A 63766-nucleotide genomic window follows, 5' to 3' on the forward strand; every position below is an offset into this window, starting at 1 on the left:
GAGCAATGGAACGAAAAATCTTAGGAGTAACGTTAAGAGACAGGAAGAGAGCGGTGTGGATCAGCGAACAAACGGGGGTAGACGATATTCTAGTTGACATTAAGCGGAAGAAATGGAGCTGGGCAGGCCATGTAATACGTAGGATGGATAACCGGTGGACCATTAGGGTTACAGAATGGATACCAAGAGAAGGGAAGCACAGTCGAGGACGGCAGAAAGTCAGGTGGGATGATGAGGTTAGGAAATTCGCAGGCGCAAGTTGGAATACGCTAGCGCAAGACAGGGGTAATTGGAGATCGCAGGGAGAGGCCTTCGTCCTGCAGTGGACATAAATATAGGCTGATGATGATGATGATGATGATGATGATGATGATGATGATGATGATGATGTTAGCCTCTAGTTGGTCTAGATTTTTCGTGTCTGCGTGCGCGGTTGTTCACACAAAAATGTGGGCCGATCCCGGACAGGGCAAAGCGGGAAGCGCACAGTGTGGTGCTTCTCCAAGAGGCTTCACATGACGTCATCAGGTGGCATCATAACTTGACAAAGACGTCACCTCGTCACGGCACGTTTGACGCGATGACGTCACCAAATTACGTCATCAGGCGATATCGTCACGTGACGATGCCGTTTTTCTCGTATATTCGAATTACAATCCGAAGCTATCATGTCTGCAGCTTGTAAGTCGTACTTTACGAATTTTGTGACGCAGTTTACTTTGAGAAAATCAATCAGTTCAATAACGCCCTTGCGCTTGGCGGAAGGCCTTGGAGAATCCTCGAGGCTGCATTTACGCACATGTACATGCTGCATTTCCGCACAGGTGCGCGTGCGCGTAACGTACGGGTGCACACAATGTATCTATCCTTGATGTGCGGGCGCTCTGCCCGTTGTATCTATCGCACAGCGTGTGCTGAGACCGTAGTCGACATTACGGCAACCACTGTCGAAAAACCGTGCCTCCAGCTAGCGGCCGCAGCCACTGAGACAGACCTCAAACTGCAGCGGTAGTAGGGCTTTGTCATTGAGTTTCCGCGTAACAGAAATATGTTTTCTCGTATATTCCAATTACACTCTATCTGTAAGTCGTCCTTTAAGAATTCTCTGACGCAATTCACTTTCAAAAATTGAATCAGTCAATAAGACACTTGCGCTTGGCGGAGGGCCTAGGAGAATGAGCATGTATGCTGCACTTCCGCGCACGTGCGTGCGCATGTGACGTACGTCGCTTGTAGTGGTGGTGCTTGTCTAACGTCGTCTAACGTACATCGGTCGTGCTCGTGTAACGTCGGCAACAGCTTCGCTTTAGACACACTTTCACAGGGTGGAATGGAGGCAGATTTTATACAATTGCCGAGGTGCCGCGCACCACCCTTGCACACTCCGGCCGCTGTAACTCAAGCGGCGGTATCCGGTAACCTGAACCATGCCTGTAAACCAAGCAGAGCGGCAGACGACAACTCAAGCCTCACGCAAGACAGAACACTTGCAATCGCAGAGCAGTGAGCATAGTAACCTAAATACGGAGTTCTAAAACACATAGCATAAAGCTCAGAAGTTTCTCGCTGCATTTGCCTTTCTAGCACAGCCGTGCACCTCGCTGTCGTCTGCACAATCGGGCTTTGATGTCGTTTGCACACACGCATTTCACTGTCGTCTGCGCTTCGACATCGTCTGAACTGGCACACAGGCACACTGCAGAAGGAATACACCCCCGTTAGCCCACTGTACATTTTCATAGCTTTCATTTTGTCACATTGCTGAAAAATGAAGAATGGAGGGCTGCAGAAGCCTGGAGGAATATCGGCCTCCGTACTGAAATCACGAACTACGCCAGTGCATTTCGTTCAAACAGTTATTTGTCTTTCCGAAAACATTTTTCATCGACCGCAAATACCTCATCCTTGCCGTTCAGCAAGGCTCAAAAGAGAAGGGAGTGTGTGGTTGTCATTTTTCGCAAGAAATGCTCATTTCCACACTACGGACCACTCTCTTGAAACACAATATTCGAATATTTGTAAGTTTGTTCCAATAAAAAGGATGCAACATGTTTTTCATAATATTATTCCGCAATCCTCAGATAACAATTAGCGTGACTTTGAACGAGATTGAGAAGAGGTTTCTTTATATACATTTCTCAATAAAGTTACATTTTTCAAACTTTGTTTTTCTGAGTGAAAAAAATTATTACTTTAAAAATTGGAACAAAAATGAAAATGCACAGGTTCGTCATCCACATAAAGGCCTATCTCTGCTGTACATCGAAACCAGCTGGGATGTACAGTGAAGAAGGAACAAAGTCCCAAAAATGAGCAAGATTGAAAAATGTAGCATTCTTGAGAATTGTTTTCACAAAGGTGCTTTGTTCACGAATTCACAAAATTCCGTGAGCTACATTCCCTTTACTTCTATTTGTACTGGAAATAAATATATTTGGTATATTACACACGCGTCACATTAAGCATTGTCACGAACATAAGAAAAAGCACATTTCGTAAAATTGTCGTTGTCGCCCGACCACTTTTGATGATATTTTTCTCGTTTACAAATATTTTTTTCCTTTATAAACAAGCAGCAGCTTAGCACTATTCAATCACGTGCGCGTAATGTGTAAAATTATCAGAAAATTAAAAAAAATTTCAAATATACCACCCGTTTTGATCTCTCGTGCAATTGACCTGCATATGACCTCCAACATTCCCTATCATTTATCAAAATGAAAACTTCGTGAATAATATACTTCCTTCAGATAAAAACGCGAAAACTGGCATATAACGTTTTCGAGCGCTTTTAGTCGCACTGACAGCTTCGCTGTAATTTTTTTTTTTGTAATGCGATAGTGTAACTCGTACACGCGACAAGTACAATGTACAAACAGCCTACAAATGAAATTTGCAAGCAGCGTGAGAAGTAGCATATTCCGATATCAAAAATTGGATTCAGTTTTCAAATGGTACTGTAATAGTTCTTCCCATTTGACAAAGCCGCTTTCACCAACATATCTAAGGTAAGTCATGCTTACACAATCAAGTATTCGACAGTCCGACCTCCAGATGTTTTATTCGTTTTTTGTTTTTGTTTTTTTTTTTTAGGGTGGGAAGATACTGAGACTGCAAGCCTATGTAATGTGTAAATTCTATGCAAATACTGGAACTATCGAATCTCTGGAGAGAGATTCGATAGTTCCAGTATTTGCATCATCAAAGGACTGCATGACGTTAGGCACGAAATCGTTGGGCACGACTGACTACAATACTTTTTTTGAACGCATGAACGCAACCCGAATTTTCATGACGCATAAAAGGAACACGGATGGCTCTACAATTCAAAACTGCTCCTCATACGGACTTTTTGTGCCCTGTACAGGACAGCGAGTCTCGATCCGTCTTGGGCGTGCGACATCATCTATATCAGCCGAGCTATATGGTTCATCTTCAAATAAAACAGCGCGCAAAAACGAGGACGGATAGAATAAGAGACACACACCCCACAAAAGTCGACACAAGTCGAGAGACACACCACAAGTCACACACCGCAAGCTATATGGCATTAAAGACGCCGTTATGTAGGTGTGTGTGTGTGTGGTGTGTGTGTGTGTGTGTGTGTGTGTATGTATGTATGTATGTATGTATGTATGTATGTATGTATGTATGTATGTATGTATGTATGTATCGATATTGGTACAGTATCTGTTGAACAGCGAATTTCTGACCGTAACATTATCTATGTGGCACGTGATATCGAAGCTCGCAATGTATCTCCCCAAAAAAAGCTGTCTCTGTAAATATTTCTCGCATGCTATGGATGAAAGTATACTCGACTTGCCTCTACATTTCCCTCAATACTAAAGCCTTGAGTCGACGCAGCCAATAGTCATTAGCGCAACCACGTATTTTATTGTATTACTCTTTGTGTATTGCTGACAGCTTTGCAAAACATTACCGAAGTTTTTCTCGAAAGAAATATTTTTAATGTTTTTTTAATATCGGAAATCAATATATACCTTGTCAAAATCGCCGCCGTACGCGATGGCCTTACTTCATGGCTGGCGAAACCATTTCATAACCAGATCGTCATTCGCACGGACTCCCAACGCAAGCGATCCACGATATTCGCAAAGTAACTCGTTCATCGACGCTCGCAGATGCCATTCAACGTCTTGCCGCCACATCTATCCAGATAGGCGTCCAGTGGGTCCCCTGTGCGGCTCTATACCTCGAAATGCCCTTGTGGATTCGACTAGTCGTCCTCGTGTACCGTGCCTTGGCCGCTTACGCACTTTCTCGAAGACACATCGGGACACTTGCTTCGAAAGAAAGAAAACCTCCGACGCACCACAACGAGCAATCATGCCACCCCCTTGTGGTTCAAACCTATCTGGCGGGTTTACTCGCCGTGAAAAGGTGGCCTTGCAGAGCTGCACTTGTGTCGCGGTTGTATGTACGGTGGCTGTGACCGTCCTCTCGTTCCACACTACCGCGACCCATATGGCTCTACCTGTTCGTTCTGCAACACCGCTAATGAAAACACAAGGCACATGTCGCGGAATTGCCCCGGACATCCGCCACCTTCGTTTTCGGCCACGACGTCCTCCCGGCATATATAAAACGCTAAATACTACAAGGCCCATACTACCGTTCCCTCTTGGACATGCAACAAATCTGTTCGGGTATTTGTAACTAGATATTTATTGTGACGACAGGTTTCAAAAAAAAAGGACGTGACCAAGGAGCGTGACTTGGCTTTACGCAACTCGTTCAGCGCCTTCTCCGCCTCGCGAACTGCCACGTATTTTCGCACCTTGTTCTGCATGCGAGCTTTCTCCAGTTGAAAAAAGTACAGAACAGTCAACTCCTCCGGCTTTTTACCCAAGCGAAGAAACTCGCACTCGGTGGAACGAGCGTGCTCCTCGAACGGGTCGGCGTTCGGCTTCCACTCGGCCATCCCCTTGAAGCACACGTAGCAGCGAGCAAGGTCTGGCTCGTTCTCCATGAAACAATGGTAGAAGACGGCTGCGGCCATCTCCTTGAGGCACACGTAGCAACGAGCAAGGTCTGGCTCGTTCTCCATGAAACAATGGTAGAAACCGTCTGCGGCCATCTCCTTGAGGCACACGTACCAACGAGCAAGGTCTGGCTCGTTCTCCATGGGACAATGGTAGAAACCGGTTGCGGCCATCATCGCGCCGGCGAGCACAGGCAGTCGTCCGTAAGCGGCCAGTTCTTGAAGCTGGCCAGCTGGTTCTCGAATAGGTTCATTTGTGCGTCCGTATGTGCCACCAACAACTCCCGCAAGGAGACGTCGAGGGATGGCTTCGGTTCCTCGGACATGTCGAGCTATACGCATGGAGCACAGGCTGTAAACCTCTGGTTGGGTGTGGTCAGGTGCCCAGGGGTATGGCTGAACCCGCTACGGGGAATAGGCCATGGATCGGGGGGCAATAGGTAAAAAGGGAAGACTACTTCAATAGAATTTTGTAATTCAAGAATGAGATATTAAATTATTACTCATCATTAATATCAATTTTCAGGCTATGTTATATTAAAATACGAAGTAAACATTTTTGTTTTCATGTTGAGGAAAATAAAACGATAAAATTAACACGGTGGTCTCTCTGTTTCAATTGCAAAATTAAATATGGCATCACATACGTTCCTATTGCAGTGTCCTAGTGCCGACGCCCCAAGAGTCAGTATCACAGGAAGCGTATAATGGCCAATTTAAGTTGGCGAAGGGGACCTTATAGAAGTGGACGTCGAACCTACGGCACTCTATAAAGAAATGTTCAATAGTTTCGGGTTAATTGCAATAAATACATTGAGGGGAAGGTGCCAAACCAGACCTGTGGGAATAAAAATTAAGCATTGGTATTCGACAACGCATTCTCGTAAATTAAACTTGAAATTTTCTTGCTAAACACCATCTGCTGTCATCTAAGGTGATGAAAATCGGTGTTATTCAATACACATGATTCGGCATGTTCTTCTTGGACAAAAAAAAAACTTTTTTAATCTTGCAGCAGTGTCGTATGCCGAAGGTCTTAAGGCCAAACTACACGTACGCGTGCGGCGCGCGAGAGTTAGCTTGCGCCCACGCGCCTTACGTTTGCCGCGCCTCGCGAGTAATGGCGGTTTGAACCTGCAAGACGCGCGTCAGCGCGTGCCCCCTTGGCTTACATTTTCGCCTTGGTAGACATTGGGTGTGTTCCAATACTCGCCTTAGACGGCTAAATAGACAGCTAAGCGGACGGCGGCCATTTTAAGTCTCGTTCCAATTCTCACGAAGATGTCAAAGTCGACAGCATCGCGAAGACAGCATCGCAGTCAAGAACGATTCAGGCTACTTTCCTGTCTAAACAAGATGGCAACTGAGCAGGACTTAAAAACTCGACGGGAAGGTTGTCTGCGCACACAAAAACGTAGACACGCTTTTATATATACCCTAAATGTAAGTCACATCATGTTTTTCACAGGTTCGCAGGCGAAAATACTTAAAATACAGAACTAATGTGTGCTTTTCTCTTTCTTTTTGTCGCCGCGAGGTGGCGTCACGTCGCAGAAGCCTCTTCCAGACCGCTCGAAACGCGTTCCATTACTTGGCCTCGAAGCTGTCTTGGCTGTCTTCGTAGACGTCAAAGTAGACTGTCTACGATGACGGAAAGAATTGGAACACAGCCATTGTTTCGTATTTTGCCATCGTTTCGTCTGGTGCCTCGTGCCAAACATACCCAAGCCAAGACAATCCATTAGCAACCATCCTGTTTCTACATGGAGGAAGGATCCATGTGTTTCTATGCGGACGCGTCTCGTTAGGCCTACGGGTGCCGGAATGGCAGAACGATCTCATAAATTGGACACTATGCGCTCATAACTAACGTTTCAGGTTAGTTTGGATAAAGTGAAAGCTCATTTAAATAGTTGATAGTGAGAACGTAGTTTCAATAGTGAGAACGTAGCCATCGCGAGAATTGACGCTGAAACGGAAGCCATATGGGTGCCGCCATGTTGGACAACGCTATCTCTTTGCGTGCGTAAACATCAGATATCTGTGCTCGAGCCACGCTACGACGCGTACAATCTGTCCTGCACCAGCTGCACATGTGTGAGGCGCGTGGGCACGAGCTTTCGCGCGCCTGCACGCGTACGTGTAGTTTGGCCATCCTCAGTACCGGGCAGATCCCAGCATATTGCAGGACGTAGAAGTATTAGGCAGGGTAAAGTGCAGCGACCATAAGTTAGTGAGGTCTAGGATTTCTCTCAATTTGAAGAGAGCAAAAATAAAATTAGTCAAGAAGAAAGAGGTCAACCTAGATGCAGTAAGGGTAAAAGCAGACCAATTTAGGCTGGTGCTCGCAAACAAATATGCAGCTTTAGAACAGGAAGATGAAGACAACATAGAGATAATGAATGAAATCATAAGATCTCAGAAGCAGCAATTGAAGTGGGAGGTAAGGCACCAAGGCAGCCAGTAGGTAAGCTCTCCCAAGTAACAAATGACCTAATAAAGAAACGACAAAGCGTGAAAGTGTCAAACTCAAGAGATCCGATAGAATTCGCTGAACTGTCAAAACAGATCAACAAGAAGAAACCAAAAGATATTCGAAATTATAACGTGGAAAAGATTGAGGAAGCAGCAAAATATGGACGCAGCTTGAAATTAGAAGAAAATTTGGCATAGGACAAGGCAAGATGTATGCACTGAAAGATAAGCAGGGTAATATCATCAGCAATTTTGATGACATAGTAAGAGCAGCGGAAGAATTCTATACTGACCTTTACAGTCCCCAGAGCAGCCAAGCTACGCTGATTCGAAGTAGTGATGAACAGGATACAGAGGCTCCTTCTATAACTAGCGATGAATTTAGAAGGGCCTTGCAAGACATGGCCAGGGAAAAGCTCCTGGAGAAGATGGAAAACAGTCGATTTAATCAAGGATGGAGGAGATAGCATGCTATAAAAGCTTGCAGACCTTTATACGCACTGCCTCAGGGCTTCAGGAAGGGATATTCCACCATGGATCATATCCATGTCATCAATCAGGGAATATAGAAATCTGCGGAGTACAATCAACCTTCAGAATAGCAGCTGTTACACGAGTTACAATCAACAATCAGTGTTCGCGCTGTTACACGAGTTACAATCAACCTCTCTCATAGGCGCCGACTACGGGGGGGGGGGGGGGGGGGGGGGCGGCTCTTGGGCTCGAGCCCCCCCGCCCCTAAAATGTCATTACTGAAGTTCTGTTACCCACATAATTTGAGGATTCTCTTGCGTTGCCTCCACATTTTCACTTTTGTTGTGGCTAAAAGCTTACGGCACCATTGTTGGCGCGGACGTGCACGGCGTTTAATTTATACTTTCGCTTTATTTCGGCAAATCCTGACAATAGGAGGACAAGCGCCTAGGAAGCACCAGCGGCGGCTACCTCATCCGTGTTTCCACACTGTAACATTCTAAAAAAATTTCCGTTGAAAACACCACGCTCAGACACAATATATTTAAATATATACAAAGGACAAAGTTTATTATATTTTTTAAAGAGAAGGGGGTAGCCAACTAAATGGATAACCTATACCTAGAGAATGAATATGTTGATGTATGTTCACGTCACTTCAAATTACTTGGCGCGCTTTTTTGACCCCGAAAAAAAACCTGCCGACTTCTGTGACCCCTTCGGCAGAGTCTTCTGTCAACGGCGTGTGAAAAGCACGTGAGTGATGTGTCTAAATTCTCTTTCCAGTAGGCAATGCTAACGACTGGCGACAAAATAAAAGAAAAAAAAAGCTCTTCTAATTATTTACAACATTTACGCATTAAGGATGGAAACATCGCCTCTTGCATGCAGAGGCCATAAATACGGGGTGTTTCAGCAAACACTTTCAAACTTTTTTTAAAGGTTGCCTGAGGCAGATAGCGCAATTCTAGTTCATGAGCTGGTCTACTCGAAGAGGTGGACATTACTTGCACAAAAAATTGAAATGCATAATCAACTAATTAAAAATCACCAATTAGGTTTTTAACATATTAACTTATGGCCGTGTTGCAATTTACAAATTCTAGCCGTGGAGTTCGTAAGGCGGATGCACTAGGAACTAATTCTCAGGATGGCACCAGTTTCGAGATATTAATTCCCGAACATTGCGGAGAAATGCATTGGCGTTCCAGTTACTTTTGCGCTTACCCGCCGTGGTTGTTTAGTGGCTATGGCGTTGGACTGCTAAGCATGAGGTCGCGGGATCAAATTACTGCCACGGCGGCTGCGTTTCGATGGGGCGAAATGCTAGAACGCCCGTATACTTCGATTTAGGTGCACGTTAAAGAACCCCAGGTGGTCTAAATTATTCCACAGTCCTCCACTACGGCGTGCCTCATAATCAGATCGTGGTTTTGGCACGTAAAATCCCAAAATTTGTTCTTTTCATCCTTTTGTGATTTGATGCATAAAGCGACGTTTTATTGAGAGAGTGACTGGCACGCCAATGTATTTCTCCGCAAAGTTAGAGAACTAATATCTCGACACTGGTGTCCATCGGGCCCGCGACGCAGCAGAGAGGCTGGGGATTTCTGTACCGACGTGGGAGCGGCCCGCTGCGTGCTGACGCGCGTTCCGAGGGACCGTAATAACGCTTTATCATACCATACCATACTGGACCACTGGTGTCAGCCTGAGATTTAGTTCAAAGTGGATCCGCACTCCACGGCTAGAATTTGTAAATTGCAACATGTGCCATAAGGTAATTAGCTAAAAACTTAATTGGTTAATTTTGTTAATTAGTCGATTATGCATTTGATTTTTTTGTGCAAGTAATGCCCGCCTCTTCGAGTAGACCAGCTCATGAACTAGAATTGTGCTATCTGCCTCAAGCCACCTTTATGAATTTTGGAAACTGTTCGCTGAAACACCTTGAAGTCGAGGTTTTGACGGAAGCCCGTCTGGTCGGGAGGCATCATGAAGTAGGTTGAAAAGAAGGACACCGACCAATAAAAATACAAGAAAAGACGTTTCGGCTCCTGTAAGGTCGTTGTGAATATGCGCCGTAGTTAACTCATGTATGCAGTCTTTGTGTTTAGTTTGAATGCGTGGTCGCTCGCCTTCTCTGGGGTCTCTGTGTGTTTGTGTATTTGTTTCCTTGCGATGTTGTGCGGCTAGCTCGCGACCGGAGTCGCTTCCCGAGGGCGCCTGCAAAGCGGCGGTGGCCGGACGGGGTTCGGGGAAAAAGGGAGCGGCAGGGGTTCTCGCGCACTGGGTCTTGCGAGTGCCATAAATCGCACGGTGCGCCGCTAGAGGCATCTGGAGAAGGGAGTTTTTCGGGAGTATTTGGGTCGGGAGCGAGACGGCGTGGGCAGCTCGGCAGGTTCGAGTGGCGCCGACCACCGGTGTGAGTTATGGAGCCCGGACACGTGGTCCTGGGGCTGGGGGTGAGAATGTGCGCGGCTGAGCAGGCAGTGTGGTCTGAGACTTGAGAGACAACGAACCGATCTCCCAAGTGCCCGATCGGGGCGACGGACTGCCCCGAGGCCTTTGCTCAGCCGCATTCATGTGTGTACTCGCTTTCCTTGTTTATTATATACTCGCAGTGTAACCTCTGTCTTCTGCAATTAAATTCACTTATAATTATAGACATCCACGATTTCGAGTCCTTGAACACCGAAGCTCGAGAACAGTGCAGCGGCTTAAGGAAAGCCGACGAAGACAAAGCAAAACAGCAAGAAAGAAGAACCCGGCGGTGGAAGACGGAAGAAAAACCTTACTGGCGCAGCCCGACAGCACATCTGTTCTCGGTAAGCCTTCGGCGGACGGCAGCGGCAGAGACAGGAGGTATCCGATCAGAACGCACGAAGGTAACAGCACTGCAACGACGTCACCATTGTGCCTGGTCAGGCGAAGAATCGGAAAGCGAGGGTGCTGCTCACGTGAAGGCGAGTAGCGAAGATCAGCATCAACAGGGCCAACGGACCGAGCCCAGACTGTGCGTCGACGGACTGACGCATGGGGAGCGCTCACTAATGGACTTGTGAGTGCGCATCGGACAGTGCAATCCACTGATGGACTAGTGGGCGCACTTCATCAGCCTCTGATGGACTAGAGGAAACCCGTCGAAAGCTGCGTGGTGGTGACGACCGGCGAAAAGCGACTCCTTTCATCGGCTTCCAAGGACTGGAAACAAGGTGGGTGGCTTCCCTGCATGGTTCTCAGAGACCACTAGCTGTGATCATCTTGGGACTAGTGGGTGTTGATCATGAGTAGTGACGGGGAAGCTGCGGGGCCGAGTGATGAGGTGGGGTCGGGCACAGGAGCAGACAGACAACAACTCGAATTTCAACATGAAACTCAGATAGCCTCAATGGAATTAGAACGTTTGAAGATTCAATTGCAAATTGAGCAGCAGAGAACACGGCAGCTTGAAATGCAGGAAAGTATAGACGATAGAACCCCAAACAGACGTCCGGAATCTCGCGAGGAGACCCTAGGTCGTTTTTCCAAAATGCTCAGAAGCCTTCTAACTCCGATCCCATCGGATCCAGAGGTTCCGGTGTGGTTGGAGGGCATTGAGGGCGTCTTTCGGTCGTACGGAGTGCCCGAGAGTATCAAAAGCCATCTCGTACTGCCGCTGATCGCAGGGAGGATTCGGCACATTTTTTCGAAGCTGTCGACTGACGAACTGAACAGCTACAGAAAAGTAAAGGAGACCATTTTGTCCGAGCTGAGGCTGTCGCCGGGCGATTATCTCAGACAGTTTCGGTTTGCAACACCGATGCGAGACGAAACCTGGCAGCATTTTGCATCTAGGCTCGAGAGCTATTATGCCTTCTATACGGCAGCGCGAAACGTAAAGACTTTTGAAGAGCTGTTTGCGCTTCAAGTCGCCGACCAAATTAAACAAACCTTGAGTCAGGAAGCGTGGAAATACGTTAAGCGAGAAGAGGGTAACGGATGGCAACGCCGCATAAAGTTGCAAAGTTCGTTGAGGCGTACGAAGATATCGAGGGTAAGGGGTCTGCGCGGAGGCCGGTGACAACGTCGAAAACAGCGGGAGAATACGGCCGCGCAGCGAGCACAACAAAGGACGCGAGCGTTGTTGCACCGTGTGTGCCGTCGGTGAACAAGGGAGCCGCTCTGCAGAAAACGCAGTCCGCGTGCTTTGTGTGCAGTGGACCGCACTACGCCCGAAACTGCCCCAAGAAAGTGGCGACGCAGGCAAAAACCGTGCACCGGGTTGTCAAAGACCGGAATTCGGAAGCGGTGCCCGGTCGTCAACAGGCGGTGTCTCTCGAAAGTAACGAGCTTGGGCCCGCCTGCGGTGGCACAGCAACCAAAAATAAGAGAGAACGAGATATACCTGCTTTGGAGTATGTTAACTTGAGGTGCGGCGATGTTCCGGTTAGGGCACTGGTTGATACAGGTGCAGAGATTACGGTGCTCCGAGAAAGCGCCGTGCCCGAAAGCGCAAAACATGAGATGGGAAATGTGACGCTGGTAGCGGCTTTCGGCGCAAAAGTCGTGGCGAAGTTGGCGCGCGTGAGGCTAAGCCTGGATGTTGGCGGGAGTGTTCACATAGCAAGGGAAGTGCCTGTAATGTGCGCGTTTACTGAGGAATTAGCGACGGACGACGCTGACTGTCTGCTCTCGGCGGAGGCATGGCACATGATTAAAGAAGCATGTACCGGCATGGAAAGCGGGCGAGTGTTCGAGGCTGGTTTGGACCTCACCTCCGATATTTGGGGAGAGGAGCAGAGCTTAGGCGACCCTGCTACGAGCGCAGACGTAGACCAAGCTGCCAAAGTTGGCTTAGTGGCGCAGGGAGAGGCGAGCTTTGACTATGTTAGAACAGAGCAAAATCAGGCCTTTCGGGAGGCGCAGAGAGCAGATCCGAGTCTATTCGATGCATGGAAACAGGGTAAGACAGGCAGCCATGGAATGTTTGTTCGCGACGGGATACTTTTTCACAAGGACAAAATTGCCGCCAGGGTCTATGAGCAGCTGGTTCTGCCTAGTGAGAGAAGGAAGGAGGTCCTGCTCCTTGCCCATGAGTCACCATGGGGTGGGCACCTTGGTATAAGGAAAACAGCCAATAGGATAAAGATGTCTTTCTATTGGCCTGGCGTTGACAGGGACATTAAACAACATTGTCGACATGCCACGGTTGCCAGGTCCGGTCTGACCGTAAGATCATAGACCGTGTCCCGATCACGCCGCTTACCCGGCCAAGCTACCCGTTCCAGGTAGTTAACATTGATGTAATTGGGCCATTGAACCCACCATCGGCACGGGGACACAGATACGCTCTGTGTGTAACGGATTTGCATACCCGATGGCCAGAAGTGGTGTGTTTGACATCGCTCACGGCGCGAAAGACATGTGATGCGCTACTAGAGATTTTCTCGCGGACCGGTGTCCCAGAGGTGATCTGTAGCGATCAGGGAACTAATTTTGCGGCACAGATGACTCAGATTTTCTGCGAGAGAATCGGGAGCTCACCGCGATTTTCCACCCCAGAGCATCCGGAAAGTAATGGCTCCGTAGAGAGATGGAACCGCATATTTAAAAATATGCTGTTTCATGTGATCGAGAGAGATAGGAGGAATTGGGACAAATTTGTGCCTTTCTTGCTTTGGGCGTATAGAGAGGTGCCCCATGACACAACAGGCGTTTCCCCGTTTCAGATGTTGTTTGGTAGAAGCCCGACAGGGCCGCTGTCGATACTGAAGAAAAGCTGGACAGGGGAGGTCGATATACCAGATAACCTGAGAGAATCAGCAGGTCAATACCTTGAGAAGTTGCGTGAGCAGCTGCAGCTAGCTGCCGAAATGGCAGGACTGACGGCTAGCAGACAGCAAGACGCGTACGCCTTCCAGTACAATCTCCGCGCCCGAGTAAAAACGTTCGACATCGGTGACGATGTCCTATTGTTCCGCACGGAAGAGCACGGGAAACTGCAGTCGAGGTGGCACGGACCATATAAGGTAGTTGCAAAACCGCGCCAAAATTCCTACGAGCTAATCGTGGAAGGCGGGAAACGTAAAACCGTGCATGCTAACCACCTTCGCCCCTATCATGCTAGAATAGGGCACACGAGCGTAATCTTCCACGACGATGAAGACTTCGGGGAAGTCGAGTGCAGCCCATCCTTGAAGGAACAGGGGGACAGTGAGTTGCCAGCGACTGCGACAGAACACTTGTCGCCAAGCCACGAATCACAGATACGCGCGTTGTTCCGATCCTACAACGACGTGTTTTCGGGGCAACCAGGAAAGGCGCGGATAGGTGAGCATCGAATTGCACTGTACGAGGAGTACACGCCGGAAAAGGGTCACCCGTATCGCGTACCTGACCTCCTTAGGAAGGAGATAGCCAAGGAAATCGACGAGTTGCTCGCTCTGGGACTGATTTACCCGACCACAAGTGCGTTTGGTCATCCTGTGGTGTGTGTTACCAAGAAAGACGGCTCCCTTAGGCTTTGTGTCGACTACAGAGCATTAAATGCAGGTACCGTGGATGACGCGTTTCCTATGGCTCGCCAGGAGGAGCTTATATATCGAGTAGGGAGAGCAAATTTCATCACTCTCATTGATCTTAGGCGGGGTTATTGGCAGATTCCCATGGATGAGGAAAGTCAAGACAAGACAGCGTTTGTGACACATTTGGGCCAATTCGCGTGGCGTGTCATGCCATTCGGGTTGAAGAACGCTCCCGCCACTTTCCAACGGGCAATGAACGACCTTCTCGCAATACATCAGGAATATTCCTGCGCTTATCTAGATGACATAGCCGTGCTTTCCAGAACGTGGTCCGACCATTTGGAACACCTCGAGCATGTTCTAATCGCTATGCGCGACGCAAGCTTGACGGCGAATCTGCAGAAATGCCAGGTCGCGGCGCATCAAATAAAATACCTGGGGCATGTCGTAGGCTCAGGGCAACATGGTCCAGACCCGGAAAAGGTTAGGGCCATTCGGGAGCTACAGAGACCACGCACAAAGCGCGAACTCAGGAGCGTTTTGGGTCTCTGCGGATATTACAGGAATTATGTAAGAGATTACGCAGAGATAGCTAAACCACTAACTGAACTGACAGGGAGGAAGGTGCCGAATCAAATCCCCTGGGGCGTAGAGGCGGACCGGGCATTTAGCGATCTGAAGGAAGCCCTGTGTAGGGCGGCGATGTTGCCGACTCCAGATTCCTCTAAGCCGTACTGGCTGTTCACAGATGCGTCGGCAAACGCCGCAGCCGCTTGCTTGGCTCAGATGACCGAGTCGGGGGAAGAGCGGCCCATATCATTTGCGAGCCATCGCTTCAACGGCACTCAGATGAGATGGGCAACCATAGAAAGGGAGGCGTTTGCGGTAATCTGGGCCCTCCGTAAGTTTGACACGTGGGTTTACGGTGCCCGAATAAATATCGTGTCTGATCACAATCCTCTGACCTACTTAACTACGACGCACCCCGCGGGTGCGAAGCTTGTCCGCTGGGCGCTGGCACTACAACGGTACAACGTCACCGTCAGCCACAGAAAAGGGACGGAGCACGCGAATGCCGATGCATTATCGCGGCTCACGAGAGCCGATTGGGTGCCGCAGGAAAGCCGTGCAGGGGACCAAATGCAGGAGTAGCCCTTCTCGTGGTCTCTGGGAATTCTGCCCGGGAGCCACCCGGAGAGACTGCATGTGCTTTCATATGAAATGTGCTTTACAGTGTTTTATATCATGTCATTACGGTGTGTTTCTATTGTTAATGTAGCGGTGCACATGTACGCCATATTCAATGCTGTGTTTTGTTTTTATTCTGAAACTTGTCATGCTCCCAAGTGTGTTTTCATGTAACCAATTCATTACTTATTTATCATTTAATTATTCTATTTTGTGGTTTGTTTCCACGTGTGTGCATGCAGGATTCACGACGACACCTCGAGTTCATCGTGCATAACAACCAGTTAGGTTGTAATAACGATCTTGGGTGCGGGGTGTAAGGTCGTTGTGAATATGCGCCATAGTTAACTCATGTATGCAGTCTTTGTGTTTAGTTCGAATGCGTGGTGGCTCGCCTTCTCTGGGGTCTCTGTGTGTTTGTGTATTTGTTTCATTGCGATGTTGTGCGGCTAGCTCGCGACCTGAGTCGCTTCCCGAGGGCGCCTGCAAAGCGGCGGTGGCCGGACGGGATTCGGGGAAAAAGGGAGCGGCACGGGTTCTCGCGCACTGGGTCTTGCGAGTGCCATAAATCGCACGGTGCGCCGCTAGAGGCATCTGGAGAAGGGAGTTTTTCGGGAGTATTTGGGTCGGGAGCGAGACGGCGTGGGCAGCTCGGCAGGTTCGAGTGGCGCCGACCGCCGGTGTGAGTTATGGAGCCCGGACACGTGGTCCTGGGGCTGGGGGTGAGAATGTGCGCGGCTGAGCAGGCAGTGTGGTCTGAGACTTGAGAGACAACGGACCGATCTCCCAAGTGCCCGATCGGGGCGACGGACTGCCCCAAGGCCTTTGCTCAGCCGCATTCATGTGTGTACTCGCTTTCCTTGTTTATTATATACTCGCAGTGTAACCTCTGTCTTTGCAATTAAATTCACTTATAATTATTGACATCCACGATTTCGAGTCCTTGAACACCGAAGCTCGAGAACAGTGCAGCGGCTTAAGGAAAGCCGACGAAGACAAAGCAAAACAGCAAGAAAGAAGAACCCGGCGGTGGAAGACCGAAGCAAAAACCTTACTTGTACCATGCGGCTTGCAGCGAATATCGGGCGCCGAAGATTTTTCCATGGGTCGCATGCTGCGTAAAGGCAAGAAATTATGCAACGCCGAATACCTGTACGCCGTTCAAGAAATAGGCGGCGAAGTTTTAGCGCAGTGTCAATAGCAAGTGAAGCGAGTTACGCACGTGCGAAGTTGAACTTCAGGTAAGGTTTGCACGCTGCTAGATTCAGGCGCACAAACGCGAGGAAGGGCTTTCTATAAATGAATTCACAGCAGCGATAAGCAGACAGTGTGTGCGGAATTGCTCTAGCACACGACGGTACGCGCCGCGACGGCAGCGGTCTTTCGACATGCCGCGAAACGGCGGGTCTCCTGCAATCTTTGTTGACTGCATGCCGCTAGACAAGTAATTATGCCTCCGCTGTAGTAGCGGCCATCTGTCCCTTTAGCAATTGATAAATAACTGATGCAATGCATATAAGCTCGCAGTAACGCACGTACGTGCGAATCGCGCTGCAGCGCGAGCTCGTGCGCTGCTCGCTTGATGTAGCTTTTAATGACAGCTCTCGAACATCGATGTGCTCTAATCAATACTACCTTGCTGTGCTGCCTCAACGTGCTGGCTTGAGGTCAAGGATGAGCACATTCAGCTCTCTAACCTGTGCTGCTCGTAGTGGGGTAGTGAATTGTCAGCGAATCAGCCCGACCATTTGTGGTCATTTGCACACACCTGGTCACTTGACCTCTTCGCACCGGTCGAATTGTTAATTGTCGCTGTGGCCGGGTTTCGAATCGCGAATCACCAGCCATGCCTGCTGCTATGTCGGTCTTTCATTTCGCGCACTCAACGCGACGAACTGCAGTTATCCAGCGCGCCCGACGCTCCACTTCGTGAGGCCTTGAAGGAAAACGGTAGAATCTGATGTTGGGATTCAGGCCTTCTTGTTCATGGCAGCCCACGACGCAGCAGTAACGACGGTGACGCTTTTTCGAGGCTGAGCTAGGTCTCTCCGGATCGGCGTCACCGATGTCTTCTGCTTCCAGCATTACGTCCCACGGCACACGGAGAGTCCGTTTTCGTATAACTATAGGCTGCGGCCAGCTCGCAGCCTAGTCGCCATGGTCTGTGAGAAGTGACGAGCCTTTTCGCACTCGAAACAGGGCAGAAAAAAGTGCGAATCGACGAAAATAGCGGGCTAGAAACGTGCTTCGCCACATCCGGGGCTCAATACTATCCAAGCTGGTACTACCCAGACGACGTTTTTCGCCGCCACCAGGCGCCGCGCTACTATACCTCAAACTCCAGCGCAAGGCATGAAGGCGGGGCGGAAGCACGCCGTTTTATGTGGCAGCGAGGCGGTCGGGGGGGGGGGGGGTCTACTCCTATGGAGGGCTGTTGCTTACAGTGCGGCCGCGCGGGCGCTGTACCCTGAAAGCGATCTGCGACGTGTACAAAGTGCGCGCCCGCGCGGGCCTGCATCTTCAGAGCGATCTGCGATGTGGATAAAGTACGCCCCGTGCCGGTAGCTTCGTATGTGCTGTGCTTTATTCATTTATTGATTTATTTATTTATTGAAAATACTTTCAGGGCCCGAAGGCACTACAGAAAAGAGTGGGGAAAAAAATGACAAGACGTGCAACTAACAAAAATAATACAAGGCATTTTGTAAAGCGATCTTGAACTCGTGATCATCAGTTATGCTTGCGATTGTGGAGGGAAGGTGGTTCCATGCGACGCTTGTCCTAGGAACAAAAGAGTCATTACACTATTTTGTGCGACAAGACGGCAGACCAACCTTGAAGCGATGATCTGTCCTTGAAGAAATATAATGAGGTGGATGAAACAGGATGTCCTTTAAATCGTTGTTATAATAATAGATTTTGTGAAAGATTAAGGCGAGATGACTTTCGACACGACGAAAGATCAGGCAACGCCCGCCTCGGCTGCGGGAGGCTGTGGGTTCGATTCCCACCGCCGCCGGGCACCCACTGGTTCAAAAGGGTACAAGCGTACCCCGGCCTGGCGTTCGGCTTCCTTCAGGGGTGATACGCTTGGGAAAGGAGCCTGCGCCCTGAATTTCCGTCGAAACAAACGTGAGCACGGAAATCAAGTGGTGTCTGGGCCGCTCCCATGGCGGTCATTTCCCATGTGGCGCCCCAAGCACCTATTGAGGTGGGGGCACCTTCGGGTTGAGGTCAAACACCCCTTTCCAAGCGTTCAGGTCCCATAATGGCCGAGCACCAGGCCGGGAGCGGGCTTGTACCTATTTAACCGGTAGGTACCCGGCGGCAACACTTGCCTCCCACAGCCGCGGCGGATGCTCGTCTACAAGGCCGTCTGTGGTTGGACAAGAGGCGCGCAGAGACAACAGCTGAAATCTCTATTGGACCCTCTTTCGATATGTGGACCCCCACGACAGCCGAGCACCAGGCCAGGGGACATCTCTACCCATGAGAAAAACCGGTGGGTTCCCGGCGGCACCGGGATTTGAACTCGGTACCTCCCGCATACGAGGCGCTGCAACCGCAGCGATGGCCTAGCGGAAAGGGAAAAGATCCAGGGAAAAGGAGGGAAAGGATCCAAGGAAAGGGAAAAGACTAAGTGAAAAGATCCATTTAGGCGTTCGCGTTGAAGCGAGAGACAGCACGAAGGTCAATTCTTCGCTCGCGGCTGCTGCCGCGCTTCCTGACTCCAGCGTTTTGACAGCGAGTTTCCGTGGTCATCGAAAGAGATGGGTTCATGTCTACCCGTGCGTTCGTGACAAAGTGCTTGTTAATTTCGTTAGTAAGCGAATGTTTGCAAGTTTGCTAATTGCTCATTCGCATTAAATGAACTTGTAACGGGAACTCGTTTCAATATTGGGAAGGTACTTGGAACGAGCTTTTGTTCCTGTTTCTGAGGAACGTGTACAACACTGGTTCTAATTATTTGAAATTGAGTTCGGCGTTCGCGCCGTACGCGCCCGGTGTCCGTGACTGCAGCCGATGCCTCTGGCGGCGGCTTGGCAGGTTTCGACCAGAGAACTGGACACTCGTCGCTTCCGAAAGACTGAAGCGACAGCTCGGGAAGCTGAAACCAAGCGTCGCAGAAGAGAACATCCCGAGTTTAGATTGAGGGAAGCCGAGAGCTCGCGTAGGCGAAGAAGACCAGCTAAAGTTAGACTAAGTGCGAGGTTTGCCACTACATTACTATGCTTTCCCCAGCTCCGCTGGTCTCTCGTGTTTGCGATAGCAGAGCCACGCATAATTATTGTGTAGTTTATGTAGTGCAAACGACGCATTGTTTAAAATGAAAGCTTGATTTTCCCTGAGGTATTCCAGTTTGAATTACGCAAAGCGGCTGTCCCCGCTATATAAAGAGCTGATTGCGTCTAATTAAGTCATTATTGCGGCTGTCCCCGCTATATAAAGAGCTGATTGCGTCTAATTAAGTCATTATTGAATTATTTTAATCATCCATAAATAACTCTAATTCAAATAATTAGAACCAGTGTTGTACACGTTCCTCAAAAACGGGAACGAAAGCTCGTTCCAAGTAGTGCTCCCAATATTGAAACGAGTTCATTTAATGCGAATGGAACGCGTTCCAGTTACACTTCAAACATTGCAACGTGTCGTTACATTACCGTTACATTTGATTTTACAGCGAAGCTGTTGAGGGCTCAGTCTTCGATGGTTGCGTCCGGATGTAGAAAAAAAGTTATCATTATGCTGTATGTGCGAGTGACAGCGCGCGATGGACGTGCGCTTTCGCTCGCACATACGAGCCATGATTGGTCACCGCAGCCAACTCTGTCTTTATGTTTATGGTCTACAAGAGGGAGGGTACGTGAGAATCTTCAAGTCCAGTCATTAAAAAATATAGCGGAGAACTAAGGGAAAAGATCCATCTCCCGCTAAAGGAGGATGGATCTGCGAATGGATGTGTGGATGCGAAGCAGCGGGGAGATGGTTAGCTTGAGCGAGTGGTGGTGTAATTTTATTGAGAGGACGAATGAGAATGTATAAGAGAAGAGAGAGAACGTGGTGGTTGCCTGCTTATTTATTTAGAGGCAGTATGCGATTTCTAGCGTCGGTGCACGCGGCGCTTTGACGACGACGGCCTTGTGATTGGTGAAGTGTAGCGTCAAGGGTTGCTCTTCCAGAGTTTTCATTCTCAAGTTTTCCAAGATCAGGTCTATGCACGTTCCCCTAATGGTGGTCGGTTGTTTGTGGTCGCAGGAAATGCATCGCAACGAGTACACGTCTAGAATGTGCTGGACCAGCCAATCGTTCGTCGTTATGTCCACGTTCAAATCACCCGCAAGTACGAAGGGCGCGTGGCTGTATGTCTTTGTGTGCTGTACCATCGCCTTTTCTAGGTAACGCTCGGGATCCAGCGCTCGACGTTGACGTTTCGATTCGGCTTCGCGTTGCCGCGCCGCCATTCACGTTTCCTTTCGGCTTCGAGAGCCCGAAGTTCGGGATCGCCCCGTCGCCGCTCCCGTTTCGCGGCAATGGCCCGAGCGCTTATCGCGGCGCTGCCCAGGAGAGAAAATGAGGCGCGCGCGCTCCGTCATTTTCATACCGCGGAACTACCGTGGCGCCCGCAGCGGAGTATGCAGCTGTCGCACCACTACGCACCACCCGTCGTGCGCGCCACTCCGTAGAGGATTCCTAGAGGAGAGAAAGGGGGGGGAGCGTAGGAGGAGAGGGGGAGGGGACGCGCATGCGCTGTGGGGGTGTAGGACGCCTCGGGACGGAAGGAGGGACGGACAAAGCCCCCGCCATAAGCTGCTTCGCACCTAAAAAATGCACCATATTCACGTGACAGGCACGCGGTCACCCATCCTCCCCACATAATGTGCTGCGTACGTGCGTGCGTCTGTTCAATGCCGTGGAACGTTTACAGAAGGAACGCCGTTCCCTCTGCCATTCTTTCGAAAACCTAACGAGTTACCGTTACTGTTCCACCGAGCCTTAATGAAACGGTGGTGTTCCTCCTAAAAGGAACTAGTTCCAGGAACGCCGTTCCGTACAACACTGATTAGAACTTACTATTATTAAATATTTCATTAAAAATAATTGTACTGTTGGTTTGCATTACTCATATTACCTAAATAATTGAGTCACTAGGTAAATAATAATTTTATAATTATTTACGTTTGCTATATATAATATATTGTTCATCCTGTGATTTTTAGAAATAAAGTAGCCAGTCTCGTAACATAATATTCATGTATTGTTTGAGTTCTATCTTCATACGAAGCAGTAGGTTTTTCATTGATACATTTTTTCATGCGTGACAGGTAATTGTAAGAATTGTATGTGCATTCCACAGTTCTTCTCTGTGCATTTCCAAGAAGTGCTCTAACGGATCCTGGCTCAGCCAGGATGCCATCTGAGCAGGGAAGTGTTAGCATTGATGTGTTAGTGATTAAAAAGCAGATTCATAAGCGCGGTGTATGCAAAGCGCCGCATCGGAAACGGTGCATGATGCAACAACCCATGCTCTGGGGGCGCCATCTCGTGGTTTTCGGCATCAAGTACTTCAGCCGTGAGTGCTTCCTGAACACACTACCTTATTTCCTAGTACACTATGATGTCATGATCATCAGCCTATATTTACGTCCACTGCAGGACGAAGGCCTCTCCCTGTTATCTCCAATTACCCCTGTCTTGCGCTAGCTCATTCCAACTTGCGCCTGCCAATTTCCTAAATTCTATCTGATCTCTTTAGTTTAACAATTTCATATTTTCACTTTCATTATTAGGCCCTTTGTTACTTGGGTGAGCTTTCCTACTGGTTGCCTAGGTTCCTTACCTCCCACCTCAATTGCTGCTTCTGAGATCAGCCTAGTCATGGTTTCATTCATTACCCCTATGTTGTCTTCATCTTCCTGTTCTAAAGCTGCATATTTGTTTGCGAGCACCAGCCTGAATTGGTCTGCTTTTACCCTTAGTGCGTCTAGGTTGGCCTGTTTTCTCTTTGATGTTACACTATGATGTAGTCCAGGCTTAACTATAAAAACTGCATAGGAAATGACTTGGGAACGCACTCGGCTCTTATCAACCGGAAGTTGACAAACACTTACAGCACCGCTTAAAGGAGGCAGGATATAGCGATGGCTGCACGATGTAAATGTTGAGGGAATGCAGCGGCTTGAAGGAAGGATAATGTTTAACCACTCGTACATGTGTTATTATAGCGCACTGAAACAAAATTCTTGCGAGAAATCATTCCCCCTTTAAGTTTCCTGCTCCAGCGCAATGAGGCAGATGCAAACGCATATTGAACGTGTAACTGAGCAAACCCGATAGGTCAGTCACCTCACCTGAGCAGCAAGTCGAAGCCGTCTGGGTGCACATCCGTGATGATCACCCCCCCGCATGTCTCAGCCAGATCTCCGCAGAACAACATCGCACGGAACACCTCGTTCCTCATGGCAAGGAACAGCTTGTGCACACGAACTCTCCGCTCGGGGATGTCAGGATGGTCCTCCATCTTCACCCGGAACTCGAAATCTGTGAACTCACCGCTGTCCAGAAAAGTCTCGATGCTGAACTGCGTTCGCAAAGAAGTTGGGAGGTGTGAGAGTTAGCAACATTTTGTAATGGGTTCAACAAAGCTCAGCTCGCAGAATAAGTGGCTTGTCTGAATGGGAGGTATCTATCGTCGTATTTCACTCGCTTCGAGAAATCGTGCTCGTTCAGTCATTTGCTGACGTGATCAGCCTTGCATGAAATGAATGCAATGTACCGCGTTAAACCCAGTTGTCGCTTGCATGACACACGCGCAAGTCGTTTATTTTTTCGCAGCTGATGGTACGTCACTAGCCTTCTTGGAAACTGCTGCTCTTCGAGTCAGAGACTGCAGGGGTGGGTGCACTGCAACTGCAGTGCCCAAGATATCATCAGCCTAAATTTATGTCCACTGCAGGACGAAGGCGTCTCCCTGTTATCTCCAATTACCCCTGCCTTGCGCTAGCTGATTCAGACTTGCGCCTGCAAATTTCCTAACTTCATCACCCCACCTAGTTTTCTGCCGTAATCCACTGCGCTTTCCTTCTCTTGGTATCCATTCTGTAACTCTATTGGTCCATCCAACTTACGCAATACATGGCCTGCCCAGCTCCATTTTTATAATAATGTTAATTAGAATATCGGCTATCACCGTTTGCTCTCTCATCCACACCGCTCTCTTCCTCGCTTAACGTTAGGTCTAACATTTTTCGTTCTATGTAGCAATTATATGGACACTCAAAGCGCATTTCTACCGTCTCCCTAGCCGTGATGTTCCACACGATACCATCGCCGCCTCGCGCGGTACGGTACGCTGTATGTGCGAGTGAAAGATTGCGAGGGTCAGCCGACAATCGCGGCTCAATCTCGCGCGGGCGAGGGAGAAAGGCGGGGCGGTAGCGCGCAGTCATCTGTGGCGCGTCAGGCACGGGGGGGGGGGGGGGGGGCGTTCTACTGCAGCGACTGCTGCTTTTGTGCGGCCGTATCCTGACAGCGATCTGCTAAGTTGACTAGGTGCGCGCCTGCGCGGGCCTCGTCTTCGAAAAGATCTGCGATTCAAAGAGCCGCGCTTCCCGACTGTCGCGTTTTGACAGCCAGTTTCCGCGGTCATCGAGCGAGGTGTGTTCATGTTTACCTGTGCGCGCGTGACACCGTGCTTTTATTGCCATAGCAATTATATGGACACTTCAAGCGGATTTCTGCCGTCGTCGTCGCCGTGAGGTTCCTTATAAAGTATAAAGCGCGCGGGGGACGCGCGCTATCACGGAAGTGAACGCACGGCGGAAAGCAAAGGCGACTTCCATCACGCGAAAGGCCATGGGGGTATGGTAGGGAGGGACGCGGGGCGACGCTGTGCTGCGGCACCAAATGCGTATCTTGCAACGGGCCGGGCCGCGAGGGGAACTGGCCACTCAATCTCCTGCGCGAAAGGAGCAAAGCGGGAAGGCAGCATGGGAGGGAGGGGGGGGCAGCTTCTACTCTGCCAACAACTAAGCTTGTACTTTGCCCGGCTGCAGCGGTCGCCCGCACCGTCTCTTAAAAGCGACCTCCACACGGGTCTGACCTTTGTATGCGCCGTGCATTCGCCGCTCAGTTTCCGTTGAAGTGATAGACCGCACGAACCTTCGCTCGCTGCGGCAGCTGCGCTTACTGCCAGCGTTTTGACAGTGGTTGTCTGCAGTCATTGAGTGTGATCTCTTCATGTCTGCTTGTGCGCGCTGACACCACGCTTGTTAATTCAGTTAGAAGCGAATGTGTCCAAGTTTCTACGGCCGATAAAACAAATATTCTTACTTCGTATAGCTGTCTACTAGTTTGCTATCGCAATCGATACTTCGCCTTTCGGTTGGAACTGCGACTTTTTATGTTACTACGACACCCGATATCCAAGTATGTCTTCAGCGCGACGCTCCCAGCTTTTTCACGAGTCTTCGTCGTGCTTTATGAGGGTTACTAAGGATTCCTTACGTCATCTATAATTGTATTACATAGCGGCCGGCCGATATCCGCTACGGCTTTAACTCCACAATTGTCATAATTTGCTCGGCACTTCGTTGGTGTCGCGGTACTGTTGCTTGCTAACTGGGCGCAGTCACCGATTGCGGGCACAAAGAATTGCTTCCTGGGCGCAATCGGTGACTGCGTACAGTCTCATGATAGAACGAGAACGCCCCTCTGAATGTGTAATATGCGTTCCCGACGAGTTAAGTGCATCGATTAAGCGCGAATTTTATATAAAGCACCTGAATCATAGCGACTAACATTCTCGATCGACTGAAGTACTGAGCAGTATGAGTTAACGGCTGTTGCGAGAACGTAAAAGCAACGTGCAATCTGGCATCCCTTCATCGATGAATGCTTACGTGTCGTGATTTAGTATTCATTCTCACCCAAACGTCGTACATGCATCATCGACCATCACTAACACTTCGTTTTCTTTTTCTGTCGAAAGCACTGCGTCACAGAAGAATAATTATCCGAGAAGCGAAAAGCAAGGCACTTCTGTTTTGACTGCCCGTCGTATGCTATCGAGAACAGGAGGCACGCAATGAGAGGCAACGGCACGTGTTCAAAGGCTGACTCCCAACAGTTGAAGCGAAAGCTATGGGTAGCATCAGCCGACCGGAACATGCACTCAGAAGAAGCGTTCCATTTCCCACCGCTGATCACCCTCTGAGCGACGCATAGTGAGTAAAGCCTTCACAGATGGCTCAGTGGAGCACAGTGGAAGAGCCGACCTCTCGGCCCATCAAACATGCAGCCAGTTCATCACTGCTTCGCTGACACGTGCTATTCGCTGCGCTCCACTGAGTTCGCGAGACACTGCATAGTCCAACCTGAACATCCACTGCAGTTACAGGATCAGTTCGCGTCCGCCTTAATATCAGCCAAGAATGTTTTTAAAAGCCTAAGGGTCGTAAGAGTTATTTTCTAAAAACAAAGCCACAAAAACAATGAAGGCAGACAGTCTTTAGCATGGTGGAACTCACGGCATGTTGGATTTCCAAATCCTTCGCCTCTGGAAGTCTGGCGCGACAGCTATTGCAGTCTGGAAATCAAAAGAAAACCACATTACAACACATGCCGCGTGCAGGAATTAGCGGGAAGACGGCGTTCCATTATATGTACTGTAAGATATCTACTGTAAGATAAAAAGAAGGCAGCAAGGTGACACAGTAGCTGCGGTGAATGTCGAGAAAGAAATTAAAAATGTACGAAAATGAAATAGCGAAGCCAAAGCGGGAACATACGGACACTAATCTGCATAGCATTTTTTAAAATTCTTGCTCCAAAAGACAGAAAACACAGAAATACAATTGTTTATGCTCACTCAATAAACCTCATGTGTATAACGACCTTGTTATTGCCTAAAACCATTTTTAGTGAGTGAGTTCACTTGTTTAGAGTACTTCAGTACACTGCTTTTTTTTTTCAGTGTCATACAATTACTTCTGCAGTCATGTGATTACATTGGTCAGTAAGCTACTTTATGGCTCGACTCATTCAGACTCAGACCGACCCATGAGTCACAGTCTCAGTATCAGCGAGCACAAAGCAAAAGAAAAATATTTTGGAGTCAGTCTAAGCGATTTCCGTTCATTTTGCCGACCTGTGCGCTATTCGACTGTGAAAAAGTTTCCGACACAATCACACAATCATTCAACATGAACTCAAGACAGTTCATTTACCTATATATATATATATATATATATATACGAAACATTAAAGGTAGTATGTATATAGGTGTATATATTGTTGCAGCTCAGGGTAGCGTTTAGGCCAGGAATCCTCCCGACACAGTATGGGTAGTACGTCCAGGGTTAGGAGCGAAATAATAAAATCATGAGCCATTTCACCCTGTGAAGTCGGATTGACCAGCGAAGTTGGTCATCCACCCGACACATAAGTGGCGCAGAAATCACCGTGCTGTGCGCCTTGCAACGTTGGTCATCTTGCATGGCGTCCCGCATGCGCTTGGCGTTTTGTGCACGATCTTCATTGGTGGTGTTTGTCGCCCACTCGTCTCTGTTCCTGTCGTCGCTCTTCGTGCGGCGCGTTGCTCCTCGGGAGTCCGGACTATACGCGGCCTCCCCATTACGAAGAAAGACGAGAAGTGAAATTCAATACGGAGAACGGCAACTTGAGGTTCTCGTTTTTTAAAGCAAAGCTTTATATGTCTAGGCGGAATCTTATATCGCTAGGCGAAATCAGCCGTGTACAGCAAACTATCGTTATCAGCATTGGCTCCAGCGCCGTCGTCTTTTTCCGCAACTGGCTCTTTGGCGCCCCACGGGTTGTGCTCGTGCTCGGAACGCGCTCGTGGTCCCACGTTCGTCAGTCATCGTCTCTTCCACAGCTGGCTGAGTTGCCGCTCATCATTCCAGCGTAGAATTTCGCTTCTTATACAGAATCCGGTGGTCGTTGTCACCTTGAGGGAGGCTTCTTTGCTGACCCGTCAACAGTCGGCGCCAGGGCTGCATCGAGGATTGGGCGGGCGCTGATGATGAATTAAGTGCTCGTGGGAAGCACTTAATACCCTTCGCCGTTTTAGTCGTAACAATGAGGTATACGTATATGTACAGGGCATTTTATATACAGGGCGTCCCAACTAACATGCACCAAGATTTAAAATATGCAAATGCGATGTAGCTGGACAGAACCACGGTAATGTTATTTGCCGTCGCTTGGAGCTACTCAGATCATTTTTATTCTCATAGCAATTATATGCTCACTCCAAGTGGTCGCCGGGAGGTTCCGTATAAAGTCCAAGGGCGATAAAATTGTCGCCGCGGCGCCGTATGCTGTAGTGAAAGAGCGCGAGGGACGTGTGCTTTCACGGAGAGCGAGCGCACTGGCGGAGCAAACGTGACGTCTGCATTTGTGCGAAAGGCCGTGGGGGGATGGAAGAGAGGGAGGGGAGGCGATGTTTAGCCGCGGTACTAAACGCGTATCTTGCAACCGGGCGCAAGGGGAACTGGAATCTCTCAGGCGAAAGGAGGAAAGCGGGAAGGCAGCGCAGGAGGGAGGGGTGCGGCTTCTGCTCTGCGAGTAACCGCGTACGTGTACTTTGCGCGGGTGCGGGCGGTCGCGCGCACCGTATCTTGAAACCGATCTGCAACACGGCTCCTACCTTTGTATGCGCTGTGCTTTCACCGCTCAGGTTCCGTTGAAGTGACAGACCAGCACGAGCCTTCGCCTTCTGCTGCTGGCGCGCTTGCTCACTCCGGTGCTTTGACAGCGGTTGTGTGCAGTCATCGAGTGTGATCTATTCATGTGTGCTTGTGCGCGCTGATACCATGCCTTTTGAGTTAGTAAGCGAATGTGTCCAAGTTTACACAGCCGATAAAACTACTATCCTTACTTCGTATAGTTCTCTACTAATTTGCTATCGCAAATGATGCTTCGCCTTTCGGGCGAAACTGCTACTTTTTGCATTCCACGTAATGACATAAGTAGTCTTAATTAATTAATCAACTTCTCAAATATTATAGTTAGATGAAAAGTGTCAATGATAAAATTGTAGAGCATGAGAACTCCAGACTACAGCTTTATGTTGCTTAATACGCGCTACATAAAAGTTTTTTTCCGAGCGTGAAAGAAGCTCGAGAATACACGCAAAGTGCCTCGAGCGGCCAGTCGCGCGCAGCAATATTGCGTGTGTTCGCGGGCTTCTTTCACGCTGGGAAAAACAGAAACCATGAATTACTGCCTAAAAAACAGCCTAAATAAGTTGTCTATTCAAGTAGGGTATACACAAGATAACTGTTATTTTATAATTATTGATAATTACGTCTCCAATCTAAAATACGCTGTAAACAATGCGCATACTCTCCGGGGTGAAGCAGTGACTTCGGTGTTGCGCTGCTAAGCCCAAGGACGCGAGACCAAATACCGGCCGCGGCTGCGGCATTTCGACGTGGGTGAAATGCAAAAACGCGTGTACGGTGCACTGGCTGCACGTTCAAGAACGTGCACCCAGTGGGTCAAAATTAATCCGGAGTCCCCACTACGGCGTGCCTCGTTATCATATCGCGGTTTTGGCACGTACAACACAAGAATGTAAATATACAAAGAATGAGCATGCTCGGTTTCGACTAAGGCGTACTAAATTTATTTGAGCTGACGTGGCATTTACAGCGAATGCAAGAGAATTGTTACCCGTGCTATGTCGACTTGTGTAATTATTGCGCCAAGTCAGTCAGTCAAAGAACTTTCTTTAAAGGCCCTGTGAGTTTGTGGGACGGGCAAATGGTCCCCGCCTAGGTGACGGCCAGGAGCTCTTGAGCCCTGGCGGCTTCCTCGGCCCGCTGGACAGCCCGAAGTTGATCGTCAAGGGCAGAGCTGAGCAACACAGATCTCCCAGCGCACGCGGAGGCGATCGCGAGAGACTGCATCCCAATTATTGTTTGTTGTGCCTCGATATTCCCATAGCATATAGTTCCAGATTGGCTCTAGAACCACAGTTTTTGCATTTCTCTGTCTTGCACATGTCTGGGTAAATGAGGTGTGAGATCGCCGGGTTCACATAAGTTCTGGTATGTAATTGCCGCCATTCGAAAGACTCTTTTGCTGAGCTTTTGGTGAGGTGGTGCGAAAATGCACCTTTGCAATTTGTAGTGTTGTGTGATGTCATTAAATCTTCTCATACGATCCTTCCATTCCCACTTCTCTCCATTCTCGTTCTCGGGAGACGCTAAGGTGCCGGTCCTATTATCGGCCGTGACTCGGTCCGTAAGCCCTCGAGCCACGTCATGCGCCGTCTTTTTATTATTGCTGTCTCCTGGCGAGGTGAAGGTATCCTAATGGCAGGTACTTTTCGTACCTGCCATTAGGATTCGTAGTGCTTCAGGAGAGATTCGATCGGCCATTAACAAAATTTTGTACTGCCGCCTGAGAGTCACTATTACGTCTGCTTCGGTCTGTGATAGTGCTAGCGCAATAGCTACCTCCTCCGCAGTCTCGATGTTTACTGTGCTTGGCGTAACGCATGTTTGGCCCTTCTTTTCGTGATCAATTACTACGGCTGTAAAGTCGCGCCTGTGTTTGTATCTAGCAGCGTCTAGAAATACTGCGTCTTTACTATTCCCAAATTTCTTTTGTATGACCACTGCTCTGCTTTCTCTTCTGCCTTTACGGTACATGGGATGCATGTTCTTTGGTAATGGGGGAACGGTAATCGTATCCCTGACACCATTCGGGATGTCCACTTTGGTTCCGTTTTGAGTATGGTACCCAATACCTAGTCTTTCTAGTATGTCTCTTCCTGTGTTGGTCTTGGAAAGGCGTTCGTACTGCGCTATCCGCTGCGCCTCTATGAGCTCGTCTATTGTGTTGTGCAGGCCTAATTCTAATAGCCTGTCGGTACTAGTGCTGATTGGTAGTCCTACAGCTTGTTTATAAGTGTTCCTAATGAGGCATTCTAATTTAATCTTTTCTGCAGCGCACAATCTAAGGTAGGGTACGACGTATACGATCCTGCTGATAACGAACGCCTGTACCGGTCTGATCATGTTTCCTTCCTTCATGCCACTATGTCTATTGGCTATCCTTTGATCAACCTCATAACTTCAGATACTTTCCCTTCCAACTTCCTAATGGTTTTTCCATTGTTGCCTTTTGCTTCAATGAGCAGTCCCAAAACTCTGATTTTATCCACCTTAGATATGGGTTTATCATCGGCAGTCTTCAATTCTATGTCCGTTTCTAGATTGTCTGCCCCCCTGTAGCTCTTTGGTTGACGGCCCCTGCGAGTCGGCCTGTACAATAATAATCCGCCTTTTTCACGGCCCGACGGCGCATGCGCCCTGCCCTGGCGGATTAGTCGCGAAACGTTTTGGAAGGGTCGCGCGCGCGGCCGTGCGGCCCCATCTGGGGGAAACGTCCCCCGAAAAAAAAAAAAAAGCGCTCGGACGCGCGCTACTAACAATTCGTGCCGTGTACCGCGTTGAAACTCCACTGGTAGCTCGACGTCAGTGCAGTACTGAAAGTGTGCGTAGCGTAAGACTGGCTTTGGTACTGCGACGGGCTTTCTTGTCGACGGCACCGAGAAAATCACCGTGCCTATACCATCGTTCGACCGAAACCCGCACGATAGGCCGTCGAACCGATAACGCGATAGCCGTTGCCTTCGTTGGTATATATAAATAATCGCGCTCAAAGTGAGTCAAAACATGCCTACGAAGTTGAAAGGTTGAAATGCGCAAGGCTTCGACCCTCTCAAGCCGTGCACGTGAAGTTTGAGCCAATGTTGATTTCAGCGAAGCTTAGGCCTGGCTCCGTCGAGTTCGTGCACCCGCTACCGGCGGACCTGTACTGAAAAGTAAGCAAGTTAGGACGAAGGAAACTGCTTTTATAGTTCAGTTCCGGCCTTAGCGATTTAAAATAAACTCTTCGCTTCGCACGGCGCGTACACAATAATCTGCAAGCGGCGACACAGCGCTGTGCCCAACGGCTGTGCCAACGGCTGTGCCAACGGCTGGGCCAACATCTGTAGGTCACCGTTCCCGTAGGCTGCCGCTCGTATTCGCAACGTAGATGGGTCGGTTTGTACGCGTTGGTATGCTCACGCATTTCTTAATTCCTGACATATACTGTTTATCTCTGTGTCAAACGCGAAACAAGAGACGTACGGTACATTCGGTACAGCAGCATAAACAGCCGCCTCGCTCAGTTATATACCAACGGTGTCAGCGATGACATCCGCGTTTTTGCGAGAGAACACGGCCTTTAAATGAGCGCTTATCTGAGCACATTTTTCTCTAATAATGCTTTATGACACGCGCAAAATAAGTACGATGAAGTTAAAGAAAAGCGAGAATCAGTAATAAATTAACAGCCCGATATTTGTAACTGGATCACAGTCGCCGTTGAGTAGCTCAGGCGCTCATACTGACTCGTCTCACGGTGGAATAACGCGACTCATATGAGCAGGTATCTGTGTTTTATTCGACTTTTTTTTCATATTGTCACGTAGTAGTGACGCTGAAGAAAACAGTCGTAAAACAGTGTACGACGAAACGGGTTGTTTATTGGGCGAACCTGTGCCCACAAAAGCAAGGTACACTCAAAGCACAACGATAGCGGCGAACACAGTCGGCGATCGTCGAAAATCTGATCAGCGGCGAAACGCGTCGGCTTTTATACCTGAGTCATCGAAGGTTCTAGATTAATCCCTGATGCCCGCGTGTCTTCCAGAAAGTTCTAGACAATTCGCGTCAGTCATGCAATCAGATAACAGAAGCGTCGGTGAAAACAGGCAATGGAAAGAAGCATCGATAACGTTCTAGAAACTTCCGATACAGGCGCGTCCTGCGCCGAGCGATAACGTTTAACATTTGTTAGCCGGTGGAAAGCGGCCACCGGTGAAAGATAAACATGTATACGTGTCAATACCCTCCCCTTAAAAAGCATCGTCCCGATGCTACAAACAAATGTGAAAGCGTATATAAACAAAACCACGCGTAATAAAGAAAAAAAAATAAAGTAACAAAGTACCTAAGTTCGTCAGCGGGCGTAGAAAGGTTTAAGACGCACCACATGGATGACTTCAGGTCGTGCCCGGCGACGCGGTGATTGCGAAATGCCGTCTGGCACGACCTCATAGTCCAGTGCGCCAATACGTCGGATAATCTTGTAGGGTCCGAAAAAGCGACGCAACAGTTTCTCGCTAAGTCCTCGTCGGCGAATCGGAGTCCAGACCCAAACACGGTCGCCGGGCTGGTACTCGACGTAGCGTCGTCGTAGATTGTAGTGTCGGCTGTCGGTCCTCTGCTGGTTCTTGATGCGCAGGCGGGCGAGCTGTCGACCTTCTTCGGCACGCTGCAAATAAGTGGCAACGTCGAGATTTTCTTCGTCAGCGACGTCTGGTAGCATAGCGTCAAGCGTCGTTGCCGGGTTCCTTCCGTAGACCAGGTTGAACGGCGTCATGTGCGTCGTTTCTTGCACGGCCGTGTTGTATGCGAAGGTCACGTACGGAAGGATGGCATCCCACGTCTTGTGTTCGACGTCGACGTACATTGCCAGCATGTCGGCGATGGTCTTATTTAGGCGCTCGGTAAGGCCATTCGTCTGCGGGTGGTAGGCGGTGGTGCGGCGATGGCTTGTCTGGCTGTACCGCAGAATGGCTTGAGTTAGTTCTGCCGTAAAGGCCGTGCCTCTGTCGGTGATGAGGACTTCTGGGGCACCGTGACGCAGGAGGATGTTCTCAACGAAGAATCGGGCTACCTCGGCGGCACTGCCTTTGGGCAAGGCTTTTGTTTCAGCGTAGCGGGTGAGGTAGTCCGTAGCGACGACGATCCATTTATTCCCGGACGTCGACGTCGGAAAAGGCCCCAGTAAGTCCATCCCGATCTGCTGGAACGGCCGGCGAGGTGGCTCGATTGGCTGTAGAAGTCCGGCTGGCCTTGTCGGCGGTGTTTTGCGTCGCTGACAGTCTCGGCATGTCCTTACGTAATGGGCGACGTCGGCAGAGAGGTGAGGCCAGTAGTATTTTTCTTGTATCCTCGCGAGAGTGCGGGAAAAACCGAGATGTCCAGCCGTTGGGTCGTCATGAAGAGCTTGCAGAACCTCTGGACGCAATGCTGAGGGTACCACGAGGAGGTAGTTGGCTCGGAGAGGCGAGAAGTTCTTCTTTAGGAGAATGTCGTTTTGCAAGAAAAACGACGCCAATCCTCGCCTGAACACCTTCGGCACAATGACGGTCTTGCCTTCCAGGTAGTCTACAAGGCTCCTTAGTTCCGGGTCGTCTCGTTGTTGTTCGGCGAATTCGTCGGCACTGATGGGTCCCAAGAAAGTGTCGTCATCCTGGTCGTCTTGTGGCGGCGGTTCGACGGGGGCGCGAGACAAACAATCGGCGTCAGAGTGCTTTCGCCCGGACTTGTAAACGACGGCGATGGCGAATGCTTGAAGTCTCAGGCTCCAGCGTGCGAGGCGACCTGAAGGATCCTTCAAGTTAGCTAGCCAACACAAGGCGTGGTGGTCGCTCACAACTTTAAAGGGCCTGCCATAGAGGTAGGGGCGAAACTTTGATGTAGCCCAGATGATGGCGAGGCACTCCTTTTCTGTTGTGGAATAATTTGCTTCCGCCTTCGATAGCGACCGGCTAGCGTAACTTACAACCCTTTCTAGTCCGTCAGTCCTCTGCACAAGCACGGCGCCGAGTCCTACGCTGCTTGCGTCGGTGTGGACTTCGGTATCGGCGTTTTCGTCGAAATGCGCAAGTATTGGCGACGATTGCAGGCGTCGCTTCAGTTCTTCGAATGCTTCGACTTGCGGCGTCTCCCACTTGAACTCGACGTCGGCCTTCTTGAGATACGTCAGTGGCTCAGCGATCCGTGAAAAATTCTTGACGAAGCGCCTGTAATAGGCGCACAGTCCAAGAAATCTACGCACTGCCTTCTTGTCAGCGGGCGGAGGAAAGTTGGAGATGGCCGCAGTTTTCTGAGGGTCGGGGCGCACTCCAGACTTGTTGATGACGTGGCCCAAAAACAAGAGCTCCTCATATGCGAAGCGGCACTTTTCGGGCTTTAACGTGAGTCCGGAGGTTTTGATTGCTTGAAAAACTGTTTCAAGGCGCCGCAGGTGTTCTTCGAAGCTTGAGGCAAACACAACGACGTCGTCCAAATAGACGAGGCAAGTCTGCCACTTCAAGCCTGCCAGTACTGTATCCATCACGCGCTGGAAAGTTGCAGGTGCCGAGCAAAGACCAAACGGCATGACCTTGAACTCGAACAGTCCGTCTGGTGTTATAAAGGCAGTCTTCTCCCGGTCCCTCTCGTCGACTTCGATTTGCCAGTAGCCGGTTTTGAGGTCCATCGACGAAAAATACTTTGCGTTGTAGAGTCGATCCAAGGCGTCGTCAATCCGTGGGAGGGGGTATACGTCCTTCTTCGTGATCTTGTTGAGCCGACGATAATCGACGCAGAAACGTAGGGTTCCATCCTTCTTCTTCACTAACACCACGGGGGACGCCCACGGACTCTTGGACGGCTGGATGATGTCGTCGCGTAGCATTTCGTCGACTTGTTGCCTTATGGCCTCGCGTTCGCGCGCCGAAACTCGGTACGGGCTCTGACGGAGTGGGCGGACACATTCGTCGGTTATAATGCGGTGCTTGGCGACAGGGGTTTGTCGAACTTTTGACGACGACGAGAAGCAGTCCTTGTATTGCAGGAGCAGAGCTTTTAGCTGTTGTTTCTTATGATTGGGAAGGTTCTGATTGACGTCGAAAGTTGGTTCAGGTACTACAGTCGTCGTTGAAGGTGCACTGGAATCCGTGAAGGCGAAAGCACTGCTGGCTTGTACTAGTTCGTCGATGTAGGCGACCGTGGTGCCTTTGTTAATGTGCTTATATTCGTGGCTGAAGTTCGTGAGCATCACTCTTGCTTTCCCTTCGCGTAGCTCAGCTATGCCTCTAGCGACGCAAATTTCACGGTCGAGCAGTAAGTGATGATCGCCCTCGATGACGCCCTCCATGTCTGCAGACACTTCGGTACCGACGGAAATCATTACGCTTGAGCGAGGCGGAACGGTGACTTGTTCTTCAAGCACATTCAAGGCATGGTAACTGATGCTTGTATCCGGCGGTATCGCTTTGTGTGTTGAAAGCGTTATCGACTTGGACCTTAAGTCGATTACTGCACCATGTTGGTTTAGAAAATCCATGCCTAGGATGACGTCCCTGGAGCAGTGCGGCAGGATTACGAAGCTCGCCGGGTAAGTGCGGTTGTTTACCGTGACTCGCGCTGTGCAGATTCCAGCCGGCGTTATTAGGTGACCTCCCGCTGTCCGTATATCGGGTCCTTGCCAGGCCGTCTTCACCTTCTTTAACTTGGCGGCGAACGCGCCACTGAAAACTGAATAGTCGGCGCCAGTGTCGACGAGAGCGGTGACGTTATGACCATCGATGAGCACGTCTAGATCGGTAGACCGGCGTCTGGCGTTGCGGTTGATTCGTGGCGTCGGATCACGGCTGCGTCGGCTTGCTCTGCTGCTGCTACGTCGCGTCGGAAGGTCTTCGTTCGGCGGCGATGTGTTGTCAAGGCTGTTGCTAGGCGGCGTGCTGATATCTCGTCGTGATGATTCGCGAATCGTCGTCGTCGGCGGCGGCGGAGGATCTTCGGCATTGCGTCGTACAGCAACCGCACCTCCATCGGTTGCTGCTTTCAGTTTCCCGGGTATGGGCTGGGAGATCGGCCCCGGGTGTGGCCGGCATACAGGCGGCGATGCGGCGAGATGTAGCGGCCTGGTGACGGCGAGCGTGAGGGTCGTCGTGGTTGCCACTGGGCTCCGGCAAGGTAGTCGGCGATGTCACGTGGTCGCTCGCCAAGCTGTGGACGTGGCGCGTTGACGGCGAACCCTCGTAGGCCCATCTCGCGGTATGGGCATCGGCGGTAGACATGGCCGGCTTCCCCGCAGTGATAGCAGAGCGGGCGGTGGTCGGGGGCGCGCCAAATGTCCGTCTTTCTCGGGTAGCTGCGCTGGGTGACGGGCGGGCGTGCTGGCTGCGGCGGCGGCGGTGAGCGACGGAACTGCGGCGTTATGGGGCCCTGGTGCGAGCGTGAAGGAGGGCCTTGACGACGGGCAACGGCGGCGTAAGTCAGCGCTTCCGGCTGGGGTTGCGGCGATTGCGGCTGCACATCAGGAACTCCAAGTGAGCGCTGAACTTCTTCTTTGACGACGTCGGCGATAGATGCCACTTGAGGCTGCGACCTGGGAAAGAGCTTCTGCAGCTCCTCGCGAACGACTGCTCTGATGGTGTCGCGCAGGTCGTCGGCGCCTAGCGCTTGAGCATCGGCGTAATTGGTCAGGGCACGGCGGTTGTATTGCTTGGCGCGCATTTCAAGCGTCTTCTCGATCGTTGTGGCCTCGGAAAGAAATTCGGCGACAGTCTTGGGCGGGTTGCGCATCAATCCGGTGAATAGTTGCTCTTTGACACCCCGCATCAAGAACCGAACTTTCTTTTCCTCGGACATATCGGGGTCGGCGTGACGGAAGAGGCGAGTCATCTCCTCCGTGAAGATTGCGATGTTCTCGTTGGGCAATTGCACTCTGGTTTCTAATAAAACTTCGGCCCTTTCTTTTCGCACGACATTCGTGAAGGTCCTCACGAAGTTCTCGCGAAATAGGTCCCAAGTCACCAGGGTGGTCTCTCTGTTCTCAAACCATGTCCGAGCAGCGTCATCCAACGAAAAATAGACATGGCGCAGCTTGTCATCGTCGCTCCATTTGTTGAATGTCGCGGTCCTCTCGTACGTCTCCAGCCATGTTTCAGGGTCTTCAGCTGATGATCCACGGAAGGTCGGTGGCTCCCGAGGTTGCTGCAGCAGGATGGGGGACGCTGGGGCTGCCATTGTGGTCGTTGACTTGGCCTTGATCGCTGTGGTCTTCTCGGGAAGAAGTCCGTATTCTGGCAAAAGTCCTTGCTGCATACGGCTAGCTCGCTGGTCCTTGGCGACGTTGGTCTCGTCCTCCGGTTTCGGGCTTGGGTCGCGGCTTTGCGGGGGCGTCCGCTGCATGGACACAAAAGCACCTCCACCAGATGTCACGTAGTAGTGACGCTGAAGAAAACAGTCGTAAAACAGTGTACGACGAAACGGGTTGTTTATTGGGCGAACCTGTGCCCACAAAAGCAAGGTACACTCAAAGCACAACGATAGCGGCGAACACAGTCGGCGATCGTCGAAAATCTGATCAGCGGCGAAACGCGTCGGCTTTTATACCTGAGTCATCGAAGGTTCTAGATTAATCCCTGATGCCCGCGTGTCTTCCAGAAAGTTCTTGACAATTCGCGTCAGTCATGCAATCAGATAACAGAAGCGTCGGTGAAAACAGGCAATGGAAAGAAGCATCGATAACGTTCTAGAAACTTCCGATACAGGCGCGTCCTGCGCCGAGCGATAACGTTTAACATTTGTTAGCCGGTGGAAAGCGGCCACCGGTGAAAGATAAACATGTATACGTGTCAATATCAGCGATGCACCTTTTCCCAATGTTTGACGCTAACAACGATCTGTGGCTGTAGATGTCGATGTAAACAAGGGCACCGCGTTGCTAAATCCGATGCGGAAGGCTGCGCGGTCGAAAACTTCTTATTTACGCAAAATGTCTAAAGAATATGCAAAAAGAATTGAAAGAAAAGCGAGGTGCAAGTGCAGGAGTCAGCAACAACAAACTCCAAAGCAGCCGCGCCGGCAGAGGGTACTCCGCGTACCTTTATAGGCCACACTATAAACAAAACAGCGCTATCACGCCTGCTCACCCTATATATATAGTTGGTGAGTGCTACATGGCTTCCAAGGAACGACATGCTGCCCCGCAGAAGCCATTAATAATTATTCGCGATCCACGAAATGCAGAACCGATGCGCACTCAACAATGGCGCAGGTTCACAAATCAACCGGCGAAAGCCCCGGCACCCGACCAAAACGTTTCGGGTGGCGTGCGGCAGAGGGCAGCACAGGAAAATGAAAAAGGCGGATTCTGATTTTTCCGGTTCCTCTAGGTATTGTTCGACTGTTTCAATCGCGCTTCGGAGTGTCTGTTCTATCTGCACATCATTACCCTCCTTTACCCATTATTGCGCCAAGCTCTGAGCCATTTAAAACTTACTTTTAAAGAGAAGCTTTATTTACCTCTTCCCCCGACATGGAACGTTTATGTTCTGCACCTTGTAATAGTTTGTAGCAAACACGTATTATCGCTAGTCGCTCGCATACTCTGTCTGTGGGCCGTCACGAAACGTCCACCTTTGAATATTCGTGTGCATTCCCAGTCACTCATGCTTAGCAGCATCGATTCAAGAGTACGCCCATTCACTTATTCCTTACACGTTGGCGATTGAGTGGACGTAAGTTTGCGTGCGACTTGGGGTGGACGTGTGTATATTACGTGCGAGAAACTTACTAGGACTTCGTCACTGTGTAACGAGCGGTACACTCTTGCCGACGTTCCGATGTTGAAGTCCTTTATTTGGAGGTTAGTGATACAGCGCACGCGGATGAGTGATTTTTTGTTTTGTTCTTTATCCTGAAGAAATGTCGGGCATCGCGAAGGGCCGACAACACAGGCAGTCCAGTCCTTGTGCAGCGGCGGTCCGTGAACTTAGCCACACAGATTCATTCCATTCCTTACCATGCCAGTCACTATTTTTGGAGCCGACTACTGCACACGTCTTCCCTCTACCGTTCCACGTTTTGCAGCATCGATGGAGCACAGATCGTTAGCGAACACCCAGTTGCATTTCCGACAGCTCATCGAAAGACAGAAGCAGTAATGTTATTGCGTTTTTTTCTCGACTGCTTGGGTTGCCACGCGGCGTAACTTTCGCTGAGGCAATGTGCGGTGCGTCGCCGAAAGCGTCATCTCGTTCCTCTAGAGCAAACTGTTCCGCGAAAAGAGTCTGTACTCAAACTCATACAAAGGTAATCACTGCCGTTCATACCCACGTCCACACGCACCAAGACGTACTCAATCACGTTTACCCTCACATCTACTCAAACTCGACTATGGTCACTCAGGTTCATACATCAACACACGCCAATGCAAACGTATTCAGTCACGTTAATATTCACGTCCACTCACACGTACTGTATCCACTACCGTTTATACTCATTATCACCAACAGATACGCATTCACGTTCATACTGATATCCACTCACGCCCTTCGTTACTCCCTCACACTCATACTCCAGCCTTTGAAATGAGTGGGTAAGTGTACTCATGAGTGAGTGTGCCGACCTATGGTCACGGGTACTCATACACATACGCGCGCGCGCGCACACACACACACCGCCATTGGTTCCCAGTCATGTCCAGTCTCATTTGTAGGTACTCGAGGGCACTCACATTCACTCGCACTCACTCATTCGTGCTAAAGGCCACTTACGCTTACTAGTACATATTTACACTCATACTCACGCCTACTCACTGCTCAGAGTAACTTCCGTTCCTACTTGCTTACTACTCATGCGTCCAGTCACTCACTGCGTGGTACTCTCAGGTTCACACTCACACAGACTCACACTTACAGGAACACACGTTCTAACTAACATTTACTCAGACTATGTTAGCCACGTTTATAAGCTTCATACGTCAACTCATTCTCACCGACACCCGCTCACATCCATACACGTGTCCACTCACACCGGCCAGTAGTCCCGTGAACACTCAAACTCACCGACACGCACACTCGCGTCCGCACACACTCAAACACTGGCGCTCGTACTCATGTCTACTCGCAGATTACGGCGCTACCAGTCATGTTTATGAAGTGAGTTTGAGTATGAGTGAGCATACCCATGACCGAGTAGGGCGGCCTATGATTCCGTTTGTTCGCAACAGTTCTTCCATGCCTACAACCAACAGCATTTGCCCAAGCATCACGCGTGGGCAACGCAAGCTGCATAGCAGAGGAGTATGGATGCCCGACGGGTCTCGTAGCTGGACGAACTCCTTCCGCGGTAGCGAACACAGGTCTAGGGAATCAAATAGGAATGGCGGGGCCGGCCTGGAACGAATGGTTGTCGACGTGGTGTAGTTCGACGTGCCGTATTTCAGTACCCCTCTCCTCGTATCTCACATGCGAGGAGGGCGCAAACCATCCTTGCAGAAGAGTTGTGAAAGAAAAACAAGGCGCTCGTGCGGAGATACGTGAGGGGAATTATTCCCGCTCCAATGAGTATCAAGTGAATGTACTGCCCTCGACCTCCCCTCTAGTGGAGGTAAACGGTATCGAAAACGGGAGGAGGAAATCCCCGACTAGTTCCGGTCCTGATAGGAAGTCACGCGGGCTGGGATCCCAAGACAACCCGAAGCTGCCCGAAGTTTGAAAAATCGAACGCCTGGACAGCGCTGGCCGCGGGATAGCTGTAAACATGCTAGCAGCATGTTAGTAGTCCGCCCATTCGGGAATATGATCACTTTTGCGAGATTTCGCGCGACTCGGCACAGGACGCGCACTGGGCACCTCACTTTGCACAGCGCAACAAACGGCGTGCGACGCGTCCGATTCCAAACGCGAAATCGTACGTAAGTGATAGCGGAAGCGATCGCTCGAGGATGCCTGCTCGCAGCGATCACGTCGGCCACCGGCGACATTTGAAATCATTTGACAAGACACGAAAAAGCAGGATATCGGGTACGCCTCCCGCATACAATTTCGTTGCGACATGCTTGACTTCCATTTCAGAAAGTTTGCTTCGGTTGATATGCTGAAGGAGCTTGGGCTGCGGCTGGCGCATGAAAATGCACGCCCCCCTGTGAGCAGCCAAAGCTTCACACGAAAAATAGTTTTCGTCGATCATGAGAGTAATTAAGCTAATGTTCGTGTGGTCATTACTCATCTTAACCAGTGCATTCGTTTAACATCAACGGTCTATATATAGTTATGTAAGGGGTTTATTAGTGATCGGAGCAGCGCAGCGTCGACAGTCAAACGAGCCACAGCTTTCAAGCACGAGCGCCGTTGCGAGCCAAAGCGCTGGACCCACTAGCGTCTCTCTTCGCTACAATTACCCCGGGAGTGATAAGGGAGCCGTCCGGCGACCTAACAGCTCGTCAGGATGACAGAATCGTAGTATGGCTTGAGCCGGTCGACGTGGACAATGTCTCGTCCACGACGGCGGTGGTCCGAAGACGGTTGAACTGGTTCGATAACAAAATTCACGGGAGATGCGCGTTCGACGACGCGGTAAGGGCCTTCATATTTCGGGAGCAGTTTCGATGAGAGGCCAGGGGCGGTGAACGGGACAGAGAGCCACACAAGCGCGCCAGGAAGCAAGGTGACCGCGGAAGTGGAGTCGCCGCGAGTACTCTTCTGGCGCTCTTGGTCGTTGGAAGCAAAGGCACGTGCGAGGTCACGGCATTCTTCAGCATGCCGTGCTGTGGCAGAAATAGGTGAGCCCTCGGAAGCATCCGGCCGGTAAGGTAAAATTGTGTCGATGGTATGCGACGGGTGCCGACCATATAGTAAGAAAAAGGGCGAAAACCCAGTGGTGCTCTGATTAGCGGTGTTGTACGCGTAGGTTACGAAGGGCAGAATGGCGTCCCAGTTCGTGTGGTCGGAGGCGACGTACATTGAAAGCATGTCGCCGAGCGTGCGGTTGAAGCGTTCTGTGAGGCCATTGGTTTGGGGGTGGTACGCCGTAGTTGTACGATGAATAACGTGGCACTCTTTAAGAATAGCTTCAACCACTTCTGACAGGAAGACACGTCCGCGATCACTGAGCAATTCCTGGGGTGGACCATGCCGCAGGATGAATCGGCGAAGCAGGAATGAGGCAACATCGCGCGCTGTAGCTACTGGGAGAGCGGCGGTTTCGGCGTATCGTGTTACGTGATCTACTGCCACAATAGCCCAGAGGTTACCAGCCGACGTCAAGGGAAGTGGCCCATACAAATCAATTCCAACGCGCCCGAACGGCCGGGTAGGGCAGGGTAGAGGCTGCAGACCAGCCGGCGAGAGCTGGGGTGGAGATTTCCGGCGCTGGCAGTCGGGGCAGGAGCGAACGAACTGTTGAACGTACTTGTACAGTCAACCACAAAAGTTTGCGGACCACGCGAGCGCGTGGCCAAGAGCCTCTTCGCGACACTTCCGCTACGTCACCAGCGATCGACAGCAGCGCTACGTTGAAGACGCATCCCTCCTTAAATCTATGGCCTGTCTATTTTCGCACTGTGCGCAAATATTTTCTACCTATCTCTTTCAACGTGACGCGCTCTTTGTTAGCCAGGGCTACTTGCTTATATTTTGAGAGCAGAATATCAGTACAAGTAATCAGACAGCGTATTCTTCGGCTGTTATCAGTTCTATTTTCGCGTAGCCATGCTGTTTGTTTTTTTTCGTGAGTGCGTGAGTGAGCGGTGAGGCAGCCATGGGACACAGATGCTTAGTCAGTAGGCAGAATTTTTCCGTTCCTCCCCCATCGCTAAGTGACAGTAGCGGCCGGGATTTGATCGCCTGCGCCCAGGTTTTGCTGCGCAAAGCCCGAACCACCGCGCTGCTATAGTGGTTACATTTAGAAAAATAAGAAATAATCGGGTGCGATGACTCTTTTTATAACCCTTTGCGACACGGCGTCCTCGTTTGGGGACTCGAACTTCGGAGGCGCGTCCCACGCCACGTGTTTCTTCAAATGACCTAAATCTCAGTGTGCACATTCGTGTCCGCTTCCTGATAGGACAACTAGCGGTCAGTTAACTTCATTGTCCTGCGTATTGCTGCAGATGATCACTTTGCTGGAGACACTACCATGTTAGACAATCGTTCGACGTGCCGCGTTCCAAGACCAACGTCAAGAGTATTTTTTTTCTCCGGTCGACACGAATACAACCGAAAAAGCAAGTGTGCATGCGTTTCGGGCCTAATAGTTGATTCTTTTTATGCAAGCATTGAAGCTGACGGATTTCAGAATAATTAGATAATGAGTTATACGCTAATTAATTTTTTTTACTGAAACTCGCACAAAACAGCACATTGCTTCGTCTTCTTTCTTGGAATGTAATAGTGAGCGTCTTGAAATGATGCCATGCGCATTTGACGCATTTGCAGACAGTGCATCATAATTCGTGTCTGAAGGGGATGAATTTATTCACAAGACATTTACAGAAGTGTCATGAAACATAGGTCTCTCAATGATCTAGTAGGAAGTGAAATGTCCGCCGTTTTCTAGCACCTTATTGATGCGTGTGGGCATCGACTCGTACAAAGATTCAGTAATCTCCGGTCGACCACGCAGGCTTTCCCATTCTTGTGCGATCGCTTGCCACAGCGTATCGGCCGTGCGGCCGCGGTTGGCTCGTGTGGACAGCCGTTTCTTCAACATGCCCCAGACATTTTCTATGGGATTCAAGTCGGCGCCACATGGAGGCCACTCAAGCTGGCAAACAGCATGTTCTCCTAGCAATGACTGGACGATACGTGCTTTATGGATCGGGCTGCGGTCGTGTTGAAAAAAATAGCAGCCGTCGCTGAAGGGACCGTCCAGCGCATACGGAACGAGGTGTCTAGTGATGACGTCGCAGTACCGTGACGCAGTGAAGGGCCCTTCCAGACGCACAAGGGGACCAAGACCATCTTTGCTGATTGCTCCCCACACGCTCACGGAACACCGTCCACTGGATAGAACACTCTGTGTGTAATTAGGCAGATATCTGCAAGAAATAGCATACAATTGGGTTCCAGCGGCGCGTCTAAAAATGTTGTGATTCCTCTTGCGTATGAACTTTATAATGCTGTTATAGAGTTGCAATAGAAAACGTGCAAACATCATTAGATAGTACTGAAAGACCCACTGGCAGCTTTTAATTAGCTTCAGAGTAAGTAGTACTATGAAACAATCGTTAATGTTTTCAACATAATACCACTACAGAAAAATCTCGTAATGTCCAAAAGCTCATTTTACGTGAAACATGTTGTGATGCAGAATTAGCTTCGTGAATTAACTGCCAATACACTGTAAAGACACCTGCAGTTTAGTGGACGCCAAACCCGCTTCCGTTGGTCCCAGCGCGTGGAAAAAGTTGACTCGTCGCTAAAGATGACATCGCCCCATTTCTCTGTTGTCCAATCTTTCATTGCTGTAGCGAACATGAGTCGTTCTTGTAGCTGGCTGTCTGAGAGGCAGGGCTTCTGTGCTGCTACGAAAGACTGCCGGCCAAGCTCACTCAGCCTTCTTCTTACAGTCTCAGACGATACCGTGAGCGAGAGCGCTTCTCGGATATCCTCTGCACTTTGAAAAGGATCAGCCACGATGGCGGCCGTAATCAGGCGGTCCTCTTCCTCAGTCGTGGCCCTTGGACGCCCACTGCCCTCCATATCTGTGAATCTTTCATCGTCGCGGAAAGCTTGAATAATCCTATTCACGGCAGTCCGGCTCCTGTTGGTTCGGCGGCAGATTTCGCGCTGAGGTATTCCCTCTATAAATAAACGCACAATGTGCCTTCTTTCGTCAAGTGGAACACGCAGCGGCATCTTTCCAAATAGGCAATCACCACGTGGCCTGAAGCAAGTCTACTACGTTTCAGCGACTGATGCGAAGATGCGCCTATGTGTGAAAGAAAATTTTCTATGCATCCGCTTTTTCTTTATTTTTGATGACAGTGAAACACCTCCCTACCCTTTCTCTCAAGACGCAGAAGCAGCAACACTCATTGGACCAAGATGCTGCCAACCAAAGTGCGCCAGTAAACGTCGCGTAAAAAAATCGTCGCAGCGCTTCGTGAAACTTATCTACCCACTGGCACACCAGTCGACAAAGGTTGCAGTGATTGCTCCGATACTGCTATCAAGCCAGATATGTGGCGGTCTTATCGCACACAGCGCTCTGCGTCAACACAACGAACTAACAATGTCATGCACGGGAATAAAAAATTAACAGGCAGGCGAGTACCAAGAGGGCTCATATCCGGGAGAGCACCCCTGTCGCCGCTAGGTGGCGTACCGCTAGGTGGCGCGGATAGGCAGTCTGGCACGCACTCGCGTGGTCCGCAAACTTTTGTGGTTGACTGTACATGCCCCGCCAGTACTAGCGCTGTCGAAGGCGCTGGTAGGTTTTGAAAACACCCGAGTGTGCGCACTGTGGATCGGTGTGAAAGGATGCACAGATTTCGGAGCGCAGACTGCGAGGAACTACTAACAACCACTGCCGGCCGTCTGCGGCATAACTCGGTCGGTGAAGCAGGTTGTCGCGAACCGCGAAATGGCGAGCCTGACGACGCAACGTACGAGTGCTTGACTGTGGTGATGGGTCAGCAAGCAAATCTCTAATCGAGGCAATCCAGGGGTCCTGGCGCTGCTCGGAAGCGATAGCCTCAAGGTCGATTGTAGAAACAGCTAGCTGGGAGAGTGAGCAGCAGGTATTCTCATCAGGCAATGGAGAGCGTGATAGGGCGTCGGCATCAGAATGTTGGCGTCCGTTGCGGTACAGCACGCGGATATCGTAGTCCTGCAGGCGAAGTGCCCAGCGGGCAAGACGACCTGAAGGATCCTTCAAAGATGACAGCCAACATAGTGCATCGTGGTCGGTGACGACATCAAACGGGCGGCCATACAAATAAGGACGGAAGTTAGTAAGAGCCCAGATGATCGCCAGACATTCTTTTTCCGTGACAGTGTAATTGGTCTCGGCTTTCGTAAGGGTGCGACTGGCATAGGCCACGACGTATTCAGGAAAGCCAGGTTTGCGCTGCGCAAGGACAGCGCCGAGGCCAACACCGCTGGCATCTGTGTGTACCTCTGTAGGGGCCGCCGGATCGTAGTGGCGCGAAATTGGGGGAGTCGTCAGCAAACGACGGAGATTTGCGAACGCTTCCTCGCACTCTGACGACCACGAATGAAGGGGTCCGTTGCATCCAAGGAGCTTCGTCAGAGGTGATATGATGGCGGCGAAATTTTGAATGAAGCGTCGGAAGTAAGAACATAAACCTACGAAACTTCGCAGTTCTTTGATGGACGTAGGTTTACGGAATTCGGCGACGGCACGAAGCTTGGTTGGATCGGGGAGAATTCCATCCTTGGGAACGACGTAACCCAGTATCGTCAGCTGCCGCGCTGCAAATCGGCATTTCTTTAAATTCAGTTGTAGGCTGGCGTTGCTCAAACACGTCAAAACACGCCGGAGGCGTTGAAGGTGCGTGGAGAAATCCGGAACAAAAACAACGACGTTATCAAGGTAGCACAAGCACGTGTGCCATTTCAAGCCGCGCAGAACGGTATCCATCATACGCTCAAAAGTTGCTGGCGCATTACAAAGTCCAAGCGGCATGACGTTAAGTTCGTATAAGCCGTCGGGCGTGACAAAGACTGTCTTCGGTCGACCGTCATCTGCCATAGGTACTTGCCAATACCCTGAGCGCAGATCGAGAGATGAAAAAAATTCTGCTCCTTGTAGGCTGTCAATAGCGTCGTCGATTCGCGGAAGCGGGTAAACGTATACGAGTGATCTTGTTGAGGCGCCGATAGTCCACACAGAACCGGACAGAACCGTCTTTCTTCGTAACAAGGACGACGGGAGACGACGGGGATCTAAGTTCCAGGTTGCAGGTTTTGAGGGCGCAGCACCTCCACCAATTGTAAGGGGTTCATTAGTGAACGGAGCAGCGCAGCGTCGACAGTCAAACGAGCCACATTACTGTGAACGAGCCACAGCTTTCAAGCACGAGCGCCGTTGCGAGCCAAAGCGCTGGACCCACTAGCGTCTGGGCAGACTAGAGCTGGACCCACTAGCGTCTCTCTTCGCTACAGTTAGAACGCATCGGTTTCGAGCTGCCACCCAAGCATACGACGGAGAGACGGAGCGTACATGGGCTGCCTGCTGAAAACAGAGATATCACCGCATTACGCAAGCGATGTGAAACGAGATAGCGCCAGAGAAAAATGAAACGAAAAAGCACCACAATGTGTGGGAATGAGCGTCGCCGTCTACAACTTCACGGACAACTTGCGCGGAACACGATGAACATGCATGATCGAGAGCTCAGCGCGTGCTTCACGGCTGGAAACAAGCCTTCACGGGACGCACAAACGCACACACACAAAAGAAAGCTTCAAATGGTTCGTCGCCGCTCGCATGGCACCACCTCGCAAGGCGGAACGGTGCGCTATAACACCCTAGTAAGACAACGCTTGAAGAAATGCAATCAACGATTCACGCACCGCGCCGACGAGTACGCAAGCGCTCACTGAGACTTAAGTCCAAAACCACGTCAGCCGGTGCGGCGCGCGCTAGCATTCGACGCAAGCCCGTTGGCTAAGCGAGGTAATAGTCCTCAAGGGCCCGCGTTGCAATCCGTCAAGTCCCCACAAAGATGGCGGCGAGCGCTCATCGCCTCTTTTTGTCGTCTGCTAGTCAGTTAACTTCTAGAGAGCAGCCAGGACAAACTCGTCCTGACTGGTTCTGGCAGCCCGCGGGTAGCCAGAACCGTCCAGGTCGAATAAAACGAACGCGCGGCGCAAGTGCGTCGTGCGGCGGGCGGAGAAACTCGAGAAAAACGAAGGCGCTCTGGCAGCCCGCAGGTAGCCAGAAGTGGAAAATCGAAAAGGCCCTGCACCCGATTCAACGAGTAGCGTACCTTACGACACGCGAGGAGCGCACCTCGTGGTTACGCCACGGCGACAAAATCTTCGAAGGCATCCATTTTCTCTCTGGAACAACGGTTCCAATCTAACTATGTTAGGGCGTTTCAGCTAACTCCACTCGTTTCGCGCTGTTCCAGATGATCAAGGTACGCGTAAAGTGTGAATCGGCAGCACAATACTCACATGACATCTTCGGCGATTTGCGAGGAGCAGCAGACGTAACACGAACTGGCGTCGGCGTGGAGAACCACACTCTATGGCGGCACCTGAAAACTACAACGAGCATTCTACGGAACGGGAACCTTCCCCGCATGAGCGTCGCCTATCGCAGCGACGCCGTCTCGCAGCGGCCGGAGATAGGCGATGGTGATTGGTTGGTCTTTCAAGAAGGAAGAAAAGAAGAGTGCAGTGGAAAGAAAGGGACAGAGGGAGGATGTACGCTAATGGTATCTTCGACTGGTCGCCTCGGAGCGCTCGCGAGATCGTTCTCGCGAGCGGCGTTGTCTTCGGCTGGTTGAAAGAGGGTGCGCGCCTTGCGTTCGGCTGGTTCTTTTCGATCGCTCTCCTCCCGCGTCGAGCGCTCTGAGGCGCTCCGCGCCCTGTCGTCGGAGCAGTCGTCGAGATAAGAGCGTTTCCAGCAACGTCATCACAGCACAGCGTCGCCGTTCTTGGCGACGGCCCACCGTAGCCTAGACAACCTAGGCCACAGCGTGCTGGCGGCTCAACGAACGGTCGTCCCACCGGCGCATCCGCCGGTTTAGCTTTGGATAGGCGAAACATCGGACGTTAGCAGTAGTCACGTGGTTTCGCATCTGCCATTTCCTCCTCCGAGAGCGAGTCACACGTTCGGCTTGCGCGCTTGTCCTCTACCTCTGAGTTCGGGGAACGCCGGATCTGCACGACTCTGCTTCGGGGGATGGATGCGACCAGTCGAAGATATATATATATATATATATATATATATTGTTACGGCCTCGGGAGAGGGTTAAGGGAGTGTTTACTGATTGAGACACAAAGATGTAGCACCTTGGGCTATGCTGGCCGGAGTCAATCGTAGGAGCAACGTCGTCTTCTTCTTTCTCCTTCCCTCGCTTCCCTCACTTTTCACTGGCAGTGACCACGGCGTAACATTTTCCTCCGCTCCCAGACGAAGCCCCCCGGGCGAGTCACTCCTGCTTCCTTCGTGTGAACGGCTTCAAGCGGGCGACATGAGTCACCTCGGTCTTGCATGAACGACGGCCATTTGAAGTGAGACGTGCAATTGTGTAGTTCACTTCGCTTAGACGATCGAGGATAACGTACGGCCCGGCATAGTCTGCAAGTAGCTTTTGGCTCAAGCCACGTCGGCGTATTGGAGTCCACAGCCACACGAGGTCACCGGGAACGTAGGTAACATGCTGGTGTTGACTGTCGTAGCGTATTTTAGAGTGGTCTTGCGCGGCCAATGTACGTAAGCGCGCAAGTCGACGAGCCTCTTCTGCACGACACAATGTCTCTGCGATAGACAAATCGTCATTGACCACAAAAGGAAAGATAGTGTCCAGCGTATGACGAGGTTGGCGCGCGTAAAGAAGGAAGAAAGGGCTGAAACCGGTCGTTTCGTGTTTCGCAGAGTTGAAAGCGTACGTCACGAACGGTAGTACTTCATCCCAATTCTTGTGGTCCGAAGCAACGTACATTGATAACATATTGATCAACGTGCGGTTTGTGCGCTCGGTGAGGCCATTAGTTTGTGGATGATAAGCTGTTGAGTGTCGGAACTTGGAGGCACACGAACGCAGCAATTCCTCCACAACATCGGCAATAAATTGGCGACCACGGTCACTTATTATCACGCGAGGTGGCCCGTGTCGGAGTATGATTGCATGAAGCATAAAATCAGAAACCTGCGCAGCAGTGGCGGAGGAAAGGGCTGCGGTTTCACAATACCGCGTCAGGTAGTCGGCACACACAATTATCCACCGGTTTCCTTTCGAAGAACGCGGAAACGGCCCGATCAGGTCTATGCCGACTTTTTCAAAAGGGGAACTGGGGGGCTTTACTGGCTGTAGGTGACCGACTGGAGCTGAGGTAGGTCGCTTGTGGCTCTGACACTGCGTACAACTGGCCACATAGGTGTCAATTGTTTTGCGCATTTGAGGCCAGTAGAATCGTTCCTTTGTGCGACTAAGTGTTCGCGCGGTCCCTAAGTGACCAGAGGCTGGGTCATCGTGCGTAACGCGCAGAACAGATGTTTGAAGAGACTGCGGAACCACAAGTAGAAAACGGGCGCCCGTCGTTGATAAGTTCCTCTTGTAAAGAAGACCATCTCGGACGCAAAATCGGCCTTCGGATATAAGGCCCTTGGGTGGCAGAGAAAAAAGCGTCCAAGCTTGGGTCTTTGCGCTGCTCTGCGGCGAATGTCAAGGCATCGGGAAAGTCAGGCGACAGCGAAGCGATAAGGTGGTCAAAGTTGTCGGCTTCACAGTCCGTCGTACGTTGTGGCATCCTAGAAAGGCAGTCCGCGTCAGCGTGTCGACGACCACTCTTGTACGAAACGGTGAACACATATTCCTGTAGACGAAGGGCCCATCGCGCGAGGCGACCGGATGGGTCACGAAGGTTGACCAGCCAGCACAGAGAATGGTGATCTGTGACGATGGTGAACGGGCGACCATATACGTACGAGCGAAACCGCTGCACGGCAAATACTACCGCTAGGCATTCTTGTTCCGTCACAGTGTAGTTTCGTTCCGGCTTGCTTAAAGAACGGCTTGCGTACGCGACGACATGTTCTTTGTTTCCAGAGCGCTGAACGAGAACGGCACCGATGCCGACGCCACTTGCGTCTGTGTGAATCTCCGTTGGAGACGAAGGATCGAAGTGTCGGAGTATTGGCTGTGAAGTTAACAAAAACTTCAGCTGGCGAAAAGCGGCTTCACACTCAGGAGTTCACTGAAATGGAGAGTTCTTACGCAGAAGATTCGTCAGGGGTTGAGCGACATCCGCGAAACCGGGTATGAACCGACGGAAATATGAGCGGAGGCCTACGAAGCTACGAAGTTGTTTGACAGATTGAGGTTGCTCGAATGATTCAACGGCTGCCGTCTTCTGTGGATCGGGTCGAATTCCATCTTTATCGACGAGATGTCCTAACACCACCGTTTGGCGCTCGCCAAAATGACATTTCTTTGAATTCAGCTCAAGACCAGCTTTTTCAATACAGTCGAGTACAATATTGAGACGAATGTTGTGCTCCTGAAATGTCCGTCCAAAAATTACGACATCATCAAGGTAGCACATACAAATCTGCCATTTTAAACCACGCAGAATAGTGTCCATGAACCTTTCGAATGTAGCCGGTGCATTGCACAATCCGAACGGCATGACGTTGAATTCGTACAGCCCGTCCGGCGTAACGAATGCCGTTTTTTCCTTGTCATCTGGGTGCATCGGAATTTGCCAATAACCGGCTCTCAGATCCACGGAAGAAAAGTAGGAAGCGGAATGCAGGCAGTCGATGGCGTCATCAATACGGGGCAGCGGATAGACGTCTTTCTTGGTTACGGAATTCAGTCGGCGATAGTCAACGCAGAATCTCCACGTACCATCTTTCTTCTTCACAAGAATGACGGGAGCGGCCCAGGGACTCGCGGATTCTTGAATTACTCCCTTTCCTAGCATCTCCTGCACTTGCTCGTTGATGATGTTGCGCTCAGATGGTGATACCCTGTAAGGTTTCTGCCGTACGGGATGCGCTGAAGCGGTGTTTATCCGATGACGTGTTCGAGACGCTGGCATTACAGGCATTTTGCCGCTTTTTGAAAAGTCGAACACTTTCAAGTGCTTGGAGAGAACGCCCAGGAGTGTGTCACGTTCGCTTTGGCTGAGTGACTTGCTGATCATTTGTAAAAGTTGTGAATCGGCTGAATCTTGAGAACCGAGACGTCCATTCTCGCCGGTAGTATCAACAAGTGCAACCAGCGTCGTAGAGGATTCTGGTTTGAAGACAGCAAGTTTCATGCCACGAGGCAAAACTGCAGGCTCCATTGAACTGTTGATTGTCCACACACCTGCGTGGCCCTCAACTACAGACACCACGCAATGCGGAACTAAAATGTTCTTTTTCACACAGGTCGCATGAATCGGTTCAAGCGTCGCGTCGAACATGGCAAGGTCGTTACTGCAACAGATTACTGGAACGCACGCAGCAGAGAAGGCAGGAACGACCGTGTCCTCGGAGACAAAAAAGATGCCTTCATCACGGGATGAATTTTCCAATAGAGCAGGTGGGAAACTACCATGCACGGAAAGGTGACCACTTCTACAGTCAACAGTTGCCCCACACTCCCGCAAAAAATCGATTCCCAAAATAACGTCATGCGTCGATCGTGCAATAACCGCGAATTCTGTGGGAAACACTTTACCGCACAAAGACACGTCCACAGTGCAAACTCCCACCGGACACAACGCATCACCACTCACACCACGGAATGTCGCACCACGGCTTATACAAAACATCACTTTCAGTCCAAGAAGGTTCTTAAAATTCACACTCATCACAGAAATTGTCGCACCTGTATCCACGAGTGCCATGGTAGGTACGCCATCAACAAGTACATGAACTTTGTTCTTCAGCATAAACACTGACGGGGGCATATCTGTCGAAAGTGTCTGGTATCTTGCGGCCTCACCCCCATTGGCCGCGCCGACTAGTTTTCCGGCGGCGGTGACTGCGTGCGTCGCCGCGGCGATGGGGAACGTCGAGCACGTGGAGCTGGTGGCGGCGTTAAGCTTCGATCAGAGGCCGGTGAGGGGTAGCGTAAACTGGTGGGCGCGCGTGGTGGCTGTGACGTAGAGAACGGGCGGCCGAAAGGCTGGGGAGACATGAGCAAGGGATCTCGCTGGTATGTAGGGGGGTTGTTGCAATATCGCGAGATGTGACCCGGGACGCCGCAGCTGTAACACACCGGCGGAGGCCGAGACACCCGTGGCAGCTCGGAGTGACCAGTCCTGTCAGAAGGCATTGGGTAGCAGTATCGCTCTTCATGGGGACGGTAGCCAGCCGACGTTCGTTGAGTGAAACGAGGTGAGCGAAAACGCCGTTCGTAATTGGAGGGTGTTCGATCGGAGTACTCAAGTGACCGCAGTGTACCTTGGCATTCATCGACGTCTGCTACATTAACTGATGGCTGCCATGGGGTCGGAGCGGCTGGCGTTCGCGCGTGTGCGGTCTCTCTTGCATAGCCGTCCTGAAAGCCGCTGGGGCAATGAGAGACTTGCTGACATCGAAGCAATTCTTCTCGTACAATCTGGCGTATTGTCGACGAGAGGTCATTAGGCGACATACTGTCGACACTAGCCACTGTTGGCACGTTTGACAGACGGCCAAATTTCGGAGCTATCCGTCGCATCTTCAGCGTTTCAAATGTGCGACAGTGCTGCATCACGTCAGACACGGAGTTCAGGTTTTCCTTGCCAATCAAGAAATTATATACGTCTTCGGCTATCCCCTTCAGAACGTGTCCAACCTTGTCCTCTTCAGTCATCCTAGGATCCACTATCTTGCACAGCTTCAAAATTTCTTCGATATATGTGGTACATGTCTCCCCTGGGAGCTGCGCCCTCTGAGCCAATGTCTGCTCCGCTCGCTTCTTCTTCGCATTAGAATTGCCGAAGCACTTCTGTACTTCTTCAACAAAACGATCCCAAGTGGTGAACATGTCCTCGTGGTTTTCATACCACATGAGAGCAGTGTTTGTCAGTGCAAATACAACATGGCTAAGCTGCGCTGCCGAGTCCCAGCCATTGCTTCTGCTCACCCGCTTATAGTTCTTGAGCCACTCGTCAACGTCCTCCCCTGAGGTCCCGCCAAAGTTTGGCGGCACTCGGTAGTACGGCCAGGGACCCGTAGGAGCCGTAGGAGTTGCCCCCGATGCATCAGAGGTCGGGAGTTGGGACATCATCTCGATCGGCGAAGGCGGAAGTCCGGCAAGGCGCGGCTGCGGCGAAGACCAGGGAGTAGAGCTTCCGTCGTTGGGTTCGTATTACCCAGCACCGTCCACCAATCTGTTACGGCCTCGGGAGAAGGTTAAGGGAGTGTTTACTGATTGAGACACAAAGATGTAGCTCCTTGGGCTATGCTGGCCGGAGTCAATCGTAGGAGCAACGTCGTCTTCTTCTTTCTCCTTCCCTCGATTCCCTCACTTTTCACTGGCAGTGACCACGGCGTAACAATATGGAAAATCGCAGAATCAGCATGCTTTCCTGGCCGGCCAAAGGCGCTGACATGAACATCTGCGAAAATATATGGAGGTACATCAAAGCAGCCATGGTGCGAAAACCTGTCCGCCAGACAACTGGGAACTAGCTGTTGGCAGCAGTTCGACAAGAATGGGAGGACCTCCGAGCGCATCATGACTTTGTGCCAGCGCTGTACGCGTCACTGCCCTCTAGGATGCCAGCAGTCGTTTCCGCAAAGGGTTGTATGACAAAATACTAACATCATCAAAGAGAAAATTATTCCTGCTTACTAACACTGCTTCTAAACGGATCAACCTTTTGTTGAACTTGCACCAAATAAAAGTTCGGATGTTTGTGTTCCCTTGCCTGTTCGTTGTACGATAAGAACACAGCGGAAGGAAAACTAAACAAAGTGAAAAGTTGAAGTAATTACAATAACGCCAAGCATAAGAAGCACAACGGTCTGAATTAAAAGCATCAAAAATGTGGTTTCTGTCATAATTTGGTTTCTATTATGGGGAAAAAACTGCTAGCAGACGACACACGTGCGCTACGATGACGTAATGCGCACGAAAGGAGCCCACCCTCCCCGAGCATGCGCGCAGATATTGTGGCTGCCGTCTGACGGCGCTGGTGATATAGCAAGCCACGCGCTCCCGTGTTCACCCTCAAAAAGATTGCGACTGTACAGGTGGAGCGACGGTGACGTTGATGATTTATTGGCATCCCCTTTGAAACGGGGCGGCGACAAATAGTCACCTAGCCTGCTTGATTTAATCAGGTATACTATACATGTTCTTTATCTAGCATTTTTGTATACCTCTCATTATTTTTCTTTTTCAAAAATTTACCTTGTACCGCTACCTATGATTTTAAGAGATCAGGTCGTATCCATCTTCTCCCTGCCTTTTTTCCACTAGTACTCTGATCGTCTCTTGCTTATCTCTACGGCTGATCTGTTGATGTTCCCTTCCACTTTAAACCCAAGCGCTTCTGGGAGTTGCACGTTACCTACGGTTCTCGCTGGGTGGATCCCGTCGCATTCCATTAGGATGTGCTGAGTGGTCTCTGGATCTTTACTGCAGCATGCACGTGCTGCAGTAAAGACGGAGCGCCGCCGCCGTGCACTCGCTGCGTCGAACTTCGGAAACTCCGCTCCATCACGCCGCGAGATGGCAGGAGCGGTTGCGTGGCCCACAGCCGGGTGAGCCTGCACCTATTGCGCATTTGTGGACGTGCGGTCGCCGTCTAGTCGAATCAGTGGTCGCCACGTTGCGCCCTTGTTTCCATTCTTTGTGTGCGATGACAAGCTGTGCTCTTCGTGTGAGGAAGCCGTGAAATGGGCAAGAAGTTTTTTTTTTCTTTTTTTTTTTTTGCCATGGTGCAAATCTGGCTACGAGACCTGCAATGAAAAAGTGTCGCTTTTTGCTGCACCCCGAGAAACGGACCGCCTGAAGATATGGCGCCATGCGATTCCGCGCAAGGACCGCGTGCTGCAGTTGACTGACTACGTGTGCGAGAAGCACTTCGAGCCGAGGTACGTGAGGAAGATTTGGGAAGCAGTTTACAAAGGACTCGTTCTTGTGAGTGCACCGCAAAAGGCGGCTCTGGCAAAAGACGCCGTGCCGACGAAGTTTCCCGACTGCCCTGCTCATTTCACAAAGACAGAAAAAAAAAAAAATGTCGCAGTTTCGCGCGAAAGGCGAAGCATCGATTGCGATAGCAAATTAGTAGAGAGCTATTCGGAGTAGGGATAGTACTTTTATCGGCTGCATAAAATTGGAGACATTGGCTTACTAACTGAATTAACAATCGTGGTGTCAGCGCGCACAAGCAAACATGAATAGATCGCACTGAATGACCGCAGCCAACGACTGTCAAAACGCTGGCAGCAAGCGCAGGTTCGCGCGGTCTATCGCTTCAACGGAAACTGAGCGGCGAATGCACAACGCATACAAAGGTCAGAGCCGTGTGGAGATAAGAGACGGTGCGGGCGACGGGCACCGCCGCGCAAACTGCAAAGGAGAAAATGTTGCCCCCCCCCCCCTTCCCCCTCTTCCCGCTTTGTTGCTTTCGCGTGGGAGATTGAGTGGCCAGATACGCCTTTGGTGCCGGAGCACAGCGCCGCCCCGCCTCCCTCCCTCCCATACCCCCACGCGACGGTCGCGTTTGCTTTCCGCCGAGCGTTCGCTCTCCGTGATAGCGCGCGGGGGAGTTCGCCCTCCGTGATAGCGCGTGTCCCCCGCGCGCTTTCGCTAGCGCATACGGCGTCGCGGCGACGATTTTGTCGCACTTGGAATCTATACGGAACCTCACGGCGACGGCGACGCCGACGGCAGAAATCCGGTTGAAGTGTCCATATAATTGCTATCGCAATAAAAAGAAAGGCGCCTGCGGACCGTTCGCACCCTCCTGTCACCAAACGTAGCCGTGTCGGACTGGAAATTTTCTCTCCGTGCGAGAGCTACGCTTGTAACAATGAGAATGTTTTGGGTTTATATTTGTCTAACTAGGTAAGCATTACTTAAACAAACAAAACTAACTTCTATCATATATTAACGCGCCGTCACTGTCTTATGTTAATATTGACTCGTATACATGTTTATCCTTTCACCGGTGACCGCTTTTCACCAGCTGTTAAGCCCAGGCCACACGTACGCTTGCGGACGCGCGCAAGCTCGCGTCTGCGCGCCCACGCATGGGCAGACGATGCGGCACGGCTCGTACGCGTCGAAACGCGGCGCGATCTCGGTGATCAGCTCCTCTATGATATTGCCCGCTTGGGCTGCCTCGCGTCGGCGCGCCTGGCTACGCAGTTACGGCGCGGTACATTCAACTCTCAGTTAAGCAGATTTATACCATGGAAGGAAGTGCTTCTTTTTGTGCTGATCTAACAGCTCCAAAAATATAACAATTACGTTTATAGATGTCGAAGCATTTTGAAACATTGTCGATGACAAAGTACGAAGTGGCGTCTGCCAAGGCGTCAACAAATGAGTCCAGTGAGCGCGCGCTGTCGCGCGTATTTGTGGATGCAAACCGCCCTTCCTCGCTAGGCGCGGCAACCGCAAGGCGCGTAGACGGGAGCTTGCGCGCGTCCGCAAGCGTACGTGTGGTTTGGGCTTTAAACGTTATCGCTAGGCACAGGACGCGCCTGCATGTATCGGAAGTTTCTCGAACGTTATCGATGCTTCTATCCGTTGTCTCTTGTCACCGACGCTCATGTAATCCGATTGTATGAGCGACGCGAATTGTCTAGAACTTTCTGGAAGACATGCGGGTATCAGGGATTAATCTGGAACTTTCGATGACTCATGTATAAAAGCCGATGCGTTTCGCCGCCGATCAGATTTTCGATGATCGCCGACTGTGTTCGCCGCTTTCGTTGTGCTTCGAGTGTAGCTTGCTTTTGTGGGCACAGGTTCGCCCAATAAAGAATCAGTTTCGTCATACAGTTTTACGACTGTTTACTTCAGCGTCACTACTACGTGATGTCTGGTGGAAGTGCACAATTTGACATGTCCGAATGCGAAGGCATCCTCCTATCAAAACCTTCTAGGTGGGTAACTGAACATATTCAACAGATATCTATGACGGTATCGTCAAAATGTCGTATTTGTTCACCATTTTGTTTTTGTGCTCGTTATTGCGTGAAGGCTGACTTTTTTGATTTCGAGCGGCGTTCGCGGCCCCGTAGCTACCATGCATGATACCTCGCCTTGGCCACGGGTAATGTGGCGCCATCTCGGGCCCTCTGCACAAAACGCGGACCGAAGTTCTCCCCTTCCCGGAGGCGCTTCTAACACCATGCCCGTGCAGTGCACTATACCCTGGTAACTGCGGGCGTTATGCGCCAACACATACGAAGGAAAGTGTAAGCGCAGCTGTAGAGATACTGGTTGAGAACCTCGATGGTCGCTGCACTTACGCTAACCATTTCATCTCTACTTTTTCGCAATCTGACGCCATACCCACATATGTCGGTATTGAGAAAAACGCTGACTGCTTATGTATACATAGCGGGAAAAAAAAAAGGTATCAAGTTCTTCGCACAAACTGAAGACGAAGCATTTCCCCGTTTTGACGGTATTTTGAATCTTATAATCCAGCGATGCGGAGACGCTATTCTCGCGTTAACCTACCTGTACAGCTTGACTTTGAAGAGCGAAGTTTTTCGTTCTTAGGGGTGGAAAATGTCAGTGGTGATTTTGATATTTATGCCGAGGAATCCTTGCGATATAACTAAGTTTCGACCACTGTCTCTTTCATGTAGATTAAAAAAAATTTGGTAGTTGTTATACATCAGCGCGTTTCTTTGTTCTTTAAGAGAAACTTTCACTCAGACAGCATAGCTTTATAAAAGGCAAATCAGTGTAAATATATGTGTGCTTTGAGTACAGTGCTAAGCTTATAGTGAACTAGATACGTTCTACTTTAACATGGCTAAATCCTTTGACAAAGTTTCGCGTGAGATACTACTGTTAAACTAAGCGACTATGCTTTTATGTTTATAATTTTGCGCATGGTTTCGTAGTTACGTGACAGATTGTCGGAACCAGGTCACGTTCTAGACTGCGCCTCCGAGTCTTTTGTGTCGTTTACGGATGTGCCTGAAGGCTCACAACTTGGCCCGTTGCTACCTTTGGTAGTTATTAATCGTTCAGTTTTAGCCAATCAAAATTAAGAAATGTTGTTTGCGTGTGATTTAAATTTGTATCACAGAGTTGAAAGTGTAAATGACTGGGCCAGTTGACTAAGAAAGACATCTAGTCGGTTGACTAATTGTGCTCTATATAGTAGCTTGTTATATTTGTTCCGCACAATCTTGTCTTGCTGAGTGGCTGGTTACGTAGACGCATAAAGCAAAACGTTTTAAACATAGCTTTCTTTAACTACTCTCCTAGGTTGGTCGTGGCTGTTGCTGGCTGCTGTCTGGGTCGCTCACTATTTGTGTCGATATATTTGTGATGTACGAAGGTTCATACAATTGCTGTATGCTGAAAAATTAGTGCATCTGTTCTGCGTAAAAATTTAAGCCAGTTCCAAGCTTCGAAAATCTGATGAAACAGCGGAGCTCTGCAAGCGTGGGTGTACTCGTATAGCGTAGTGGGTATGACGCTCACCTTCGTACCGTGAGTACCGGGGTTCAGATCCCGCCGCTGTTTCTCTTTCTCTCTATCTGTGTTCCTTTCTTTCTCTCTCTCTCTCTCGCTCTCATCTTCTATTCCTCTCGCCCATATCAAGTTGTGTTGTAATCGTCGGTACATTGCAATGTTCCCATAAATGCACGTTCTGCAAGCGTGGGTGTATAGCCTAATGGTTATGACGCTTGCCTTCGAACCCTGGGTACCCGGGGTGGAATCCCGCCTCGCTTAGAAAGTTTGTTTTATTTACTCATTTATTTCTCTCGCTCTGTCTGCCGCGCGCGCAGGCGCTCTCTGCGCCACGAACGACTGCCCGTGCGGCTGTATTTTGAAAGCCATCTGCGGCAGGGGCAGAGTCCGCCCTCCCTGTGTTTTCGCTGGTAAGATCGATTTGACGCGAGCGCCGGCACGAAACTCTATTCGCTCGCTGCTGCTGCGCTGACTCACTCCAGCGTTGTGACAGCGATTTTCCGCGGTCATCGAGTGAGATGCGTTCATGTTTGCTTGTGCGCGCTTGCGACCATGCTTGTTAATTTAGTTAGTGTGCCTAGGTTTACAAATTTATACGGCCGATAAAACTACTATCCTTACTTTATTTAGGCGTCCACTAATTTGCTATCGCAATCGAATTCTGGCGAAACTGCGACTTTTAAAGCGAGAGCTTTACTAACCTAGTCGTGCCGAGTTTCGCCGCTGCCAGCAATTTGACCTTCAATTTACCGCAGCCGCGCCGTAGCCTTGGCAACGCATCACGTGACTCGCCGCGCCGAGCTTCGCCGCCCACACGTGCGCGAGCCGTCATGCAAGCCGCATTGAAAAAAATCACATGTCACGCTACGGGCAACGATGGTGGGATGCGAAAGCATCGCGGAAGGTGCGCATCGAGTTTCCGTTTCGTTTCACTTGCCAACACAACCCAATGAAAGTTAGAGTGAGAGAATGTATTGAGAATGTGTTGAGAATGTATTGTATTGTTGCTGAACTGGCGTCGAAGCACGCCGACGGCCGCGTTACGCTGACGTTCGTTCTGGACGCTCCCGGCCTTGCTCAGGTGGTTGTCGAACCAAAGCCGGTCGCACACGTTGCAGCTGTGCCCGAAGCTCCGACCGACTAAGTCGCGCTTGAACCGCGCCTCCGCACCGTCGAAGTCCGGGCGTTGTAATGGCCTCGAGCGTGTTGCTGCTCTGGCCGCAGACTGGCGTTGCCTCGTCGCTTCGGGATCGGGAGCTGCCGCTCGACGCTGCCGTTGCGCTTCGATTTTCCGAGCCCGGAGTTCGGGGTCGGCTTGATACGGCTGACGTTCCACGTGCACTTCGGCGTGCCGAGCTCGTGTTGCTTCCGTGGAAGTTTCCTGCCTACATTTACGTTCGGCTTACCTGGCCCGAAGTTCGGAGTCCGCTTGCCGACGCTGACCTTTACGTTCGGCTTCCCTGGCCCGAAGTTCGGGGTCCGCTTGCCGACGGCTGACGTTTACGTTGGCTTCCCGAGCCTTCCTCTGCTCCGCGGCGGTGGCGCTGCCGCTGCAACTAGCGCCGACGTTGCTCAATGGGGTTTCGCACAATCGGTTGAAGACGAGGAGAATGACGGAAGCACAGCGAACGCGCGCTTTATCCTGAGCCTACCTGCGCCGGGACACTGGCGCCGCCTACCGGCGTACCCTTAGAGAGAGAGAGGGAGAGAGTCAGTTATATGCAATGATTTGCTGCGCGGCACCTGTTGTGGAGAGGGGGAGGAGGGAGGAGGAGAGAATGAGGGAGAGTTGTGCATGCGCCGTATGGGTGCTGACGTTGCAGAACGGACACTGCACCGAGCAAAGTACAGTGTTGCCAGGTTTGGCTATATATAGCCAAATTGGGCTACCCGAAAAACAAATTTTGGCGTCGACTTGGACGAGTTGGCTACTGTGGCTATATCAGGGCAACTGAAATCTGAGACTTGGCTTTGTTGGGCTATACGTGGCGCCCTAATCCGCGCTCCAGAGGTGGATCTGATCGGGTAGAAGCAAATCTCGAAGGCGATGTTTTAGCTGGCTGAGCTGGCATGCAGCGCTGCTGTGTTTGTGTGCGTGCGCGAAATGCGCCCCATTTCCCCTCTCTGCCCCGTTGTCTGAGCCGTGGCTCTGATATTTGATGCATTTTAATTTACACTCCGCGTCATCGTCAGACACCCGATCCCCAGCATCGGGATGAGCCTGGGAGTACAGGGTTTTTCACAGTCCACTGTACTATCATGGCTATGCTTTGAAAGGAGAGAGCAATAGGGTGGGGCAATCATGGCGCCGACATGAAAGAAGGGAAGACACGTTCCAGTGTGTTCATGGCCATGGTTTCTAGGTGAAGCATCGCGCCGGGCACAGCTTTCGACCTGCTCCATTTTTGTCACACTAAGCGAGAAGTATAAAAAAATCATAGCATATCCACGGGGTGATGATGATGAGTGGGCGAAGCTCCGGAGGGAATCATCGGATCTCCCGTAAGGGGACGCTAGCACAAACGCGTTAGAAACGTGCAGTACTCTCTAGTAAGGGGGAGCGGCCACAGCGTCTTACGCAGCCATTTACACATGCCGGAACGTGCACCGCGTTGCCAACGCCATCAAATGCTGAGAGAGAGTATACTCCCGTATTCATAAAACGCTCCTCGACTTGAACTTGACTTGCCACCGCCTTGGGCAGCGCGTTCGAAACGCGTTGAAGGTAAGGCGGAGAGGCCACAGCGTCTTACACCAGCTTCTTACACGGGCCATAACGCGCTAGCACAAACGCGTTAGAAACGCGCTAGAAACGCGGCCTTTCGTTAATGTTGGGTATTTATTGCCATCGTGGTGCGTGTGTCTATGTGCGCTTCGTGGCGTAGTGGTCACTACGTGGTTGACTGTTATACCAATGCAATAAAGAAAAAAAAAAAAAGCTTCGTGGCGTAGCGGGCTAACGCCGCGCGCTCGGAAGCGCGGGGGTCCCTGGTTCGATTCCGCGCTACGGACACAACTTCGGAAATTTTTTTTCTCATTTTTCTCAGACTGGTTACACACTACTACTACGACGACGGGGACGGAACGGGTGCCGCTATAAGGAGCTTCGCTCCTAAAAAAATGGGAGCAAGACCCCGAGCTCAAAGGTGGGTCCTGGTGCCTTTACTTGTAGATGGTTTGCCCGTAACGTCACAGGTGCAGATGCTCATTGTTCTAATATTGAAACATGTTTGCCACGATGACATCAGTGCACCACGTCACGCTAACCTCACCCATCCTGCTAGCTTAGCAGATGAGCTGTCGCGCTGCTGGCTCGAGGACGCGGGTTTCATTCCCGGCCACGGTGGCCGTATTTCCATCGAGGCGAAATGCAGGAACACCCGTGCACTTAGATTTAGGTGCACGTTAGAGAACCCCAGGTGGTAAAAATTAATCCGGAGTCCCCCACTGCGTCATGCGTCCCATTAAAATCAGTTCTGGCGCGTAAAACCCCAGCAATTAAAATTATTATTAGCGCATCAACATGGTTTGCTTTTGACAGTAACCGTTTTCAGAGGATTACCACTGTTATAAATTTGTCGTTTACCTTTGCTCTTTGTGCACCGTCACGGCTTTTACCATTTCGAGCGAGTTACGTTCGAAACGTGCTCGTCATCGAAAACGGCTGCGCGGTTCTTAAACTGATGTGCCGTGTAATCTTTTAAAGCTTATAAATGTGCCGTGTAATCTTTCAAAGCTTCGCTTACAACGATTTAGACAGTGGAATCTGTTGTCTGTTACTTCATTTTAACGCACGTTCTTCGCGTGCTAGAGACCTTAGATGGTGGCTAGGTTGGTAAATGTACACAATATTGACCCTTTTCGCGGAGCAGGTTGTTCTAGAGAAATAGATGGCGCTATCGGCGGCGCGCGCCATACTGCCTCAGCGAAAGCGCATGAATACAAAATCATCACCGCTTCTGCCCTCTTTCTCTCCATCAGCTGTCGGAAATGTAACTGGGTTTTCGCTCACGCAACGTTTCCATTCATGCTGTAAAATGTGGAGCGGTGAATTGAAACCATGTGCAGTAGTTCACTGCAAAAATAGTGAGGCATATTAAATAGAATGAAAGTGACCAAGTTCACGCGTTAGTTCACGCACCGTTCACGCATACGGATAGCCTCTGTT

At 50.5% G+C, this 63766-nt stretch overlaps 2 protein-coding genes across 2 annotated transcripts; both read right to left on the reverse strand.

Moving 5' to 3' along the window:
• Positions 1-1753: 1753 nt before the first annotated feature.
• LOC125947206 (baculoviral IAP repeat-containing protein 5-like) lies at positions 1754-5182 on the reverse strand. Its single transcript, XM_049671610.1, has 2 exons — positions 4750-5182; positions 1754-1761 (listed from the first exon to the last, which is right to left on the reverse strand). The coding sequence occupies exons 1-2, from the start codon at positions 5180-5182 to the stop codon at positions 1754-1756; spliced, it is 441 nt and encodes a 146-aa protein (XP_049527567.1).
• Positions 5183-22996: 17814 nt separating this feature from the next.
• On the reverse strand, positions 22997-48548 carry LOC125947207 (uncharacterized). The gene is made up of 3 exons (XM_049671611.1): positions 48446-48548; positions 26178-26236; positions 22997-23230 (listed from the first exon to the last, which is right to left on the reverse strand). Exons 1-3 carry the CDS (start codon positions 48546-48548, stop codon positions 22997-22999), a joined length of 396 nt encoding a protein of 131 aa, XP_049527568.1.
• Positions 48549-63766: the final 15218 nt, after the last annotated feature.

Source organism: Dermacentor silvarum, chromosome 7 (genome assembly GCF_013339745.2).
Source record: "Dermacentor silvarum isolate Dsil-2018 chromosome 7, BIME_Dsil_1.4, whole genome shotgun sequence".
Lineage (NCBI taxonomy): Eukaryota > Metazoa > Arthropoda > Arachnida > Ixodida > Ixodidae > Dermacentor > Dermacentor silvarum.

Bases quoted from the DNA above. Each gene is read 5' to 3' on its own strand.
- LOC125947206 (XM_049671610.1), bottom strand. From the start codon at position 5,182: ATGATGGCCGCAACCGGTTTCTACCATTGTCCCATGGAGAACGAGCCA.
- LOC125947207 (XM_049671611.1), bottom strand. From the start codon at position 48,548: ATGCTCGTTGTAGTTTTCAGGTGCCGCCATAGAGTGTGGTTCTCCACG. The intron at 26,237-48,445 runs GTGAGTATTGTG...TTTGATTTCCAG, and splicing joins CAAATCGCCGAAGATGTCAT to ACTGCAATAGCTGTCGCGCC. The intron at 23,231-26,177 runs GTGAGTTCCACC...TTGCGAACGCAG, and splicing joins ATTTGGAAATCCAACATGCC to TTCAGCATCGAGACTTTTCT.